Raw genomic sequence first — 72,089 nt, forward strand, 5'->3', positions numbered from 1 at the left:
CATGGAATGTGAATCATGTGTCAGGGAAGTTGAGAGAGAGAATTCTCATTCTATAAAATGGGTTGAAGGAAATTTGGGGAGAGAAATCAATGTAAATATTGATAAGTGATCTGCTCGCCTTGGAATTAGAATGCAGATAAAAAGAATACACTTAAAATGCAGATCTTACCACCATTTTCATAGTTATTAGCAGTTGTTTGTATTGATATATATCTATATAAAGTCAGAAGTAATAACAGATATTATGTATTGAATGCCTACTACATACCAGGTAACACTCTAAATTATTTACGTATCCTATCTTATTTAATCCTGACAGCAATCCAGTGTGGAGGGAATCACTATTTGCATTTTATGGATAGGGAAACTGAAGTCAGTTCTCTGTGACTTTAAGGTTTATACTCCTAAATTTATGCTATATATATATAATCTCATTTCGCACACACGAATGTGCATACACATGTACGACTGTGTTCACACTCCCAGAGGCTCGTGTATGTCTACAGATTGCACAGATGCAGAAATAGTGAATAACTGTGCACTGCAATAATCCTCAGGGTGGCTGTCAACAAGCCTTAATTTAAAAATAAACAAAGTGAAACAAAACATGCAAATACGGTAATAGCTGCATTCTGCATTTACACTTCGTCTCTTTCATAAACAACTCTGAATCCTGAAGCAGAGAAGGGTTTTGTGCTTGGGTGTGTGCAGTCCTCATCGATATGCCTCACACAGCTTCTGAATCAAAAGCACTCCATGACAGGATGCATTACCTTTAGCTGCACCCCATTTGGGATGCCTTTCTGAAGCAGTTATTGGAGGTAGAGATAAAAAGTGAGCTTTTCCGTATAAACTTGTGCTAACTCTTACATTCGCTTTTAATGAACAGGTCATATGCGGTTCTGAGGGTGTCTGCATTTTTCTTTAGACCTCATTTCTTCCCTTCGGCTGTAATGAGAGGGGAAGAGGGAAGCAGGGAGCCTCTCCAAGTCCTGCAACAGTTCATAAATATCTCTTTAAATATGAAACTGTCGAAACCCTCGGTGGCCATTACTTATTTATGAAGCTCCCTATCCAAACTTCTCTCCATATCATGACCACTCTCTGAACTCACACAATGATCTTTCAATATGTCAAACACTGAACCCTCCTCTCTCAAATCCCATCATCCTCTCTCGCCTCTTTGCAATCACCTTTGCATTGGCCCAACTTCTGTTTCACATTCATGTTTTAATTCAGTGCAGTGTTCAATTTGCCATTGATTCTGCCACATTGCCTGCCCTGGAATCACGCATGAACATAGGAAATCATCCTTAGCACATGTACATATTTTCCAACCAAAATCCTTTTGTCAAAAGAGAGAGAACCACAATGTGTTACCTGGCATCTACCCAACAACGTACTTTACTAAAAAGTAAGTCAAGTATATAGGTCTCCTTTAAAACAAACTTTTTTGAAATACAGAGAATTATGAGGAAGAAAATTCAACGATCATAAGTACTATCATCTCAAAATAATTTTACATATTTTAGTGTGTTCCTAGGTGGTCTTTGCCTAAGCATTCTTTTGCACAGTTTAGATTATACTATATGTTGTATTGTGAATTCTCCTCTTAACAGTAAAATACAAGATTTTCACATATCGATAGAAATGTTTCCTAATCATCAGGAAAGAAGACGCGCAAAGAGGATATGCTTATTAAAATACAAACAAAATAACATAAAAGAGGGTAGAATTCTAATCTTGTGTTCTGCAGCTCAATCACAAGTCAAACAACATTCTTTCTAGTCTCAGATACAGTATATCTGGTATGTTCTGGATTGCCTGAATAGCTGGGTGTTGTCCTGATTATTCACACTTGTTCTGTCTGGTTTATAATCTCTATCGATATCTTGTTTGACTATAATAAATTCCATGAGGGAAGGGACCACATTTGTCTTATTTTCTCTGTATATCCAGTGCCTAGCACGGTGCCAGGCACATGGTAGAGCTTAGGAAGTGTATGTCAAATGAATAAATTATTTATCTCTTTTTCCTGCCTAACCCTCAGGTGAGTATTAGATGCCAATCAAGTGGCATTGGTATTAGACTCAGAGAACAGGAAAACAAGGGTGTTTCATTTTGTAGTCAACATAACAAGAGGAAAAAGGGTTTCCTATCTAACGTAGCACTGTTGTTTTATTTTTGCTTTTTTTTTTTTTTTGCGGTACTCGGGCCTCCCACTGTTGTGGCCTCTCCCGTTGCGGAGCACAGGCTCCGGACGTGCAGGCTCATGGGCCATGGCTCACGGGCCCAGCCGCTCCGCGGCATGTGGGATCTTCCCGGACCGGGGCACGAACCCGTGTCCCCTGCATCGGCAGGTGGACTCTCAACCACTGCGCCACCAGGGAAGCCCAGCACTGTTGTTTTTTAAATTATTCTGCCTGTTTAGAGAAATAAATAATTACAAATTCTTTTGCGCATTTCAATATGTTTAATCTCTGAAAGATTGAACCTGATCAGGGAGCCCTTATAAACATAGTAAACTTTCTCAATTGCCTTTTCAGGAAATTCTAAGACTTCTTCACACTGGGCTGATGGTAATTAATACCATCCCCACTGTGCACCTGAACACTTTATTATTCCACAAAGGAGAAGACAGGAAGCAGCCTTACAGAAAACAGAAAGCAGAATTAGATGACATCATTAAATGCTGGACACTGCACTGAACTTTGGGAGATGCTTTACAAATCTCAGTGCATGACAAAAGTTTTTTGCACAGGACTCCAGATGTAGAAAGAACTGTGGCTCTCTCCCAGACATATTTACCAATTGTGCTTTACTTTTCCCTTTAAAAATAGTACCTACTTCATAGAGTTACTGTAGTGGTAAATTAATTAATATCTTAAAGGAGTAAGAACATTGCCTGGCACAGAGGAAGTGCCCCCAAACAGTAACAATTCTGACCCTTAATATATTCATATATATTTTTATTATTTCTCACTATAATATATATTATATCTAATATAATATGTCTTATATTATGTAATTATATATAAATGTAATATTATATAATTCTATATATAATATATAGAATTAAATAGAATATATAATTATACATTATATTATATATTATAAATATATTAAAATACATATTTTATTTCATTATAACGTTAAAATATTTTATTGTAGAATTAAATATTTTTAAATTCTAAAAATATTAATAAACATGAAACATTTTTATTGTTGATATTTGGAAAAAACAAAAAAGAGTAAAAAAAAAAAAACTCACATTTAACCCTTCACCAAAAGATAACCATTGCACTTACAAACGAACATCTCTTTACTTCAGGAGAAGTAGTGGTTCTAAAATGTTTACAAATCCTTTAACATATCTTGCCTCAAAACCTGGAACCTAATTTTCCTCATCTTGAATGAGGGCCAGACTTAGTGATTCATTTGTACCCAGTAAGAAGTGGAGGAAGTGATGATGTGCGACCTCTGAGGAAAGCTGAGTCATTGCTACTTTTGGGTTATCGTTTGGATTGTCACTCTGAGGGAAGCGGGTCACCCTACTGCGAGGACACTCAAGCAGCCTGTGGAGAGACCCATGTGACGAGGAGCTGAGTCCTCCCACAAACAACCAGAACCAACTTGCCAGCCATGTGAGTGACCCAGCGTAGAAGGGGCACCTTCCAAATGCAGCCCCAACCACATCTTTTTTTTCTTTTGGTAGTTTGGCACTGGTTTATTCCAGCCCTTGTGGCCCGTTTGGGGGGTGAGGGGGAGCAGGCCACAGGAGCCCACAGGGACAGGGGTCTCGTACCCTCTGTGGCTGCTGCCTGACTATGCCAGGCAGGGCAAGGACTTGGGGAGCCCCTGGATTCTGCCCGTGATGCAGTCTGGGTGCTGTTCTGGAAGGGCTGGTTTCCGCTGCCCCAGAGGACTAAGAAGCGGGGGAGGCCCTGGTTTCTGGTGGGTGTCACCTGGGGGCCCTGGTCGGGGCTGGACTGGAGGATCCTGGGGCTCCAGGGCCCCCACGCCATCGGGGTGCTCCACTCTCTCGAACAGGATGAGCATCTCACAGGGTGGGGTCTGCGGGAACAGGTCCACGGCCACAGCCTTGACTGGCCGGAAGGGACTGCCCTTCACCCGGTTCCACGGGGCCCTGCAGAGGTCCACACCACCCACATCTTGACTGTAACTTCATGAAGGGCCAGGAGCTGGAATCTCTCAGCTAAGCCACTTACAACTTCCTGACCCAGAAAACCATGAGACAATAACTGTTTATTTTTGGAGTAATTTATTCCACAGCATTAGACAACTTACACAATGACTAACTATAGTCATGTATAATTTCTAGAATTTCTGTTAGTTTTTTTTTTTTTTAACTAAGCTCCACTGCTTTTCATAAACTTTGATTACAAATTCTATATATGGCTTCATCGCTGTGAATATTTTAACATATTAAATCTTTTTTAGGAAGTTCTATTATCAATAGTTATGGGGGAACTAATTCTGTCACTTTTTGTGTGTTGATTTCTCATGGGGGTTCATATCCAACCGTTAGTGGACTCCACACCCAGGCACAAAGCAGGCTTGGGATGTAGGTTTCTTATGGTTGGCTCCATCCATCCATAGCACTGGGTAAACAGTAAATTTCCTTAAGGTTGGCAAGTGGGGGAGTTTCCTGAGTTCTCCTTTTACTACTAATTGGTGGCTTTAGACTTTATGCAACAAGCTTATTTCTAGCTCCTGCTCACCCTGCGAAATTGAGGCCTCATCCCACACACAGACACAAAAATCCCAGCTATAAAGTCTTTCCCAGGCCCCTGTGAGGCTCTTCCACCCTTCCCAACACACAAACACATCCAATTCTGTTCTGTGTTCTCTGAACAAACTTCTCAAGCCACCCTGGGTTCTCCTTCTCTCTGTTGATTATCAGAATATCCCAACTACAGAGTCTCTTCCCCTTTAAAAGTCTTGCATCTCAAAATATTACACTCACTGAGACTTTATTTAATTCTATTGACTCAATATTTTTTATTTAAGCCAAATATGAAATATTCCCAAACATGTACGCTTACTTACAAACTTCTCTACAAGGTCTGTTTTTCCACAAATACTATTTAACTCTCCTATTTGTCACTTCATGACCACTACCCATGATCTAGTATATTTGTTAATATATTAACACCAAATATTGTAGCAGATATTCTGTACTATTGACTCAAATGCCCTGGTGGATGAGAGGCAGTGCTTCTTGCCATAAATCATGGTTTACTATTCAATTTTGATTGTAATAATCTACCTGTGGTGCAAGGTGTCTATGGCCACGCCACATTGTTGTTCTTTCTTCTTTGGATAAGTGGATGCCTTAGCCTAGTCCTGGACATCTCATAACATGTCAGCTCCCTCCCTGAAGCACAGCTTAGGGGCTGCCACACAGCGTGCAGTGGGTCTCAGAAGTACACGGTGAGCACGAGTGTTCCATTTTCATTGAGAACAGCTGCCCATCTGCTGTGGCGAAGAGAGGCCTCAGGGTTAGAAGGGACGGAACGGCTCAGCCTTTAATGTTGTTGCAATATTATCTTGTTGACAAGTGCAGCATCATAAATTTGAATCCATTAGCTAAAAGGATCCATAAATATTTGAATAATGGCCTTTTCAGAGTTTTACCAGTCTATCAAACTTGTCACATGTCCACTTTTTACATTTTTCCTACTGCTGAAAAGAAAAGGGCTGAACTGAATCTCATGTATTTTATCCTCGCTTTCAAAATGGAAATGCTTTGCCAAGCAGAAGTTGATTAACAAAACCACACTAGCATCTGGTGGTGGAAGAGGGTATACTGTCCACTAAACTTTGCTCTCCCCTTCCACGTGGTGGCATCCGGCCAGCCAGGGCTCTGCTTCCTAGCCTTGCATCCAGGAACGGCCGGATGACGTGTTCTGGGCCTTGACATGTGAGCAGATATGACATGAGCCCCATTCAGAGAGGGGTTTTATGGAGCCCATATGTCTTCTCTGTTGTCTCTTTTTCTTGCTAGAAACTGAGGAATCTGAGGCAGTGTATGGTGGAGCCAGAAGCAACCTTAGATCTCGAAACACTTCCTGGAATAAAGTAATCCACATGCTTACCATGAACACCAAGACTGGTCTGTTGCATGTGTGAAAATGCACTTCTACTGCATTCAGCTATGGAAATTCTGGAATTGGTTTCAGGAGCCAGCCATACTGCACTTAACAAAGTGACCTATTTTAAGTTAAAATAGTAGCAAAACTACTGATTTTTTTTGTTTGTTTTCACTTTGGAACTACAGATTTCTTTGTTGTTGTTGTTGTTTTCAGAAGAGATGTAAATTCTGACAGAGTGACCCCTGAGTATGTTTCCAGAAGGTGGAGTATGGCCTGGCTCTGTCTCGCTTGTATTAGATCATGAGTCTACCGAGACTATCTGTGTAAACACCTTGGCACCAGGCAAAGGCACCAAGCAGATAGGTACTTAATATGTGTTCTGCCACCTGCTTGTCTGATTCCTAGAGAATTAAGAGCAGCTCTCAGTCGACAACTCCCAATAACAGCACGATGAACTCTCACCAGGGAGTTCCGTCTCACACTGTCACATTGGTGGTTTTGACGGTAGATCATTACATGCAGTTCAACCACATTTATAGGCCTTCTCAAGTCTATCCATAGATGAAACAGCTCAACAGAGCTTCATCCTACATCCCCCTCCCAAACCATTAGTGTAAGGAATAACACTCCACTGCTCCCCTCTCTGCCTGTGGGACTATTTTAAAGGCTGACATTCATTGAGTTTTTACAATGTGCCAAGTCCTGTGCTAGATGTGCTATAAACGTTATTCCTGCTGATCCTTATAACAGCACTGTAGGGTTTATACAATTGTCTCCAGGACAGGAGACTTAGGGAGGTTAACTAATGTGCCAAAACTTACACAGCTGGTAAGTCGAGAAACACGGATTTAAATTCAATTTTGCCTTGTTCCAATTCCACAGGCTATGGGAATCTCATAGACAACATTAGGAACGTCCACACAATAAACTGATTTTCTAACCCCGGGTTTCTCAACCTTGACTTATTGAACTTTGGGCCAGATAATTCTTTGTTGTAGGGGTCATCTTGTGCACTGCAGGGTGTTTCGCAGCATCCCTGGCCTCCACCGCTAGATGCCAACAATACCTCCCTGGGTTGTGACAACCAAAAACGTCTTCAGACATTGCCAAATGTCCCTAAAGGAGAACACTATCCTCAGCTGAGAACCAGCATCATAACCTAATGTTAGAAATAGATGTTCATCCCTTAAGGAACTGAGGCAGTACCTTCTTTCTGATTAACAAAATTATGTAAGTGACCATGTCTCCATTTTCACCGTGGCTGCCAAGAAGCTCAAAGACAAATTTAAGTTTCAACGATAGCAAATAAGTATTTCCAAAGTCCTGAGCAATTTCCATTCATCCCTAATTCTTGATCTACTCTGTCTTTTCCCCTTCCTTCTTTATTTCTCTACTTATACTTTTTCCCATTATATACGTCTTTCTCTACTTGGAGTTATTTGAAATACTTCACAGAAGATCCAAGGTAAAAATAAAAAACATTTTTATACTGATTTTGAAATCAACTTGCTTAATTATTTGATCAAAGGTGAATCTTTCTAGGAATGATAAATATTCCTGTTTTCTCTTTAAATCTTTTCAATAATTCTCTCTGATACTAAAAAAATCAAAGTTGGACTAAGAAACTGAAATTTATTGAAATTTTCTGGCTCTCAGAATCATATTTTAAAATGGGTTCAGGCATAGTAAAAAAAAAAATAATAAAAAGAATAATTTTTAAAAAGAAGCTAGAAAAGCTTTGGAAATTTTTTTTTCTTCCAGTGTTCTCATTGCAAATGCTGAAAACGATTATTTCATTAAAATATTTTTATTACTAAGTTTAGAACGAAAATATGTTGTGATAAGATGGATACCTTTCTAAGATGTTTGTCTCAGATTCTGCTACCACCCATGCTCTAAACTGATACACAGAGACAGATCCAGCTAGTTGACAAACTCCACTTTTAGAATTCTACCACATGTTTTCACAAATGAATTTTCCAGTCTGTCAATTAGTGGGGAGATAAAAATTGGGTCCAGAACAAAGGATGACTCAGAGGCTCATTTGGATTTGGGATTTCTGGTTCTGCTTTGACAGATTTGGAAGAAGAGGCAAAACATTTCCTGTAAATACCATCGCCGGGATGGATTCTCACTCTCTCTTTCCTTCATCAAACAGAAATCTATATTGTGTCTTGAGTTGAGCCCCAGAGAAATTATCAATATTCACACATCTGGCACAAATCTGTTGGAAGGGAAAAAAAATCATGATGCCATCTGTATTTCTTCCCTCGTTTTATAGCATAGCTCCAGTATCCTGTAGTCATTTTGTCACACAGTCTTGTAAATATAAAGTTATATTACTTGGCTTGTTTGAGGACAATGTTCATCATAAGAGGAGGATGAGGAGATGATGTCACTGCCAGGAAAAAAAAAAAAAGAAGAAGCTCGCCTTTCCCAATCCCCCACCTTCCCTGGAGTACGAAGGAGCCAAATTTCATCAAGTTTGGCACAGTTGTGGGAATTAACATGACTGAAATGTATGCCAGATTTCAAAACAATTTCTAACAGTTTCTGTGAGACCGTGTAAGCAACTGAAAATTGACATGTTGTGTTGTGCCCGAGTCAGCCAACTGCTGTCACTGCATAATTAGATTTTCCTGCATGAGAGGAGAATTTTCTTTAAAAAATTATGAAATAAGGCAGAAACTAATATAAAGTATAAGTGGGCCCGTTATTTGCAAAGAGGTAGCCTTCTGCTGAAGAATGACTTTGGACATACACACGTGCTCCCAGAAGAGGCCAACGGCCCTGGCTTTCTGTGCTTCATGTGCAAGAAATGCCCTTTGCGAAGGGAAGAGGATTTTCAGCACAGGCCAGATGGAAGCGGGCCCACTTGGCTGCCCAAGGACTGGCTGAAACCCAGAACTAAGAACAGATTTGGAGCTAATGAATGTATGTTATTTCCTTCTAATACAGGATAATAGATGTGGCAGAATATGTGGGTGTCCCCAATCTTTATTCTCCTGTCTTCAATAGTGACAGTAGTTTTTGCTGAGCATGAGGTCACTCGGCAAAAGACTACATTCCCCAGGCTCTCTTGTACCCCAGTGTAATCATCTAACTGGGTCCTGGCCAATGAGACATAAGCAGAATGTAAATTTCCAAATTCTATGTCATTTCCTTACCAGGAAAAGCGGGTACCCTCCTTTCTCTCCCTTCCTGTCTTCTGAGGGCAGTATGGTCATAAGCCATCTTTGACCATGAGTTTGAGATTCATACCATGTGGATGGGGGCTGCTCCCTAGATATAGCAGAGCAATAAGATAAAAAGAGCCACATCCCTGATACCTTTCAGTTGCCATACCAACCCTGGATGACCTCCTGGAATGTTCCATGAGAGAGAGGCCAGTTACTGCTTTGATTAAGCCAGTGTAATTTTGGATGTGTTATAACGACAGACTTTTCTGTATCCTAACCAATATTGCACACCTGGAGATGAACTTCAGAGTTTATAAGAGCTCTTGCAGGCAGGAGAGTGTTTATACCCCTGGACACGTGTAGTATCTTTGTTTCCTAACCGTCCCCTTCAAAGTAGATACCCTTTTCCCAAATGACCTTCTCTCTCTGAAAGGTAAAACATGACTCAAAATATCATTCATTCATTCATGATGAGGTGATTACAATTATTATTATAATTTTACAAATGAAGAAACTATAAGTTAGAGAAGTGTAGTAACTCTTCCCAAATTACACAGCAAATAATTTGTTTTTTCACATCATTGAAAGAAAGCAGTGGAACCAACATTAGAACTCAGGTCTGCTGACTTCAAAGCCAGTGATTTTAAAATCTCCTTTGCTCCTCAACTATATTTTATATAAGGTTTCCTTGAATTGAATTTCTGAGTAAAAGTTTCAGTGTGTTTGCAAAAAAAAAGTTAATTAAAAAAATTAAATTAAAAAAATCTTACGTAAAGATTTTTTTCTTGTGGCCAATAACAGAAACCCTTAACTCAAACTGGCTTACTTATTAATGGGGCCTTATTGGCTTATGTAACTAGAAAGTCCACCGCCAGGACTAGTTCAGTTCTGGCTTGATCCTGGGCTGGAACAATGTCCTCAAAACATAATTCTTGCCATCTCTTACCACAGCTATTCTTCAAGTTGACTTCACTCCCAGGTTCCATATGATATTTCACCTTGTTTAATTCCAGCAGAAAGGAGCCCTACACTACTTGGTCTGATTGGTTTATGGGCTTGTCTGTCAACTAATAACTATGTGTCCTAGAGGATTCAGGGCTCTGATAGGCCAGACATGGATTACCTCATAAATCCCAACCAGGCCACAGACTCTTAAGAGTGGAGGAAACACGGCTCTCAAGAGGCCAACAAGAGTCCTGCCCCAAAAGAAAAGGAAGTGGATATTGGATAGGCAACAATGACAAATACTGTACGCCTCTATATATACTCAAAGCTGCCCTATCATAGGAATCTGAACTTACGTTTTATTACCCTTTCCAAACGCTGGCCTAAACTATTGCTATTTCTCCATAGTATCCTTCACTGATTCCCAGTCCTACCCACATACTCATGAAGTATACACAAACGGTACACACACACACACACACACACACACACACTTCATTCCTCTGCCCAGTGCTGTTCTAATTTCCCTAAAAACCACTTATTTTCTGGAGGCAGCCAGCACTTCCAAGGGTGACACTGCACCATGGTGCTGGACTCAGATTACTAGTATTTGTGGTCCAGGTCTATAATCTCAAGCAAGTAACCTTCGTAAGCCTTGATATCTTCATGTGAAGTGAAATCACAATCATTCCTACCTCATAGGGTTGCTACGAGGATTAAAGAATGCACATAACACTCTAAGCACACGATCTAAACTCACAGTATGTGCTAGCCAGTATAGGTAGTAGGTCATGGAGGCCCCCTCTTTAGTTCTCCTTCCTCTAGGGAGCCTTAATTTCTCTGAACAATCTGGCCTAAACTGCCCTTGTTTGAATTTCCATAATACTTAGAATTGATACAGTATGTATTGGCTATAAGGCATACATCATCTGCAGTGATAATCTGTCATCCCAGCAGTCCAATCCCTGTGACAGAGGTTGTCCCCATTCTCACACTGGGACTTTAACCCCCGTTGAAGTCTATAGATCTGGAGTTAGACAGACCAGGGTCTAAGTCGGAGCTTTACTATTTACTAGCTATGAGATCATGGGCAAATTATTTAATTTACATAAACTTCAGTTTTCTCTTCTGCAAAATACAGTTGATGTCAAACATAAACCAGGCAATATATACATAGTACTTTAGTGTGGTTCCAGACACATAGTAGGTGATTAATAAATGGCAGCCGTTGTTCTATATTACATGTAGTTTCAACCTGCTTCAGTGCTTCAATTCTCCACCTTAATCATCCTAATAAATGGTCATGGAATTAGTTTAATTGATCTAAAGACCTCTTCTATGCATGACCGGATCAATCCCCAGACATATTTTGTAAATACCATTAGTCTACATGGTCATATCAGAGTAGAAGTCACACTCAGATTGACTAAAAAATTCTAGCAGTCAAGTTCAGAACAGGGATAACGACAGAGAACTAAGAAAGATTGAGTTCCTATTACGAACTGAAAATGCAATCGAGATTAATTTGATTATCTCATTTGTTCTTCCAACAATCTTGGATAACAAAACATCCTAATAAGCAGTGGCTTAAAACAACAAAAATGCTCTATTTTCACAATCTGGTGGGTGGCCTGTAGTTTCTCTGGTGGTTTCATCTGGCATTCATACAACTGCATTCAACTACACACGCAGGTGTGTGTTCTGTAATGTTAAATTGGCCTCATTCATGCATCCAGCAGGTACTGCTGGCTGTCAGCTAGAGCACCTTGGTTCTCCTCCATGTGTTCACTTATGTAAGCCAAACTGGCTCTCTTGCAGTATGGTGGTCTCAGGGCAGAGTTCCAACAGGGCAAGCCCCAAAGGGCTGGCTCAGCTTACACAACCCATCACAATGGGCAATGATGTTCCATTGGCCAAAGCAAGTTACGTAGCCAAGACCGGAATTAATCTATTCTGTCTCTTAATGAGAGATGTAGCAAGGAATTTATGGCCTTTTAAAATCTGTCACAGAGAGTTTAAACAAGGTAGCATATGGCAACCAAGTGGCAGAGTTTAGAATCAAATTCAGATCTGAATGTTCCTATACTCTTTCCAGTATATCAAAAGGTCTCAGAACAGTCCAAGAATGATGGTTTTCCATAATCAGTCAGATTTATACTTTCTTTCTTGTAACATAGATTAGAGTCCTTACCAGGTAACAGCATCATTTCTAGCTCTGGGGTAGAGCAGTGTACAAGAAAAGCAAAAACTGGGCCTTCAGAAAGCTAAGAACATGTAACAATGTCAGATTAATAGGATGGGGGTGACCAGAGGAGGGGGAAACTCTAGATTGACTGGCCAGGAAAGGCTATTCTTGGAAGACGTGAGACACGAATGGAGAAATGAAGGCAGCCATGGGAAGACGATTCTAAGGAAAGTGTCCAGGAAAATTCAAAATCCCCAAGGCAAAAAGGAGCTTGGTGTTGGAAGGGCAGAGACGAAACAATGTTTAGAGCAGAAAGGGCAGAGGAAAATAGTAGGGAAGGCTTGTGAGAGGTGGAAACTACAGTTTATGGGATCTCAGAGGCCATGAAAAGGTGTTTGAATTGTATTTGAATTGAAGCAGGAAGCAACTGGAGCATCCTGAGCAGGGGACCAATGTAATCTAGTCTATATCTGATCTGGGTAACCCTTGGTGAGACACTGTAGTTCTGGCCACCATGTGGTATGGAGATTAAACAGCAACAAGAGGGGAAGCAGAGCTCAGCTGGAAGGTTAAGTGCTGACAGTAAAAATGGGCACGGAGAGAAGAGGAGGTTCTGTGATGTGCTTTGGTATAGGGTTTATAAGACTTTCTGGTGGATTTCCTGTGGGATGGAGGTTAGTAGAAACAGAAAACTATAAGTAGGATTGAGGATATCAGTGAACACCACTCACTGGGGCCACAGGTCATCAACAAAGCACGAGCCTACTTAATCTTGAAACAGAATGTCTTTGTTTCACTTAGTTTTCAAAAAGCACGAATAGGAGTCTCTTTAAGAATTATTTTCAAGTTCATACAAGTGTGGTAGGTGAAAAGGACAAAATGCTTTAATGATGTCCAAAGGGAGGAAAAAGGAGTCAGAAATGGATACTTTCTCTTTGCTGAGAATGCATTAATCCAGTTTTCCCAATCATGTTCTCTGATTAGAATGTAGGCATTCACCAGTAAACTACAAGGTGGTCAAATCTAATAATGAGAAAAGAAGAGATGAACATCATGTTGTCTCTATGGACACTTAATGGATGGTACATTCAAATACAGTGCAGCAATCACGGCCTCAGCACTATTTCTCAATAAAACTGAGACACGTTAGCTTCTCCCTAAACTACTTTCTAATCCCTATACCCACCCCCCCAAAAAATTTATATATCTTAGCCTCAAAACACTTAAATTAACCCATATCATTCAGGAGGCAACTGCACCTTGTCAAGGCAAGAGATCTGGATCCCCATTTTATCTAATAAATGACATCCTGAGACTTAATTCCCTGTTGTCTGCACATTTTTCCTGCATAAAGCTCCCCAAACAATAAACCATCTTTCTGTCTTGTCCATCACATATGGGCTCATTACTTCACACATCATAATTATAATCAACGAACAAAACTCAAGGAAGGAAAGCCAAACAATGAAATGGTACTTTTTTCTTAACATCAGTACAACTCTACGTGATTAAGCGTGTAACAGTACGGATGGGTGCTCGGGATGATTTCCGTGTAGCTCTTTTACATTTTGCAGATTTTCCGAACGGGTCCAACTACCTAAGGAGGGGGAAAAAAAGCTCTTTTTACCTTTAAGACTTTGAAGTCTGATTTTTTAAGTGCACAGATAAGTTTAATGCCTAAATTGAAAAATGAGAAGAATACCCGTAGGGAAAAAGGAGCTTATTGCTGCCTCCCTGAAGTTCATCAAATGTTGTCACATATTTCTCTAACATTTTTGACTTGGTTAAGTGCAAATTTAGGTGAACACACTCTTTTTCCCAGGGTTCATGGCAACAGAAATATAATATGTATTTTCTGATTAATGAGTTCAGCTCTACTGTCTAAGGGATCTTAGGCAAACAGTGTTTCCTAGAGGCAGAGGACTGGACAAAATGACCTCACATTTCCCTTATTTCTTGACTTAGTTTTTGCTAACTTTTTAAGCACTCATTTCATATACTTTCTTAGGTATATTTGTGGCATACAATAACCTGAAATCCCCATTCTCAGAATTTAAATCCTCAGCAACTCTACGTATAAATTTCTCCCATGACTATGGAGAAAATATAAATTAGGAATTAAGTAAATGGATGAATGTTAATAAAGCTCACCTTTACTCTCATCAATTAAGTTACTATACCAGCTGGAAAATCAATGAATTACAGTTCATGTGATTATTGAAACACTGCCACGCACACAAGTCCAGATTCTCCTTCAATGTGTGATGTGGGGCCGCAGTGCCTAATTCACTGATGATAGGTCAGATCCCCTTGCTAGTCTCCCTTTTTATTTGTAGTTATCACTCATGCCACTTCATATGGCTTGTGGTCATCAGGGAAAAACTGACAATATCTCTCAGGCCATGATGAAACCAGTCTCAACTAGGAAGCTTCTGAAAAGTGGACCCTAAATAACAAGGCTGCCTCTGAGAAGACCGTGTACATAAACTGTGAATATCTCACCCTGCACTCTAAATAGTTCCCTGAATCTTTGTCTCCTATTAGCTACGTGGCCTTGAGCGTGAAGCTGAAACACTCTGCGCCTCAGTTAACTTACCTGCTAAATTACGGGGTTATAGTAAGGATTCAGTGAGTTGACACTTACAAAATTCTCAGGGCAATATTTGGTAAGTGTTAAATACTAGTACTGATGGGGCTGTTGTTATTATTATTATCTCTTCCTTTAGCGAACTTCCTGATCCAGCTGTTTAAGCCCCTCCACCGAGAAGCCTTCTTGACTCCCATCAGCGAAGTTAGGCATTTCTTCTTCCATAATTCCACACTTCTTCCAGTCCTTAAGTAATTTTTATTATAATTATTTGCTCTTACATTCATCTCCCCCACTGACCCCTGTCTACCCCTTCGGTTGATGTCTTTCCAAAGTAGAAATAACATCTTCTGTGTATCCACCCTAGGTACTAGCATATCTCCTTGCACATGTGAATGAAGAAATGAATTTGCTCTTGGAAAATCTACTGGTAAAAAATGTAGGTGGGTGGGTTCAAAACATCAGTACAAAAACAATAAAGCATTTTGCTTAGGCTTAACATCTTTAAAGTTCATTTGAATTAGAATATCGCCGTTTCGCAAGAATAAAAGAATGAATCTACTCAAGGATCATCAATGGCTACTCCATCAGAAAAAAAAATAGATACAACTATACATTATATGTCTTCTGATGGATGTACCAATACTACCTCTAAAATAGCCCTGCCTTTCACACAAAAAAAGCAAGCCTTAATTACATCAAGCCTCTTTATCAATCAATTTACAGGAAATACAGTGGACAGAGGAACATGTTATATGACACTATGATGATGAAATTAGTAAAATTCAGACTGTGAGAATCTCTACTGGGCAAACTGTAAGATAAATGACCAAGTAAATTTCAGGGGGAAAAAAAAGAAGGAGAAAACTGCAGATTCAGAGACTTTAAGAGACAAGTCAGTCAATTGCAATGTGTGGATTGTATCTGAATCCTGATTCAAACAAATTCTAAAAATAAACTGAACACTGACTGGATATTTGAGAATTATCATTAACTACCTTAGGGTTGCTAAGGTTATTTTTTCAAAATGCCCTCAGCTTTTATAGATATATACTGAAATATCTACAGATGAAATAGTGTTACATGTCTGAGATTTTCTTCAAAATAATCCTGGGTGGGTAGAAATTTAGATAAAACAAGATAGAGTAAGAGCTGAAGATTGTTGAGGTTGGGTGATAGGTACACAAAGGTTCATGGTACTGTTCTACTGTGAGTGTGTTTATAATTCTTTATTATAAACTTAAAAATGAATAATTCCCTGTATGTTAAAAGAAGTTTTATGTTTCCTCTAGATCTCAAACACCAATACGATTTTGCTATCCAGTGGACCAGATGCACTTATAACGTAAGTGTCCAATCGTTGTTTATTGGATTGGATTTTCTTGTTTGTTAATTCTTTGGTATAACATATACTTTCAACAGTAAATTTATCAGCTGAAGAACAAAGTTATTGTTAAATATTCAGTAGTAAATGTAACACTAATAATTATATTAATAATAGCTAATAATTAATGAATGCTTACTTCCTTGTCACCATGAATATTAATTTACACGGAGTTCTTGCAGAACTTCATGAGCTGAGGTACGTTATAAGACACCATGGGGATGCAACTACCAACACAGAAACTGAAGCTTTGTGGGATGAAGTTAACTTACCCATGATCACATGATAAACGGCAGAGCCAAGGCCACACCAGATCTTCCATACTTCAAAACCCATGACCCCTCCCACCTGGAACCTTTCCTTATGGGTCAGGTAGGGTAGGTGACTCAAAATAAGAATAAAATAAGATTCCTTTTCGTAAGAAGCACTACAGAGACCTGATCTTAAGTCAAATGGCTACAGAGAGATGGGTAGGAGTGGGAAAAGTTTTCCTAGATGAACTGAGATGAGTACTGGAGAGGACGGCTGAGTTCACACAAGTGTTAAGAACAGGTCTAAGACAGGAAAACAAGACAACCAAAAGCACAGAGCAAAGATTCATAACCTGTGGCCCAGCCAAACTTTTAATTTGGACTGCGTAAGATTTAAAATATTTTGGAATGACTTTCCAACATTCAAAACTCATAAAATTTCACACGTAAATGTGTATTTCTGGGCTTTAAAAAAATTGGAAGCTTTGGCAATGCTAGGCCCATGTTTCTACATAGTCATTAGAAGTTCCGAAGCAGGGGAGAGATTTGCTGAAAGTAACATTTTAGGGACTAGCATGGAGACTGCATTTAAGGACGAAGATGCTAGAATCAGAAATGCTTTTTAAGTCTGGACTGAAATAATGAGGTCCCAGCCAACTTAGAGGCGTAGGGGACAGAAAGAAAGGGGGAAAACAATCCATGAACAGAAGTGGCAACAAGACTTAAGAAGTAAAGGTATGTGACCTATACCAAGTCATAATTTGCTTCAGATCATCTAACCTCCATGACTGGAAGATGAGAGGTTTGGGGAGGAAACTTCATCATATCAGGCTCATTAGAAACCAGGGAAGATGTTAGTTTTGTGTTGTAACCTTCTGGGAGATGGTGACACAAGAGATCAGCACAGAAATGTATTTAAACTAGACAGCAATGTAGTAACCACATTGATACCTTGTAAATACTTAGAAATAGGGAAACAGGATTTGTTGAAGAGGGAGGAGATGTAGAGGTTGGGAAACTGTTCAGTTCTGTAGTGACAGTTTCAAAAGACACGAGACCAACCTAGTCAGCCCTCCGCTGAAGAATTTTACAATGAGGTCAGAGAAAAGAGATACAGAACAGGCAGCTAGAGGCTCATGGCCAGTGTAGATCTGAGGAAGCCAAAGCAAAGGAATAACAGTGTGTCCAGGGAAAGTTTCTTGAAAGTATCACTTCTTCTTTAATCACATCATGAAGGAAGAGTAGGTACAGCACAAAAATGTGGAATCAGTATAACAAAGTTTGCACTGATCCAACCAATATTGGATGAGTTTCTACTAAGTAAAAAACACATACAATATACCTCTCCATGTACTTTATTCTTCCTCATAATGCTTGGCAATGCCAGATATCACATTGTACTTGCTTGATTCTTGCCTGTCTCCCCCAGAACGATAACAAGCTCCATGAGAGCATCTCTCGTTTACCAGGGTATCTTCAAGGCCTAGAACAGTTCCTGAAATATAGCAAGTTCTCAATAAATATTACTTGAAAGGGTCCATCCTCACAGTGTTCACAGCCTCAGGTGAACAGAAAACTGAGCAAGCAATTATAATATGTGACCAGAATGAGCAGTTCAGGAGGCTAGGAGAGCACAGAGGTGATGCCCTGACACGTCAACTGAAAGAAAAGCTATTGTAAAATCCCTACCTCCCAGAAAGAGAAACAAGAGAATTTACTCTCATTGCATATTTATTAAATGGACTGTACCAAAAGACACACAACCCAATGCTAAAAGGATGATGAAATCGCATCATTTTTCACTTCTGTCTCCAGCTAACACAAATCTTATACAAGGGGGAAAAAAATGCCACATGCGATTTTGTCACTGAATTTACTGGTCCCTAGTATCACTTAAATGAGGGTGGAGAGAAACAAGCTGGACATGAACAAGTCCATGTCATTCATGAGTTGTACAGAATCATCTCAGCATTGGTGGAATTTAGGGCACTGGATGAAATTTTTGTGTGTGCATGTGTGTTTTCAATGAGAGATCATTCTAGCCTTTATGAAGGAAGTCAGTGGACAGTTATTATGCACTCTGAAGGGCTGTAAAGCCCTTCCCCTCTCACCTCTGCTAGCCAGTCTGGACATCAGGGCAAACACCAGAACCCAGCTTATCAAAATGTTTCTGTTGCAAAACAGCAAGAAATTGTCAGATATGGACGGTGATGCTGACTTCTCGATAGGGGGAAAAAAGGACCTAAATTAGACTTCTATAAAAAGAATATTGCATATTTATTTCCACAATAACACACAGGAAAAACGTTAGTCAAGAAGCAAGCAATTGGGTGAATAAATAAGCTTGTCTTTGTTCTCATCAATTAAGTTATTACATCAGTTGGAAAACCAGTGAATTATAATACAGATGTTTAATGAAACACTGCTGAGCCTATAAGTCAAACTCCTATTTTGTGGTGTGATTTTGGCTGCATAGTTTTGTGTGTGTTAAACCGTATTTATTAGCTGATACCCATTATTACTTTGAGCAAGGTATAATTCAGTTGTCAGGCTCCATCGCAGGCAAGGAGATTTAATCAGTAAGAGCCGCTTTGCGACTGAGTATAAAACAATGTGGGTTTCATGAAGCAATCACGGCAGTGTGAAAAAATGGGATTAATTAGTATTGTATAAGAACAGGCAGCATGCTCATTAAAACCTTGTGAGGTGGCTCTTGATAAACTGCCACTTGATAGGACCGCATTAATGTGACAAGGCAAAGACTTCATTTCCAAATCCTTTCTGATGGTATCTTGCTTTTAAGTTACCTGGAATGACCCTCCTTGGCATTCTGAATACAAAGATCAAAATGACTGCCAGGGACCCAGGTGCCACCTGGACCGAGGAAGCCGAGCATAGATGGGGAAGCTTCAAAGACAACTTTTTTTGAACTGCAGTCAAACATGAATCAATAGCTGTAAATGAGGCAGCGCCGGGGTGGGGGTGGGGGGAGATGAATTTGCATTCGCACTCCGCAGGTCGGGCAGAAAGTAATTTGACAATTGGCAACCCACCTTAATGAAGGCCACATACAAATCCTCTGTTTGTTTACCCAATGCTGGCAGTGTTTGGAAATGTATACGTCCTGAGGAAGATAGCAGGGGCTCGAGAGAGCCTGGGGGGCGGGGGGGGGGGGAGCTATCAGAGAGAGAAAGGAAAGCAGTATCTCCGAGAGCCTCTCTGCGCACTTCTCTCTTCGCGCACACTGACTAATTATTTGGGTTTCCAAAATGCCTCTCTTACTTCCTAAAATGAATAGTTATTTTTTGCTTTGTTTTGTTTTGTTTTCACAGCAAAAGCATCTGCACATGAGAAAAGCCCTGTGAGAACAATCTGCTTTGGATAAGGAATATTTTTTTGATGTGCTTTAGACCTGTTTTCATCTTTGGGCATCCGATATGATTCTCTTTCAAACCTGTAACAGTTTGGGTTGGGTCTTCAAGCTGCAGTCGTTTTGGGGAGGGGGTTGGATTTCAAGCTAACGTCACCAGACCTTGGAGGATCTTCTTTTACCTACATCCCACCAGCTTCCATTTTCCTGGTGACTTCTACTAACACAGCATATAAGGCAACTGTATAAAGAGCAGGTATTTGTTGGGTCTATTTCTAGGATGGAAAATGCACTCAGAAACCTCAAAAGTTTCTGTTCCTCCACCCCCAACTATATATATATATGTGTGTGTGTGTGTGTATATATATATATATATATGTACGTATGTATGTATGTATAAAGCTTGTTAAATCTGACCATCATATTAATTTAATGCTTTCTGTCATGAAGCTCAAGGTCTTGGCTCACAATTATAGGTTGTTTGCAATTGAACTTGGGTAATTCCACTGCAGTCTGCAGATTTGAGGCACCGGGCAGAAGAAGTCAGGCTACCTGAGCAGACTAGATAGGATTAAGCACACTGCTTTATCAAGTGATGTGTTGCAATATTATTAATTTAAACCCTAACATCTCATTGTTATGATCCGAGCTGCATGATGTAATGCAATATGACAGCCATTGAGCTCATGGAAAATGGGATTCATCTCTCAAAATTTCGCACAAAATAAAGGCACAGAGACAGACAAAAATAAAGGGAGAAAGACAGACAGATAAATACCTTTAATTTTTTTTTTCTGTATCCAAATGAGTCTGCCTCTGTCTGGCAGCGTTAGGAGTATTATATATCATCAGCCCATTTGCCCAGAGATCTCCTCCATCTTATTTATTCCTCTGTTAGGGAAAGTATTGTATATGTTCCTATTTTGTTTCTTTTATTTTAGCAAGTGAATTGCATAGTAATACACTGTAAGTGGTGGTGCAAGCATCACCACTTAGGCATGACACAGTAATAGGAAATTTTCTGCCCCTCTTAGCTTGATGAGAACCTCCTGCAAAAACTGTACAACCCCTTCAGGTAGTAGCCACCTACTTGATTTATAATCCTACAGTGGCGGAAGAGGTTAGCTGGGTAATTTAAATCACTAGATTTCACTAATGAACTAGGGCCAGGGAGAAAGCACTTTACATTGTAAAGGCTCCATTTCACCTTCCTTATACCCCACATACTTTATCTCCAAATTTTTACATTATTTATATAAAGAGGGAAATGGTTCTCTCAGAGGAAAATGAGTGAGCAAAGCATCTCTGCTGACAGGTATCCCCTACAATTCTATGCAATTCAGATACCCTCTCTCAGAGCAAGAAAAATAATGCTCGATTTAGTACAGAGATATGTTTATATCATATAAACAACAAATAATAAAATATTTTGGATGTATTTATATTAAAAGTTATTTGTTGCCTATTTGAAATTCAGATTGAACTGGGCATCCTACATTTTATCTGGAACTCTAAACTAAAGGGAAGGTGGAAGGGCGGTGCACTTACCCCAGGGAGGGCATTACACGAAATGCCAGGAGAAAATGCTCTACAAAGCTTGGGAAAATTGACCATATGTAGAAGCCTTCTGGTGTCTATGTTTCTCAGTGGAACATTTTTATTCAGCAGATTACTAAAGGCTTCACTGAGCTTTGAAGTAAACCATTGGTCACTTTTTTCCCACATGGATAAGCAAGTTTTAAATGATGTTTCCTTCACATTAACCTCAAAGACACTTTTCTACTATTGCATTTGGTTTAAAGGAAATATACAGTGCTTCTTGGGCTTCCCTGGTGGCGCAGTGGTTGAGAGTCCGTCTGTCGATGCAGGGGACACGGGTTCGTGCCCCGGTCTGGGAGGATCCCACAAGCCGCAGAGCAGCTGGGCCCGTGAGCCATGGCCACTGAGCCTACGCGTCCGGAGCCTGTGCTCCGCAACGGGAGAGGCCACAACAGTGAGAGGGCTGCGAAGCCCCCAAAAGAAAAGGAAATATACAGTGCTTCTCAAACCTAGGGATTCCTGGAACCTTCCCACCACCGGCACCACCAAACATCTCGTATCGCCACAGACTGCAGCTTCAAAAGCCTTGCTCTGTGTATACCCAAAGGAATTGAAAACAGTATTCAAACAAATACCTGGACAAAGAAATACAAGTACATGCATGTCTACAGCAGCAATATTCACAATAACCAGAAGGCAGAAACAACCAAAAAGGCCACCAGCTGAGGAATGGACAATCAAATACAATGGAGAATTATTCAGCCATTAAAAGGAATGCATGTTATAACCCAGATGAATCTTGAAAACCCTATGCTAAGTGAAAGGAGCCAGATACAAAAGGTCACATACTGTATGATTCCATTTATACGAAACATTCAGAATAAGTAAATCTATAGAGACATACAACGGATTGGTGGTTTCCAAGAGGCAGGAAGGTGGGGGCAGGGAGCAGGCAGATAGGGGAGTGACTACCAGTGGGTACAGGGTTTCCTTTTGGGGTCATAAGCTATTTCAGAACTAAATAGAAGTATTAGTTGCACTGCATTGTCAGTGTATTAAATGCCACTGAATTGTTCACTTTAAAATGGTTGATTTTGGGCTTTCCTGGTGGTGCAGTGGTTGAGAGTCCGCCTGCCGATGCAGGGGACACGGGTTTGCGCCTTGGTCCGGGAAGATCCCACATGCCGCGGAGCGGCTGGGCCCGTGAGCCATGGCCGTTGAGCCTGCGCGTCCAGAGCCTGTGCTCCGCAACGGAAGAGGCCACAACAGTGGCCTACAGGCCCGCATACCACAAAAAAAATAATAAAATAAAATAAAATGGTTGATTTTATGTTATGTGAATATCACTTCAATAAAAGTAAATAAACTAAAAGCAGTGATCTTAATAAGAAGATTGGGTTCACTAGTCTGCCTTTGGATTTATTTTGAACTTATTACCAGCTGCAAAAAGATCCTCCCATATTCCAAGATGCTTACCAACTGTAACTTACACATTCCTGTATAAGTTATTAACTCAAGTAATATGAATTGAGCCTCTTATAAAAGGGTCACAGGTAGCCCTTATGCAGATTAGAAAGAGGTGTCCTATCTGGGGCTGCTTGATGAGCTGATCCCCCCTCACTACCTGGGCAGGACACCTGCGTGCAGTCCCAGGCTGTGCTCTCGTAGGCAGCATCCCCACCTACATTACTCCACGTCCTATACGGGACCGGTACTGTAATGAATCTTAAGTAACACTGGGAACAGTAATGAATGCAGTAATTCAATATGCATGCTTTAGAGCCAGACTAATGGGGTTCCTTACCAGCTGTATGACCTTAGGCAATCCCTTAACCCCTGTGACCTCAATCTTCTTACCTCTAAAACAGGGATAATAATAATGTCGATCTCCCAGTGCTGTTGTGGGTGGGGTGGGGAGGTTAAGCTACTTTAAGGTATGAAGAACAGTGTCTGGCACCCACCAGGATAGCTAACCACAAAGACTGGTGACACTACATGCTGATGACACTGCAGAACAACTAGCTCTTTCACACATTTCTGATGGGAGTGCCAAAAAAAGCTATGCCACCACTGTAGAAAACCATTCAGCAGTTTCCTAAAAAGTTAAATCTACCTACTTTATGGTTCAGCAATTCCACTCCTACTTCTTTACCCAAAAGAAATGAAAACTAATGTTTACAGAAAGACTTGAACAAGAATGTTCACTGCAGCTTACTCACATTAGAAACAATGAATGGAAAACAGCCCAAGTGTCCATCAGCAGTAAATTGGATAAACAGGTTGTGCGTTCACATAATGGAATAACAGTCAGCGATAAAAAGGAATGAACTACTGATACACAAAACAACATGGATGAATTTTTTAAATATTATGCTCAGAGAAAGAATCCAGTTCCGAAAGAGGATGTGCTCCATGATTCCATTTTTATGAACTTCAAAAACAGGAAAACTAATCTATGGGGATGAGATCAGAATAGTCTTTGCCTCTGGGGGTCAGAACATGAGGGAACTTTCTAGAGTGATGGTGGTACTTCAGAGTTGGAAAAGGTTTCTGTGAAGGGCCAGTTTGTAAATATTTTAGCCTTTGAGGTCCACATACAGTCTCTATTGTGAAGTCTTCTTTCTTTGTTTGTTTGAATCACCCTTTTAAAATATAAAAACCATTCTTAGCTCACAGCCCACACAAAAACACTCCACAGGCTGGGTTTGGTCCAAGGGTTGCAGTTTGCCAAACTCTGCTCTATATAGGGTATTGGTTACAGGGATGTGTGCATTTGTCAGAAGTCACTGAACAATACACTTAAGACCTATGCATTTTACTGTATGTATTTTTCAATAAAATATGGAACAGTGCCTGGAAGTTAATACTGAAATAAACATTAGCTAATTTTATTTTCACATAAATGATATACTTCTTTATTTTTTAGTTATAACTAAGAAAACATCATTTTTCCACATTGTAAAATAGATTCAAGCAATATATTTAAGCCTACATTACGATTCCCTCCACGCTTTACCACTGCCTGCACACACATTTCCAACCACTTCCTTCAAAGAGAATTTGATTTACTAAGGCAGTTTCTCAAACCTGGGAACAGTCCAATCCAGAGGCTATGTTCTCAGAACTCTAGGGGTTTTTGAACCCGAGTCAGAGAAACAGGCATCTGTAATGGACCAAACTGTCTGTCTCCCCTGGTGCCTAGGTAGGAACTAGCTCTCCTTCCACAAGACCATCTTGCCTTTCATTAGTGTACCTCACATCTTCCTTCCTAATTAGAGTGCTTACCAATGTCAGCACTGAGAACTCTTTTGAAAGAGAATTCCTTGTATTTAATATCTACCAGGTAACAATTTGAAGCATTTTCCAAAGAACAAGACATTACGGGGCTTCCCTGGTGGCGCAGTGGTTGAGAGTCCGCCTGCTGACGCAGGGGACATGGGTTCGTGCCCCGGTGTGGGAGGATCCCACATGCCGCGGAGCAGCTGGGCCTGTGAGCCATGGCCGCGAAGCCTGTGTGTCCAGAGCCTGTGCTCCGCAGCGGTAGAGGCCACGACAGTGAGGGGCCCACGTACCGCAAAAAAAAAAAAAAAAAAAAAGACATTACGTTGAGAGTATTTGCCGTACATTCATATTTATTTATGCACGTATCAGCATCACTTTTCACGCATGCTGAAGAATACTCTCCATGGAACCAGCAATTCAAAACTGCTGAGCAAAGCAGTAATAGAAAGTCTCATGAGGCAAGTTTCACATGGAGTGGAGGGTTCTCATCTGTTTCCAGCAATAGAATCCCTGGTATTGGCAGTGACGAGAAATAAAAAAGCACTTTGCTAAATGAAGCATAAGAGGACACTGGAGCGTGGCTACCACAAACCATATTATTGCACTTTTTCTTAAAATTCCCATCAGAACCAAAGTTGAGACTCTGGCAAGTCTACCCTAGCTAAGTTTGTTTCCCTTATTTATTTAATTTATATTTTTGGCTGTGTTGGGTCTTCATTGCCGCACGTGGGCTTTCTCTAGTTGTGGTGAGCGTGGGCTACTCTTCGTTGTGGTGCGCGGGCTTCTCATTGCAGTGGCTTCACTTGTTGTGTAGCATGGGCTCTAGGCACGCGGGCTTCAGTAGTTGTGGCACGTGGGCTCAGTAGTTGTGGCTCGTGGGCTCTAGAGCGCAGGCTCAGTAGTTGTCGTGCACGGGCTTTGTTGCTCTGCAGCATGTAGGATCTTCCAGGACCAGAGATTGAACCTGTGTCCCCTGCATTGGCAGGTGGATTCTTAACCACTGTGCCACCAGGGATGTCCCTGTTTCCCATATTTAAATTAGTCATCTTTCTTTTGTTCTTTCTCTCTCATATACGTACATATATATATATATATATATATATATATATGACAGATAATTGGGATGAAGAAATAAATTGCGTAATTAATGGAATTAATTATATTAAACAATATTTTTATTTTTTGTTATATCTATATGCCTATTGTCGCATGCTATTTGGAAAAGTGCGAAAGGAGAAATAGGTGCCGACTACTGTCCCTGGGGAGCTTACAATCCTGTTGGGCAGATAAGGTGAGCATTCTCACCACCATCATCACATTTATCACCATCTTCACAACAGATATGATTATACCTGGCCTTGCACTAAACACTTTAGACACCCTGACTCATTTTATCCTCACCATAATCCTGGGAAATAGATACTATTTTTACACCCATTCTACAGATGCAACAACTGAGGCAAGTCAGAAGGTAACTAACTCGGCCAAGATGCAGCCCCAAACAGTAAGTGATGGAGCTGTCGTCAGAACTCAGTTCCACCAGCCTCCAAATTCTATGCTTTTTACCCATGACTCTTTACTGTGCCTCCAAATACAACTGAAAACATAAGTAACTGTGGACTAAGAAGTAGTATCTAAAATTCCAGAAAAGCATTCAAGATGACCAAGAAGTAGAATAGTAAAACTGTATAAATTAAGACTTCAATTTCACTTGGAAGTAGGAGTAACTTCTGAGTATGCAAAGATAGGTGAGGATGGCATTTCATAAGGAGATCCCAGCTTCTCTGGGATAGATTCCTGGAAATGTCAATTAAAAAAACATTAAGTTCTCACAAGAGAACTTCAGTCCAATTAAAACAGCTTCAATTCATTTGCTGTCAAGTATTATCTTTTTACAGATACCATGATCTGTTAAAATTGATCAGAACATGATGAATATTTCAAAAACTCACTCTTCCCAATGGTGGGAACAGTGATATGTCATAGAACTTTGGGCAACTACTCATATTACAGTACTGCAGGGAGCACTACGATTTTGCCTGGTAAATGGAGTCAGGGTACTGGGTCTCAAATACAAGTTGATGCATATTTTATGTGCATGGAGACTGACAGGAAGAGAAAGGTCTAGTAGGAATGAAGGAACGCAAAATAACGATATATCCAGCCTAACCTATAATCCCATCTAAATGAAACATCTAACTTGTTTCATTTCTCCCTTCCGTGCTCTGTAACTAACAACAGAGTAACTTTCTTAAACTGCTAAAAGGGATGGTGGGGAAACTAGCTGAGTGCTGAGAAGGGCCCTGCCAGCCCCACGGCTGGAAGGACCATTGCCGGCTAAGGACGTCTCCATAGCCTCCCCTTGAGAGGGACTCTGGGGAGAGGAGGAAGAGCTGTTCTCCTTGGCCTCTGTTACTATGGCAACCTTCCCCCTTTGTTTCACTGGATCCACAGCTGCCGCCTCATTTAGCGACTGGCATTCAGGTGAGGCAGCTGCATGATGGCATGAGGAAATGAGGAAGTGGAAAAACAAAACTGCTTGAAAAAACACACATGCATACATCACAGCACCGAGAAGGCATTGTCACGACGAGTTTCTGGACTTCCTTCCACTTTTTTTTGGAGCCCGTCGGCGTCACATATTTGCAATCGTTGTTGAATAACGCGCTTGGGGAATGTTCTCCTTCTTCTGGCCGTCGTTGGGATGGGTGCCCTTCACACGTTCTTCTGTCGTCTGCAACACTTGGCTCCTTCCTTGTCCCTTGGGGAGGTCTCAGAGCACAGGTCACTTTCTCAAACAGGCTTTTGCTGACACCACACCGTCCTCAACACCCCCGCTGCCTCCCTCATGGCCGTACGCACAATTCATAACCATTTCATTGACTGTCTCGCGCTCAGAGTTTTTGCTCTGTCTCCCAGCGAGATTACAAGCTCCATGAGGGCAAGGATGCTGCTGTTCTTACACGAACTAATATTGAACGAAATGTGCCATGTAAGTAGCAACAAATGAATATTGGTGGAAAAAATGAATAACGTGGTAATTTCGAAAACATGATATAGGATGCTGAGAAACCAAGTGCGGGTCTAGTAGCTGAGAGTCTCTCTCTCTCAATTCTCTTTTCTCTTACGTGAACAATCAACAAAAGAGTCATATTAAAATCCAAGAACACGACCTGAGTCGCACCTCCACTTACTCTCACTGCAGTGTCTGCTTCTTTGCAGAAATTTCCCACATCTTAAGGAAGCTCAGTTATATATTTACAATTGAATAGTACAGGGGAAGAAAGAATATAAAGTTGGCTTTCAAGGAGCAGGGGCAAATTGAACTCCTGCAGAACACCTGTCAGGTATTTGCCCGCTAGTTTGCAGCCAAGAGAAAGGGGGGACCTCAAGACATTTACATTCTAGATGCTGAGAGGGTGAGTCCACGGAAGAAATCTCTACCACACAGGGAAGGAAGGGAGGAAGCTGGCGTAAGTGAGAGAAAGAATAGAGGGAATTCTGCAAATGCACAGCATCCTTCCCCCCATTCATTTACTTGGTTTGGGGGATGAGAGAAGGCCTAGAGATTGAGTTCAATCACCAATGGCCAATGATTCCATCAGTGATGTCTACATAATGAAGTCTCCACAAAAACCCTAAACGAAGGGGTTCAGGGAGTTTTCAGGTTAGTGAACACATGGAGATGCCTCGGGGGGTGACATGCCTGGAGAGGGCATGGAAGCTCAGCCCCCATCCCCCATACTTGGCCCTATGCATCTCTTCCATCTGGCTATTCCTGAGTTTATTACTTTGTTTCCCCAATATCCCATTCCTTGGAGACAGCCCTTCTCCATCCCACAGGTAAATCTAACTCAATTCATATGGGGGGTGAGAGGGACCACAGCTTCTCTTCGTTCCAAAGATTGGTGACCCAGGTCACACCAGATAGACCTTTCTTTTCCTCTGGCCACAGTGACTATATTTCAATGGGCACACGACCCAAGCTAAGCTGTCCCTGAGACTTTTCTATCAGAAGAGAAGAGACCTCAATAAAAGTAATCTGTAAGGTCCAAGCCCAAGAATCAATAAAAATACTACTACTAAGTAAGTCGTCAAACCTACAGAGCTGTGGTTCTCAACCAGGCACACCTGGAAGGTTTTGGTTTTGTTTTAAGCACACATCTGGTCTACTCTAAATAAATCAAATGAATCAGTATCTCACGAAGACTCTGGAATATCTAATAAAGAAGCTGTTCTATAGAAATGCTAGATTCTTCTGGGAAATTAAACTATGCTTTTACATTTTATACAGATCCCCCAAAAATGAATATGTAGAATAAAATTACAGATTTATTCGTTCAACTGTTAAATCGCTTAAAAGGTAAACATTCATATCATAGAGCTGTAGGTTGGGGAGCAGATTAAGAATGACAGGAAACAGCCACGATAGCCAGAATTCTTTTGGTTGCAAGTGACAGAAAATCCAAGTCAAAGGGTTACGTTAAAAGGGGAGGATTGAGGGACTTCCCTGGCGGTCCAGTGGTCAAGACTTTGCCTTCCAATGCAGGGGGTGTGAGTTTGACCCCTGGTCCAGGAGCCAAGATCCCACATGCCTCAGGGCCAAAAAACCAAAACATACAAAAGAGAAGCAATATTGTAACAAATTCAATAAAGACTTTAAAAATGGTCCACATCAAAAAATAAAAAAGTCTTAAAAAAAAGGGGGGGAGGATTGATTATTGGATCCTATATTTGGGAAGATGACCCTTTAGGAAAAGCTGGTTAATGGCATCTGGGCTCTTTCATTTCCTCCATTTTAGGCCAGCTGACCTTTGCTTGGATACATTCTTCAACACGACAGGGGAAATGACCCCATACCTCCTCTTCCCCAGAATCCACTGTTGAAGTTATCAACCCCAGTGGAAAAAGAATTCCTCCTCCGCACTGTCTACCTGTCAATTCCAGAGAAAACCTGAAACAGCTGAGCTCGTTAGAAGTTCATGCCTGGACCAAGCAGGGTGACAAAGAACTATTATGAGGAGCCCATTCCTGGTCACATTTCATAGAGTGGGGATCATAAGTAAAAGTCTCACCAGAATGCCTGGCCTGAGGAAGGAGAGATGAGTCCTACTCCCACCTCAACCTTGCAAAGGGATGATAGGAAGATAAAAATCAACATGTGATTACTACAGTCATGCCTGATTGAGCTCACACTGAAGATCTTCCTTCATTTTTCATCCTCTATGACCTGTCAATCACTTCCTAAATGTCTGAAGTCAATAAAAAAGAAGTGAATTCGATACTTAACCTACAATGGAAAAATCTTGTTACCGCTCAAGTGCCCTGGCCTGGAGGGCTGTCTAGGAGCTCAGAGCCTTCTTCAATTAGAAATGAGTCTTAAAGGGCAGCATATCTGAATGCTCCATATCACTGAGACTTTGCAAAAATTCTCCCCTCCATTCTAGTGAATGTGGTCTTCTTAAAGATGAACTGAGTCCAAGAAAAGGGTGGTTGGTATTTGACTATATCTCATGTGATTTATGCTAAAAGCCAATCTAAAACCTTTCAGTGACACCTAGATTAAGAGTCTGGGAAAATTGCCCTGAAGAAATGCCAAATGTTGGTTTCCAAACCAGTTTACAAACGGAAAAAATACAATTCGTACAAATAGTTTCATTTACATGAAGATTTTCAGCCAAGAAGCTTTGCAAAATGAACTTTACAAATTAACTGTTGGAATGACACTTGCTTCAGAGAACTCCCCCCGGCCCTTCACAACCACTACACGTACACTGGAAACCTGCTGGAAAGCACATGGTAAGAGTTCCAAATGGACCAGGATTAGGAATAAAGAATATGTCTGAAACTGTGGGAAGAATTTTAATATCCCAAAGTTTCAGGAAACAGAACCGCTCCACTTGATTGGCTCTGTTAGTCCCCAGAGTCGAACCATGGACTGGCTGGCAAATTATGCAGACAATGAATGAAGTGGAGCGCTTTAATAAGTGACTGAGTCCACCAGAATTCATACCATTCTGTAGTGCCGAGTGCCCTTTGACTGTAGCATGGACTATGTATTCAGGTGACAGCAAACCCGTGAGCTATAATGTTTGCATGAAATCTATCAAACAACAATGTATCATGGAGTGAAGGTTTTAAATCAGATTCAATGTAACCTGAATGAAATCTGAACTAAGGGCTTGAACCAAACCCATAAGGTAAAACCCAAATTAATTCAAGGTATTTTAACTCCAACATTTCATTTTACAAGTAAACCAAAGCTCTTTATTTTTAAAAAATACTAATTTATACTATTTTCCAAAGAAATTATGGATTTGCTTTGTAATTTAAGATAGTAGAGTAAAACAGCACAAAAACCACTTAAGGGAGACATTTTAGCTCATTTTTTCATTATATATTTATTGAACACCTAATATGTACTATCCTTTCTGTGTTCAGGATATAGTGGTGGACTTAGTAGATTATATTGCTGGCCTCATGAATCTCAAATTCTAATGGAGAGAGAGAGACACACACACACAAACCTAGAAAATAAATAAATGCATGTCAAAATGTCAAACATCAGGTTCTCTTAAAGCAGGGGTTGGCAAACTATGGCCCACAGGCTGTTCCTGTGACTAAAGGTTTATTAGAACACTGTTTACATATTATCTGTATGTCAACTTAAAGAAAAATGCACAACATGAGTTATGAATTTAAGTTTTATTCAGGGTCTTACTGAGGACTTAGCCTGGGAGACAGCTCTGAGGAACACCTCCAAAGAGGTAGGGGAGGACCTAGTATATATATGAATTTTGGGGCTAGGAAATGCTTGTAGTCAAGCATACATCTTGGTAAAAGATGACTGCTAATCACAAAGAACATACCTCAAGCTAATGCTTTCACTGCTTTTCTACGTATGGGAAGATGCAAGAATCTGGGGTCCTTGAAATTCTTCCTGAGATATGCATCTAACTATCTGGCGACCCCTTTATCTAGAGTACCTCATCCTGTTTGTTCACCCTGAATTCCACTCAGGGCGCACTGTTGGTAGGGAACTGCAGGGGTGGGCGTTGACTTAACCCTTGTACAACGGGTTCATGAGCCTAGTTCTCCTGTTCTTTTTTGTTCACGTGTGACTGCTTTTGTGCTGCAGTGGAGTGTTAAGTAATTGGGACACACATTGTGTGCTCCATAAAGTCTAAAGTATTTGCTGTCTGAGCCTTTACAGGAAAGTTTGCTGGCTCTATGAAGAAACAAGAAGGGTGACAGATGACATGTGCCTGGGGTGGAGAGTTGAGTATAAGGTCTGGGGAGGACTCACTAAAGCAGTGACATCTGAGTTTGAGATCTGAGTAGTGAGAAAAATCTAGCCATGGGAAACAAAGTGTTTTAGACAAACAGAACAGTATGGCGATTTTGGTTGGTTTTGTTGTGTGTTTTAGCAAAGTATTGCCTTAAAGGTGATGAACAAGTTACTGGGCTATAACAGTAAGAAAACCTCAAATGGTAAAAAGAAAATACAGAAATTTTCAACTTGTTCCTGTGCCAGGTGAGAAAAGCATTTTCAAGTTCTCTTTGTATTCTCATTCAAAAGAGGGAATAAGTTCCTTCTAATTCAATAAGCAACTCTACAAAGAAGGAAAGCATTGGTGCACTCCTGGATGACTGCCTTGATTTTGCTGGTAAAGGTAGAGCTAAATCCCTGCTTTCTTTAGGGAGTCTTTCTCCTTGCTTTCCCTTGTCTCCAATTATGATTTCTTTCACCTTCATGCCTTTGTGCTGATATAACACATCTGCTCAGAATATTGCAGGGTATATCTTTTTCCAGAAATTGTATTCCAATACCATTTGGGGAGAAGCAGAAGGATCAAGATCAGTGCCTGTGAATAAGATAACAGGGGAATCCAGAGCATGTATTGGACAGCTCTTGTTTATTTCCACCCATACTGTAGGTGGCCATTGTTGTTGCAAAGGTGGACGCATTGCCGGCCAGAGAGTATTGCTTTTCTTCTGTAATGTTCTATGTCTCCAGGTGGGCCACTTCTCAATAAAGGTTAAAAAACCAACTTCCCCTTTTGTGCAGTATCTTACATCAATGCCCCTTTAACTCTCAATTCTAATACGGTATTTGAAACCATTTCGGGTGGAAACCCGCACTTAGCAAGCGTGTCCTTGCCTCTGTTAGAAACCTCGTGCTCCGATTTCAGATATTTTCATGATACTTGTGGTGGTCTTGGATGGATAAATTAAATCTGCTTTTCTCTTGATTGCCTTGCTGGCCCTGTTCGTAACTTCACTTTGTATTCCTTTCTGTTCAATACTTTTCAAAGTACTGAGAGTTTAAAGAGGTACAATAAATCCCAGATCAGTTTTTAATGACCACGGTAAGCCTGCTTGTAATATGTCAGTAAGCTGAACCTAAAAGCCAATGGGGAATAGGCCATTTCTGCCTTAGTAATTGCCTCCACAGAAAGATTTATAATGTCATTATCTGAATCTACAAGAAATAACTCATAGAGCTGAAATACCCTAAAAAAAATATTACAATTCTCTTAAAATCTAGTCATTCATAAATGCTAAATCATAAAACTTTTTTCAAGATGTTTTATGTTAAAAGTAAAACCCAGTAAAAATATAAATGCTCGTTTCTTAATCAGATTCCTCATTTTTTATGTAACTGTTTGTAGCTTTGCAGTTTTCTGGGACATATTTACAAACCCAGCATTCAGCTGCCAGAATCCCCAACCACTATTGAGAAACCGTGGTGTCTGAAAAGGCATTTCTCGTCACCTGTTTATCTCTGTGTGATAGCAGGGAGTGAGGAGGAAGAGGGTTAGTTAGTATGGCAACAAAATTCATTTCAGCAATAAAAGTCACCTTTTCCCCCTAATTTCTCCCTGAAAAAAACGCACTAAACTTCCTGCCAAATGCACCACAGAGCTGTTTTAAGCCATTTCTTGCAGCTTTCCTTTCACCTTAGCATTTCCAAATCAAGAAAAGATCAGTCACTTCTTTCAAATAGCAGGAAACATCCTCCCCAATTTGTCCAGAGTTTAATAAAATCCTGGTATTGCCATGTCTCCTTGTCTCCCCATGCCATAACACAGCAACATTTACACTCATTTCTGCAGTGCAAAAATGTTCTTCGGAGTAGAGAATCTATTACAGTTTAAAAAGGACACTTGAGATGTTTTTCATAATTTGTAAAATCACATTTTCTCCTTTTAACTACAGTAATTTCGTGCAAACGTGAACACTGAATTAAAGTTCTTTTCAGGATTTTTCCCCTTCTTCTGGCAGCTTACTCAAGATTGGGATTTTATCCATATTTTTCATATCCAAGATTGCAGCTAAGTCTTTGTGTAGGGGAAAAGGGGGAGGGAAGAAGGTGATTTAAAAGCACTTGGAATAGAAAATGAATCTTGTGTCTTTTGTTTGCCGTTCCTGTTGCCACCTCATGAGTCAACCACCATCACTCCATCCCTTGATTATTATTTTCCACTTTGGCATTTTTGTAAATAGTAACTCTTAAGTATCTTGAGGTATCTTGATTCAACATATCCAAAACTGAACTAACCTTCCTCCCAGAAAAGAGCTGATCTCAGTGAATCACGGTGCCCATCGATCTGTTTCCTAGGAACCATAAACCCAGGCAGAAAGGCAAAGCACCGTGTCTCCCATTCTCTTAGAGCACCCACATCCCAATAATTACCAAGAAAAGTTCTGCCTCAATATATGAATATTTTCTTCCATCACTACCACCACTGACACCTTAGCAATTTCTTACCTGGACTGTTAAAACAACTCCTGATTATCCCATATCCCTTTTTAGCCACAAGCCACACAAGAGCCAAGGCGATCTTTGAAGAAGCCAAGTCCGACCACAAGCCCCTCCAGTGGCTTTCGGATACTGTCTGGATAAAATTCCAAGTCCTTTTCATGGCTTCCTTCGCAATATGATCCCTGATGGACTCTATGACTTCATGATACTGTTCTCTCCACCCTCGGCCCATTCCAACCGTCCTGGCCACCTTCTGGTTCTTGAGGTACATCCATGTTCTCTTATCTCACTGGCCCCACAAATGTTAGTCCTTCTACCTGGAACAATCTTCTCTCCCTCTACCTTTTTGTCTTACCCAGTTCCTTCCCATAATGTGGGTCTCAGAAAAGTCTTCCTTAACTCCAGGTTCTTGGAGAGCTTCCCTTGTGATATGCTGTCTTAACCTCGTCTCCTCTCATGTACCATTCACCACACTTGGCATCACTTGCTAAATCCTGGTCCCCTCATCTGCAAGCAGCATCGTGGTAGGGAATTCAGCGCTGTATCCTCAGCTACTAGTGAAGAGGACCTCCATAAATAGCTGATGAATGAACCAATAATATAACAGTTTCATAATTCATCTTTCTATGTCAATCTCTACCTCATTCATCCATCCCCTCAACAAATATTTATTGAAACTTATAAATACCATGCACCATACTAAGTATTAGGAGGAACTCATGACAAGCTAGGAGTAAACAAGACAGATAGAGTTGGTAGTGGGGAAGCAAGAAAAAAAAGAAAAGAGTATATATAATTTTAGATAGTGATAAGAGCTATGAAGAAAATACACCATAATCATACCATGATTCTTCAAGGAGGCAGAATGTGAGCTGAGAGCTAAATGCCAAGAAGGAACTGATCAAGGAAAGATCCAGAGCAAAACAAGTTCAAGCCAGAGTTGTAGCAAGTAGAGGGTTCCTTTGGTAGAAACAAGATTTGTGTATTCAAGAAAGACAGGACGGCTGGGGCACTGTGATTTGGGAGCACAGATGCCTAAATGAGGCAGGGGCTGAATCACACAAGGCCGCAGAAGCGGCAGTATGGAATGTGGATTTTATTTAAGTGCGATAGGAAACCATCTGACAGTTTTAAGTGAGGGAACGACATGATCAGAGTTTTGTTTTCAAAGAATAAGTCTGTCTGCCTTTTGGAAAATGAATTAGATGGGGACCATGAGTAAAAGCCAAGGTAGTTAGGAAGCTGTTTTAATTTGGATGAAAGCTTCAGTAACTCCCCAATGCCTATGGAATAAAACTCAAATTTCATCACATGACATTTAAGGTCTCCTAAATTCTGGCCTCTGCTACCCCATTAGGCTTCCTTCTACTTAATCCTTGATGGTCCCTCACCATGCCTGGTAGGCACATGGCACCTGGAACCCACCCTACATGTTTTCTTTCTAGCCTCTATTGAATATAGTTTCCACTTTTTTCCAATTTCCCTGAGACTATGTCCCCTTCTTCAAAGCTCATCTTCTATCTTAAGACTTCAGAACACTCTGGGCCATAGAAAACTTTCTTCCTCCTGAACCTTTTACTTTAAAAAAAAAAAAAAAAAGCAGATATACCTCTTGCCACCTCTTGGATTACTGCTTTGTATTATCGTTTACCTCTTGTTTAGTTATTTCATTTTCCATGTGCGCGCATATGTCCCATTTCCCCAACCACACTGTAAAACCCCTGAGGGCAAAGACTTTCCTTATGCTTCTGTAGACCCCCCACAGTGCCTGGTACCATGCCATCCCCGCAGCACAGCACTCTATACGTCGATGTGCTGTGGAGAAAGCGCTAAATGCACTTGTCAGAACTGAGAGAAACATCAAGTTGCCTCATGACTAGGTAAGTAAAGGAGTTGAAAGGAGACTGTTTTTTTTTTTTAAGACTCTGTTTTTTAATAGCTTCTCTCCTGGAAGGCTCTTTTCTATAAAAACCACCAAGCTTTGAGTAGAATCAGAATCAGATATGGAATGTGAAATAAGCTTGATGTGCTGTTGATCATTAGCTCCGGAAGTCTAATCTGGCTTGAGATCAGAGATTTAGAACTAAGCCCCTCGGAAGGAGCAGCTCAAAGAAGCCCAGTAAGGAAAAGGCTGCATGCTTGGCTTGGCCCTGGATAAATCAGATGTTCACACAATGTGAGGTTTAAAGGTGGATTGTGGATAATAGGATTGAAGGCAGAGAAAGGTAAATCCTGGTGAAAAGAAAAAGACATCAATAAAGACTGCTGCATTGCACGTGAGGACATCTACAGAACCATCTGTCAGAACCACGAATTACAAATTCACATGAAGGAAGGGTAAGAGATCTCTAGTCCACTGTATAAAGAATGTGGCTCTAGTGGCTATGGGGAAAATACCACTATTTTTTCTACGAGAAACAAAGAGGCAATTCAGGAAAGATGGATGGGAAAAGTCATAAATTGTTTCCCTGGGATTAAGGAGAAGCTAGAACCCCTCCCACATCTTCTAAAGCTACAGACTTGGAAGACTATGAATTGTACAAGCTCTAGAGCAGGCTCTCTTCATCACGGCGTTGCTGACATCTGGGGCCAGACAACCCCACGTGCTGGTGGGCCGTCCTGTGCGCTGGTGGCTCCTTAGCAGCACCCCTGGCCTCCACCCACGAGATGCCCAGAGCACCTCCCCAACCCAGTTGCAACCAAAAATGTCTCCAGATGTTACTAAGTGTCTCCTGGCAGGAGGGGGGCAAAATCACCTCCAGCTGAAAACCTCTAGGCTACAGTCAGACAGACCTGGGTTTAAATTTCAGACGTGCCATTTCCTCATCTGTAAAATGAGGACAAATACGACGCACCTTAAAGAGTCTGGGTGACTATTTAATGGATAAGGTAAATAAGCCATGAGCACACTTCCGGCACACAGAGAAGGCTCAGCAAACACTAGCCATCACTAACATCGCTGTTGTTATTTACTGACCATGGCCCTGGCAGATAATCCCACACCCTGATTATTCGTTTTAACTCTTTTAAGTGATGTAAAGAAAAGGCAGTTTATTCCATGTGATATTATTTCTCTTCCCTGCAAAGGAGGAATAATGTACCTCTCACCCCGTAATTTCTCGCAAGTGAGCCCAAGACCCCTGAATTCTCTTAACCTCAGACTACAAATAACTTGGGTGTTAAGGAAATCTAATATTTGCCTTCTTTTTAAAAAAATGCTCATTTTTTTCTCACCTTCAATTTCCAGATGAAATAGTAGACGAATGTCACGCATACCAATTATCTAATTGCGAAACTGATCTTTACTCAAAGCATCCATGTTTCTGACATAAATAGTCATGAAGTGGTAAGTTTTCAGCATGATTGTTAGTCTGACTGCTGAGTGCCGGATACCAGAGGCTAAAGAGGTTTTAGCCTGAAAAATTACTTCAGTTGAGGGAAAATCATTTAAAGTAAATTAAAATAAACTATGTCCTCAGTGCTGGCCTTAGATAATCTCCAACTTGTGTGTTAGAATTAGTAATATTGTGGAGAATCAAAAATGGGGAATGAGATGGAGTACAGAAAAAAAATTATTTAATTTTAGTTCTTCCATGATTGACTTTGTTTCATATTGTTTTTAAACTGAGAAAGAGATATGAATGAAAGAGTATGAATGGTACTTATAATATTGTGATTTATGAGAAATATATATTTGGTCATTCAGATGCTTCCACAACCCTTGGAATGTCCTGTTGAGAGGGATAAAGGTGTCTTAGGTTATGTGAATGAGGTGACTTTTAGAAGCACCTAAGGATGGAGACTTGTTGCCAGAAGAACCAATCAGGTGATTGGAAGTTTGGTACTTTCAGTCCCACCCCTTGATTTCCAAAGAGGGGAAGGGTCTGAGGTTGAATCAGTCCCCATGGACCAATGATTTAGTCAATCATGATTATGTAACAAAGTCTCCATGAAAACCCAAAAGGACAGCTTTTTGGTCCTTCTTCAGAGAGCTTCTGCTTGGAGAACCAGAATGCTTCTTTGTGAACCATGCCAGGCCCCATGCTCCAGGAGGAGAGAAGCTCCTTTGTTTGGGACCTCGCCGAACGTATCTCTTGATGTGATGATTGGTTCTAACCAATTAATCAAATACAAGGAGGGGGTTGCCAGAGCCTCTGATTTATAGTCAGTTGGTCAGAAGCACAGGTAAAAACCTGGACTTGCAACTGGCATCTGAAGTAGAGGGTGGTCTTGCAAGACTGAGCCCTTTCTTTTGTGGAATCTGATCTTACCCCTGGGTAGATAGTATTAAAATTGAGCTGAAATCTTTGCACACCCTGCTGGCACCCAAGAACTGCTTGCTGGTGTGGGGAAGCTTTCACACATACGTTGGAATTGGGTCCAGGAACGCTTTACGGGCCTCTGATTTGTAAATAAACTCCTTTTCTCTTATATGTGAACTTTATAGTTAAGCCTGCCAACAAACAGCAAAATTGTGCAGGTAAACACTGTTTCCACGTAAAACAATTAGATAAGCAGAAATCCTAAGACACTCAACCAAAACATGTATCTGTTCATCAAGGTGGTTCTTCAAGACTGGCAAACATTTTCTGTAAAAGGCCAAGTAGTACGTATTTTAGATATTGTAGGCTGTACACTACTTAGTTCTGCTGCTGCAGCACAAAAGCTGCTTTAAAAATATGTAAACAAATAAGTGTGGCTGTGTTTCAATAAAACTTTACCTGCAGAAAGAGGCAGCAGGGTGCATTTTGCCCAAAGGCCCTACTGTGCCAACCCGTGATCAATGCAAAACTCCAGTGAATGGCTTATCCTTAATACCAATGGTCTTTATGATTATATCTGACTTCGTGCAAATACCCTTAGGGAAATGATAAACACCACCAGAGACCTTTTTGATTTTCATGTGACTGCACGGAATGGTTGAAAAGGTTGATGCTCACTTAAACAGAATTATTCCAATGTCTTTGCAGACTAAATAAGCCTAGTATGGAGCAGCACATTTCATTTAATGTTTCCCCTCTAAAAATAAAAAGAAGTCGTATTAAGAAATCCCATCACTCAATGCTGAGAGGAAGCTCCTTCAAGTCTTCAGTGCCATAGTAATTACCAGCAAAGGACCCCTGATGTGAGATCATTGAGAAATGGAAAATGTATCCAAAAACTAATAAAAACCCAGTCAATTGCTATTAGATATCTCTAAATAGAATACAAGGAGGAGAGAAAGAGAATTACAGGGTTGCTGCAGGCACCCAGCTCAAAGAGAAAGTCTAGGAAAGGACTTCAAGAGGATGATTGTGGGCAAAGAGCCTTGGAGGCACAGAAGGCGATCTACAATTTCTCCTAGGATGTGGGTTTGGAATACAGTTCATAGTCCTAATATATGGATGTTAATGCTACAGGTCAGGAAAGTAGGAAGGCAAGAAAGGAGAAAAATGTCATTATCTTGAAAGTAGCCATACTCATTGAAATAGTTTATAATTTTAAACTGTACATGGAAAGAAAGAAAGAAAGAAAGAAAGAAAGAAAGAAAGAAAGAAAGAAAGAAAGAAAGAGAAAAAACAGAGATAGAAGTAGAGAGGGAAAGAGGGAGGGAGAGAGGGAGGGAGGGAGAAAGGAAGGAAGGAGGGAAAGAAGAGATAAGCAGCTGGGCAAACCATGAAATCAGAACATATAACAGAGAAAACTTATACCTAATTAACATGGACGAATACTGGGGACCAGGCATGACTCTTTACATAAGAAGTAGTAATTGTGTGCTGGGCTAAATTATTTCTCATGTAGGAGACCTTGAAAGAAGGTCTCTGTGCGGTAGAGATGGTACAATGACTCATGACCAGGTAATGCACCCTTCTGTATCAGAAGGGAACCCTCTGGGTGATATCATGGAGCTGCCTCACCATCAGAAAAGAGATTCCTGCATTTTCTCTTGGGAGCACCTCTGGGTGGATTTGTGAATTTATTTATTTATTTATTTATTTATTTTTGGCTGCATTGGGTCTTCGTTGCTGCGTGCAGACTTTCTCTAGTTGCGGCAAGTGGGGACTACTCTTCGTTGCGGTGCACGGGCTTCTCATTGTGGTGGCTTCTCTTGCTGTGGAGCACAGGCTCTAGGCACGCGGGCTCAGTAGTTATGGCGCACGGGCTCTAGAGCGCAGGCTCAGTAGTTGTGGCACACGGGCTTAGTTGCTCCGTGGCACGTGGGATCTTCCCAGACCAGGGCTCACACCCGTGTCCCCTGCATTGGCAGGTGGATTCTTAACCACTAAGCCACCAGGGAAGCCCCTGGATCTGTGAATTTTTGCATGTAACAATCTTTATTCTAACTAGAGATTATGAAACACAGAAACCACCGAAGTTCTAGAGAAAGTGGCTTTTACCACAGTTGTGATTGCTCACCAGGTATCCACGTGATCCTCAACACTTCTCAGCCTCTTTGGCAGACAGGCTGGGGCATATGACTGCGCTAAGGTCAGTAGAATTCTCCTGGAAAGGATGTGTCCTGTGCACTGTATGTGCACAGGAGTCCGGCACTCTAAAATGACCCGTTCCACCCTCTATTGCTCTCTCTTTTTCGTGGTGCCCTCAGGGGACAGATGCTCCAGATGCATAGCTAAAACATGGGAGCAGCCCAGATCATGAGTGAATATGCAGGAAGAGCCATGAGGGAGACTCACTCAACCCCCACTGACTGTGACGTAAGTGAGAAATGTACCTTTTTGTTATTGAACCCCTGTATTTTCAGGGCTTACTGGTCACTTCAGCATTGGTGAGCATTGCCCTGGCACAGCTAATCATCCCACTCTGGCCATACCAATTAGAATCCTTTCAGGTAAAGGTGACAGAAAGCCCAACTCAAACTGACTTGAGCAAAAAAGGAATCCAGGCACGCCTGGGTCCAGAGCTTAAACAATGTAAATAGGAATCCCATTTTCTCCAGCTCTTGTCTCTGCTTTCAGGGCCCACTGGGGACCTTCAGAAGCCCTAGGCTCTTCCCAGTGACAAAATAACTGCAGCACCTTCAGATCCCATCTTCCCATGGAAAAATCCCAAGCAGTAGAGCATCCTTTTCTGGTGATACAAACCTCAGGATTTACTGTGACCGAGCCAGCTCAGCACACCCTGAACTGGAAGTCATTCTTGGCTAAGTGCAACGCCAAGGTCAGCTTTGCCTGAGGCATATGCTCTGTCCCTTCAGCTGAGGGAGAAACCTTCTTTAGGACACGCGGACTGAGTCCAGAAGAGGAGGGTTCCCCCAGTGGAAACATGCCTGTTGTCGGAAGGCAAGGGAAGAACTGGAGATGTACAACTGTGATCTCTAGTGACCTACGGTGGAAGGCACTCACAACTCTTGTATTCAGTCGGAGCCCAAAGTGTCATTCTCTAAGTCTTCTCATTTAACCCTCTCAATTTGCAGACTGGGGAACTCCAGTGATTGGATGATTCTCTCATGTTTACGGCTACATTAGGAACGTAGTTACTCACAAGAACAATGTCGATTGTTTATCCAAACGTATCAGTTAATGCTCATAGTCCGTATTTTAAAAACTGCTCATTTACTTTGAGACAGCAGAGTAGCTGAACAGCACCAGCTGTGATTCAGAGAAATTTTTCTACATCTTAGTTTGACCTTTACCGGTCTCTCTAAGTGTGACCTTGGGCACTCTACCTGCCCTCTCAGAATCTCAGATTCTTCCCTGTTGAATGGAGTAAAAATGATTATTGTGTAAGGCTGTTGTAAGGATTGAAGAATAATATACAGAAAGACCCTGGCATGGTGCCTGATACAGGCTAGGCACTCAGTAAGAGTTAGTTTCCTTTCATTTTTTATCACTTTCATTATTCTGCTTCCATGGTGTCTGGTACCCCATAAACTCTCAACAAATAAACTAGCAGTCATTACTGATAGTTTTATAAATGTTTGCAGAGTAGATAAAATAATTAGTGAATGGATAAGAGAAAATGGAAGGAAGGGAGGGAGGGAAGGAGGAAAGAGAAGAGGGAGGATAGAGGAGGGAAGGGGGAAGGAGAAAGGAAGTGAATAGATTTCATTCACTTATTAAATGTTCTTGAAGGACTATTATGTGGCAGTTATCATGAAGAGTGTACATTGATAAAAGAGATTTAACCCCTCCCTTCTGGAGTTTACAGCCTAGTAAGAAAAAGAGGTGATGAACAATTATACATAAAAATAAATTTATGTGCATCTATTGAGAAAATAAATATCAAGGAAACTAAAGGGATGCAATATTAAGTAACAGTTCCTATAGCTGGTAGATAGAATGGTCAAGGAAACCTCCCTAAATAGGTGACAATTAAGCCAGGAGTTAAAAATTAAATTGTACCAGTTATCAGTAGTACTGACACTACTATCATTCACTAAGTCTAGTGTAAAATTATAAGTACATAATTCAAAAATATTTATAAAAGTTAACCACAATAATTATTTTTAATAAATGTTAAACTCAGTAATATCCATGCATTCAATAAACATTTATTAACTACCAATATAAACAGATTCAGCCAACTGATGGCACTGCATCTTGAAATGAATGTGATAAACGTGTGAGCCAACTATGATGAAACAATTCTTACCAATGTCCACATAAGACAGCACCAATACATATGCAAACAGAGCATATCTCTTTATATTTCTATTACAAACTGTCCAAGTTTGTTTCAGCCAAAAACTTCTCTGCTAACATTAAAGTTATTACTGTCTATCAATAAATGATAATGGAATGATGTCTTTATTTTGTGCATTTCCTAATTCCTTCTAATAAAATATAAGCTCTCAAAGGGCACTGCAACTATATGCGTGTCTCCCCACTACATCTCCGGCACCTAGAAAAGCACTTGACACATTGCTGTTGAGTGAATGAATTAATGCATGGATAAATGTGTTTGTGTCTCCCCAAATATATTTGCACTACAGACTTGTGATTTCACACTGGGTTAATCAATGTTTTTTAATACACTGACACTTAACAATCAAGACTCAGAGTCTTACTTATGCTAACAAATGCTGATTCCTCCTAATACACAGTATTGCTTTCCCCAGCTCTTAATATTAGCTTCTCATTCAATCTTTATGACATACATTTCTGAATAAATAAATAGGTTCCCTTGTGTACCAGCGTCTATTGTAAAACTGATCACTATGGTTTTATTTCATTAGGGGCTCGATACAGGATTAGAAACCTTCTAGGAAATAAAAAACCATGACAAGAGCATACAAATAATTGTGGGAGTGGAACCATACTCTGACAAAATACATGGGTCTCCACATGGCTAAAGCCCCTGCAAGGGTCATGGGAAGAGGGAGGTCAGAAGTAGACCTTCAATATTCTTGAAGAACCAGTCAGAGTTGAATTGGTATGTTTTAGTTATTTTGGCAACCAGAAGTGCAACCTGAATAAGATACTGCTGCTCTAGCAGAACAAAAGAACCATTAATGACACCCACTAGCCCGTGTAATTCTCGTTTACACCTCTTTATTACCTTCCATATCCTCTGTGTGATGCATTACACAATCCATTAATTGTTAACACACACGCAAGTCAAGATCTTTTTTTATGCGAGGTCATCAGTCAGTGATAACAGAGATATTGATGTGTTAGGTTCTTCATCAGAAGTTGAGCAACATTTCCATTCAAGATGATAGACCTTTAAAACGTACTCAGTAATATTGACTCTCAGTCTTCTGTTGCTCTTCTCTGAATGTGCATTTAGAGCTTTATACATCTTATCTATCCACCCACACATTCACTAAACATTCAGCGTTAATTTTCTCCTCTTACAGACAGGATCATGCCTGTCTTGTTCACTGCTGTATCTTGAGGATCTAGAACATAGTAGGAGCTCAATAAGCTATTGGGATTGAAAATAAGTGAATAAGAATGCGGTAAGCAGAATTCTAAGTTGGCCCCCATGACCTTCATCCCGTGGTGTTACTTCTGTGATAATGTCACCTTATATGACAAAGGGATTTTGCAGATGTAATTAAGGATAATAATCCATCAACCTTAAAATAGGAAGATTATCTGTGGGGACCTAATGTCATCACATGAGAGCTTGAAAAGCAGAGAATTTTCTATGGCTAAGAACAGAACGGGAGGTCAGAGAGTTTCAAAGTATAAGGAAAAATCAAAGCACTTCTTTACTGACTTTTTAATAGCTTTATTGAGGTATAATTGATATATGAAGAACTGCACAAATGTGAAATGTATAATCTGATAAGCTTGGACATGTGCAAACACCCGTGATACCATCACCATAATCAAAATAATACATATAACTGACAACTTCCAGAGTTTCCTTGTGCTTTTTTTTTTTTTAGGACACAACGTAAGATCTACGCTCTTAAATTCTGAAGTATATAATTGCACATTGCTAACCACAGGCAGGTCTCTAGCACTTACTCATCCAGCATAACTAAAACATGGTACCCACTGAAGAGCTAAAGCACTTCCCCCCCTGGCCTCCGGCACCCACTATGCTGTTCTTTACCCACTGAAGAGCTAAAGCACTTCACCCCCTGGCCTCCGGCACCCACTATGCTGTTCTTTACCCACTGAAGAGCTAAAGCACTTCACCCCCTAGCCTCCGGCACCCACTATGGTGTTCCTTACCCACTGACGAGCTAAAGCAATTCACCCCCTGGCCTCCGGCACCCACTATGCTGTTCTTGGCCTCTACGAGTTTGACTATTTTGGGTACCTTGTATAAGTGGAACCACGCAGTATTTGTCCTTCTGTGATGGGCTTATTGAATTTAGCATAAACTCAAATTAATAAATTTCCTCGAGGTTCATGCATGTTGCTGCAAATGGCAGGATTTCCTTCTTTTTGAGGCTGAATAATGTCCCCCTGTATGTCTATACTGATGGAGGAAGCCATGAGAGTTCCAGAGAGTGGTCCCTAGGACTCAAAGTGACCACCGGCTAACAGCCAGCAGGAAAGCAGAGACCCCAGTCCCACAGCCACAAGGAAGTAAGTTCTGAATGAGCCTGTAAGAAGATTTTTCCCCAAGGGCTCCAGATAAGACCCCAGCCCATGTAACACCGTAATTTCATTCTTGTGAGACCCTAATTGCAGAACGCACTTGAACCCACAAAGGCTTCTGACTTACAGAGCTGTGAGATAATACACAGGTGTTCTTTTAAGCCACTAAATTTGTGACTGTTTGTTACACATGATAGATAACCAATACACGAGAGACTTGGGGAAGATATCAGTAGCAGCGACAGCAAAATATTTTAATCTCCTGAAATCCTTACATAAAAATAAATAGAGCAACTAAATAGCAAAACCATGGACAACGTATACAACAAACGCAGGTAATAAAGCACCTACACAAATTCCAAATTTCAAGTGGGAGGATGAGGAGAAGAGCCTCAAGTCTTCAGTGGGTCAGATAGCACAAAGGAAGCACAGGAAAGAAATGGGATGTCTACAGACCTGAGAATAAGAGAAACTCTAAACAGACAACAGGAACTCACTAGATATAGCACAGTGGGCCAGTTTGAGGCCAACAGGGAAAACTGGGGGTACTATAACCACTGTAAGAGCCAGTGAGTGCAACAGGCCACTGTGAGTTCTGAAAGAGGCAGGAGCTATCGGGGCCACATGAACCCTCAGTGGCAACCAGCCAAAATCCCCTTCCAGGAGGGGGCCCCACACTGAGGAGAAACTGCTGGGAAGAGAATCAAAATCATTGTAAATCAACTGTACTCCAATAAGAATTAAAATATATACACAAATAAATAAATAAAAATTTTGAAAAATAAAGGTTTGGATAAAAGTGTTTGTGTGTGTGTGTGTGTGTGTGTGTGTGTGTGTGTGTGTGTGTGTGTGTTGGGGGAGGGGTGGAATAAGAGCCAGAAAAATCTCAGAAAGTAAGCCACCATACTTGTTGATGCACATGAAAACAACAGATGAGGAGGCTCTATGAGATTAGAAAAATTATCCCGAGCCACGTTTCCTTCTAAAAGTTCCGGAGAACTAATTTCATACAAAAATGACAACAGAAAAGTATTGAGGTCAGATCCCTTGCAACATTACAAGAGAAAAAAGAGAACCAAGAACCAATAACATTCTTACAGAGATGAAAGAAAGCCAGAAAGACATACCCACAAAACAGATCAAAATTGTAGCCTACAACATTATAGAATAAAATTATACCAGATTGGGGGAGAAGAAGAGCACAGATCAGAATTAGATAACTCAGAAATGAGGTAAAAGAAAACAAGACGTAGTTACAAATAAAAAAATATCATTTAAAAATGAAAGCTAAACTAGAAAAAATACAAGATTAAAATAAATATAAGAATACCATATATGGTGTCATAAGATAAGTAAAAGGCTTAAAATTAAATTTTTAAAATTAAAAAGGAAAAAAGAAGATAAAATATTTCAAGAGAGAGGACAAATACTAAAGATAGGCAGAGAAGGTCCAAACATCGATGGAAAAGAGGAGTTCCTAAAGAAGAAAATCAATGGAAGGGAACAGAACAAATGCCAAAATATGTAATTTAGGAAAATTCCTGAAATTAAAAAATATGTATTTGAAACTCAATATTGAAAGACACACCATACACCTGAAAATAGCAACCTGGATTGATAATCTCCAATATTATTCAAATAAAATCTAATGGACTATAAAGCAAAAAAATATATATCATTTGGACATTAAGGCAAAAAACGAAAATTATTTATAGAGGAAAGAAAATAATTGTATCAGGTTTATGACAGCAGCATTTTATGCCAGAAGAAAATGAAGTCCCATACTTACGATATTCAAGGAAAGAAAATGTGAGCCTAGGATTTTATATCCAGCAAAACTGGCCTCCATGTATAAAGGGAACTATTACCAATGTGCAAGAACTCAGGGTAAAATTGAGAACCTCCACAAACTACAAATTATGGATCAGACTCGGTGCCAAAGAAGCAAAGGAAAAAAGTGGGTCATGTGCTAAACCTTTTGAGTGCTTCTGAAGAATCTACTAGATAATGAGCTTCAGACAAAATGACTAGAGGCATCTCTGAAAAGACTGGTTATGGAGATTAAACATACTGTTACTTACAGGTTTAAGATTAAGGAAGGCTAAAGGGGAGAATACAGTTTGCAATGACCACATGCTCAGACCATGTGGTTATAGTACAACAATCATAAAAAAAAATGGGAGGGAGTGTTAAATGAGGAAAATATGTGAAAAATAATTTTAACAGTTTTAAGTAATCATATTGGCAGTAAGTGACATTAGTATTGTTATGCCAAGGTCGTATAATCTGTGAAATCTGAACATAAGCTAATAAGTAATTATGAGACTTTCCAATTTTATTACCCCTTATGAACCCAAGAAAAATTCTCAACAAGGAAGAAAAGAAAATATAGATATAATACAGAAGAGGTTCAGCAAAATCCCGTGGTCCTGAATGTGACTTGAAAGTATCAATAGGAACTCATATGGTACTTCATCTTCTTCTTGGCTCTCTATACTGTAAAAACCAAAAACCAATGACCAGCCAAACAAAATGAGCATCCCTAGCACACAGGTCGGGGGGACCATTCCATATCTGGGGCAGAAAATGTAGAAGATGAGTTTAGAATATCTTACACCAGAAAGAGAAGGATTTATCAGGGTCATGTCAAAGGACTCAGGAGCCAACTGGAAAAGACTCCCACTGGCAAAAACAGAACAATTGGAGCTTCAATAAGGCAACAAATGCAATGGGTTGAAACCCATTATGTATCACATTATGTTATAATAATTTTAATAATAATAATGAAACTAAGTGGTATCCCTTTGGAGGATGATAGAGAACCAGTTTAGTGTCCCAAAAACTTATAAAGAGAAAGAATGCAGTATTGATCTTGCCTTTCCTACAGGAACTTCCAGGAACTCAAATGGAAGATGAGGCAAAGTATCTCTTTCTAAAAGTATTCCTAGTTATACATAAAAAAAGAATTAATTCAATAGAATATCAACATTTTGCAAGTCACAGTGAGTTATCAGATGTAAGCATCATGCAACAACAGGTGTGATGTCAAGACAGAGACAGGGCCAGACATTCTATGCCTCCTGAACACACCGCTGCCAAGAGTCTTGCCAGAAAAACTGAACTCAAGTCTGATCAAGTCTCCGGACTCAACTGTCAATTTGCAGGAAATACAGTGAATGGAGGAACATGCTGAGCTGCACCAAGAGAATGCAATTCCAAAATCCAGACTGTGGGAAACCATAGGTTAAATGGCCTGGGTTTTCCACAATTGAACTGCGATGAAAATAAAGTTATAGAGGAGGAACTTGTCAACTAAAAGATACTTAACCATAAGCAAAAGGAAAAGACAACTTACAGAATGGGAGGAAATATTTGCAAAAAATGCAACTGACAAGGGTTTAATTTCCAAAACATACAAACAGCTTATACAGCTCAATATCAAAAAAAAAAAAAAACAAAAAACAGACAACCCAATCCAAAAATGGGCAGAAGACATAAACAGACATTTTTCCAAAGAAGACATACAGATGGTCAATAGGCACATGAAAAGATGCCCAACATCGTTAATTATTAGAGAAAAGCAAATCAAAACTACAATGAGGTACCACCTCACACCGATCAGAACGGCCATCACCAAAAGTCTACAGAAAATAAATGCTGGAGAGGGTGTGGAGAAAAGGAAACCCTCCTACACTGTTGGTGGGAATGTAAATTGGTGCAGCCACTATGGAGAATAGTATGGAGGTTCCTGAAAAAACTAAAAATAGAGTTACCATATGATCCAGGAATCCCACTCCTGGGCATATAACTGGAAAAGATGAAAACTCTAATTCAAAAAAATACATGCACCTCAATGTTCGTAGCAACACAATTTACAATAGTCAAGACACGGAAGCAACCTAAATGTCCACTGACAGATGAAAGGATAAATAAGATGTGGTATATATATACACAATGGAATATTACTCAGCCGTAAAAAAAAATGAAATAATGCCTTTTGCAGCAACATGGATGGACCTAGAGATTATCATACTAAGTGAAGTAAGTCAGACAAGAAAAACACAAATATCATATATCACTTATATGTGGAATCTAAAACCAATGATACAAATGAATGTATTTACAAAACAGAAGTAGACTCACAGACATAGAAAAAAAAGACTTATGATTACCAAAGGGGAAAGCAGGAAGAGGGATAAATTGGGAATTTGAAATTAACAGATACACAACAAGTGTGTAAAATAGATAAACAACAAGGACCTACTATATCGCACAGGGACCTATATTCAGTATTTTATAATAACGTATAATGGAAAAGAATCTGTAAAAGATTACATATATATATAACTGAATCACTTTGCTGTACACCTGAAACATTGTAAGTCAACTGTACTTCAATTTAAAAAAAGATATGTAAAAGACACACCAAAAAAAAGAAAAGTCAAGGCCTATGGATAAACAGTTGAGTGATAAAAGTATCTGAAAATTCATGGAAATGATCACTATAAAAGTCAAGATTAGGAGTCAACAAATTTTGCTGCAGTAAATACTTTTTAGGCTTTGAGGGCCAGGTAGTCTCTGTCGTAACTACTCACCTCTGACATTTCAGCGCTGAAGCAGCCATAGACAATAACTAAATAAACGGGCATGGATGTGTTCCAATAAAATTCTGTTTACAAAAACAGGGGCAGACCAATATCTGGTCAAGATCACGGTTACCTTGGAGGAGAGAAAGTGAATTAGGATTGGAATAAAATGCTGAAGGGGTTTCTGGGCTGACCAGCAGAGTTCTGTTTCTTGAGCTGAGTGATTGGTCATTAAAAGGGGTGTTCAGGTTATATTACTGCATTAAGCTATATAATTCTTACATGCGGTTTTCTGTGTTTCATTTTAAAATAAAAAGGTAAAATCAAGTTAGTCATGTAGAGAATGACTAAAGATCTGCTATTCAGTTTTTTCTATGAAAGATAACAATCGCCTTCCCTTCCTGTAATACTTTTTCTTCAGAGAAGCCAAGTGAGCCATGAGAATGGTGGCCCAGTGAGAGTTCGGCCATGACAACATTGCCAGGATTTGGTTCTAGTTTCACTGGTACTGAGTGTGATGGTTAGTTTTAGGTGTCAACTTGGCTAGGCTATAGTACCCATATATAGGGTCAAACACGTGTCTAAGTGTCACTGTGATGCTATCTTTTAGATGTATTTAACATTTCCATCAATAGACTTTGAATAAAGCTCGTCACGCTCCATAATGTGGGTGGGCCTCATCCAACCAGTTGAAGGCCTAAGAGAAAGAAGACTGCGGTCCCCTGAGGAAGAGGGAATTCTGCCTCCACGTGGCCTTCGGACTCCAGCTGCAACATCAGCCCTTCCCTGGGTCTCCAGCTGGCCAGCCCGCTCTGTGTGTTTCAGACATGACAGCCCCACTGTTGCACAGGCCAATCCCTTAAGATACACATCCTGTTGATTCCATTTCTCTGAAAAAACACTGACTAATACACTAACTGTGTAACCTTCAACAGGTTACCTACCTTATCTGTGCTCTGGGTGAGTCATCACTAAAATGGGACAGTCACTTCAGCAAATACAAGAAAGAAAATATATGCCCAATATATTGGGAGGGTTTTCCGAATAGAAGACAAACCTTCCCAGGAAAGGCCATTTGACTTTTCCCCCACTGTCCTGACATGATAAAAGGATGCCTAGAGGAGGAGCAGCCACCCTGTGACCATGAAGATGAAAACCATATGCTGAGGACTGTGGATGAGCACAGACAAAGGAACCTGGGTCCCTGATGTCAACACTCAGCCATCACACCTGGTCGTGAGAGAAAACTATTAGGCTGAGCCAGAAAATCACTATGGTTCAACTTAATAAATATAATCCTAACCTTCAGTTTTATAGTCAAGCACAAAACAACAGACACCACACTGAGCAAATATGTTTCACGGGGAACAGTGCCTAGAACATAGATGTTGTTATCATTACCGTTGTGTGCTGTCCCTCCATGTGGGATGTCCCACCACAGCTCAACGCGGCCGCAGCCACAGATCCAGACAATCATATTCTCAGCCTCAAATCCAGAGGAAAGAAACTGTGTCTCTCCCTTGAGCATCCAACAAAATTCTAGTCAACAGCGATGGGAAATGCTGATCTAGCTTAGAGCAGTTAGGGCCCAGGCCTGATGCTAAGAGTTGGGGCTAGAAGTGACCTGACTTAGCAAATAAAAACATAGGATATCCAGTAAAGTTTGAATTTCAGGTAAAAAAATGAATGAATTGTTGTCAGTATAACATGTCTCCCATGCTATATTTGGGAGAAGCTGTACTAAAAAAATGCTTTGTTTATCTGAAATTCAAGTGTAACTGTGTGTCCTACATTTTAGGACAACATGACCTAGGGCCCATCACACCTAAACATTTGAGCTGAGAGGGTGGTGGGAGCTGTGATTCATTAAATGAAATTCTGGGGCTGTCTTGCCAAAAACAGGTGAGTGGATGCTTGTGAGGGTGGGACATAGGCGCGCGCGCGCACGCACACACACACACTCCCCAAACATTTCATTTTTCGAAATAAAACAACTCACAGAAACTGCAAGCTGAGTATCTGCAACCTATAGATATGGGAAGACAGTAGGGTCTGAAAAGGCAGGACGTCAGGCATGCACAAAAAATCCTACTTGGATACGTGGTAGTTGTAATCCAACCACACTGATGTTTATGACAAAAATTTCCATTTCTTTTCCTGCAGTCATTCAATGGCTGGCTGAAACCCCCAATAAGACATAAAGGAAATCACAGCAGAGAGTATTAAGATTCAGAAAGAATATAATTATATGATAGGTGTGTGTGTGTGCTGTAAGCTTGCACATATCTATCTCTTTCTTAAAAATAGATTGCATAAAGAAAATCTCTGATTTCATTGAAAACAATAATTATGTCAGTTATACTAAGAAAAGGATTATAATACTCAGAATTTGGAATACTTGGTAATTCACAGCCTAGTATTCTGCATATTTGTTGCAAACTAGAATGCTCTGGTATGTTATATAGTGTGTATACACATATACATACACACACATATATGTATATCCTTCATTTCTCTCTGGTATTAGCCTGTGATCCACTTGGATCTAGCAAAAATCCATTGTGGAGATGACAGAATTAACAATATTATGTGAGTTTCAACAGTCTTAAATTAGACAGCTCTTAGGATGCCAGGATTCAAGTCCTTTGATTTTATATAACTGACAACTTCTGCACAGTATGTTAGTCAGACTCTACAACAATAAGAACAAAAGGCATCTAGTACTGACATTATTGCAAATATATATAGCATGTACAGTTAATTCTCTCCCTTTACAAATTCCACTAACAGCCTAAGTGTAGCCTCCATTCTCTCATCCTTTGTGCAAACTCAAGCTTTGTGATAATGGAATTGGATTCAGCCCTTTAAAAAACGTGATATTCCAAAATGGACAAAAAGAATTTGACATATGACAACTGAAAATTGTTTTTGCTTTAAAAACTAGCTAATAGGAAATCTGTTTCTAAAGCCACTAGCATTGAACTCTCGAGAAACATTGCATTCATTCATTCATTCATTTTTCCATTCATTCATCCAGGATCAATTGAGCACTTATTTTGTGCCAGGCACGAAGAACTGGGACACAGTACGGAATAAGTCGCACTGTCCACCCCTCTGGGAAAGACTGCCGCCCTCCAGACCATCAGGGCTGCTCTGCTGCCACAATCTGTATAGGGCTTCTATGTTTTGATGTCTTGTCCACAGAGAAATGCTAAGAGGAATTCATTGTAATGAAACAGAGATAGATTATGCCTTTGTTGTCCAAAAAGTGGTAAATGTTCCCCTCTTGTGCACAGTGCTATTTTAGGTGAGACACAGAAGAACACTTCTAAAATTTTATTAGTTATATATTTATTTTTTATCAATGCATACCTTCTATAAGGGTTTTCAATTTTTATTTTCTTTTAAAATAGGTTTTTAAGTTAGTTAAGATAGAGTTAGAGAGAAGAATCAAGTGAAAAATAATAGAGGTGGCACATGGGTGGGCAACATTGACTGTAAGTGACTTACAAGTGGGAAACACTGCTCTATGTAATTCCAGGAACCCCAGGAAGAATCTTGCCTGCCTGAATTTCTCCTGGCTTGTCTGCTTGGGGCTGAGATTTCTCTCATTTAGGGCCAAAATCACAAAATCCTTTGGCAGATATTGTAAACTAATATATAATTGCAAGTGCTCCTGGGAGAGAGAACACACTGGCTTATGCTTACATAAAAGCATAAAAGTGGACAACAGGAGGCTTTCTGACATTTAGGTATGGGACACCACTGGAGACCTGAAAAGTGTCTGGGAAGGGGATAAAGGGCAAGAGAAGTGGTGGGCAGGTCTACACTGAGCAGGCATCTTCCCTTTCCCTCAGTTTCGGGTGTGTTGAAGTAGATAAAATATTGCCATTGAGTGCTGGGGCCCTGCAATCATTTAGTGATGTACAGAGCAACAAAAAGAAACTAGAGCATTCTTGGTTCTTTACGGAGGGCACAGTGCTTTACACACTTCATCAGGCTTCCGCTTCTGAATGTGGTATGGCCACAGTCCACATTGTTCATCTGAGGACAAATGTGCCCAGAGTCATTAAGTAACTTGTTCAAAGTCACTCAGCAACCCAAATCTAAGTCTTCTCATTACCTGTTCTGTCCTCTTTTCTATCTATGTTCTGTTTTCAAAATTATTGCAAGAAAAAAAAATACTGAAAATAGAAATGGAATGTTCCTTATAATTCTTTCTTCAATCACTGTTAAGCCTGTACTGTGTTTTTTCAGAAGTTTTTACTAGGCTAATAAAGCTTGATTGATAACTTTAGGAACTGTTATATTTTTCTTTCTTTTCCTTTAAGCTATAATGATTCATATTCAGGATACCCTTCTATGCCCACATTTCAGATGTACCTCATTCTGGGGTCTCAGCTAGAGAACATCTCACTCTATGGGTGTAGCATCACGCATTGAGACAGCCCTGGTGAAAGGCACTTAGGGATTTTCAGATTTTTTCTATTCAAGTAATAATGCAGTGACCATCCTCACACATATCTTTTTCCATATTTGCATAAGTATTTCTGTAGAATTAATTTCTAGCAAATCTAGTGGATTTACTAGATTAGAATATATGATCACTTTTAATATGTAGTTTTAGTGCCTATTATCAGTTTGTAATACTTATGATCAGAATGAACTGCATGAATCAGCAACAACACAGAGTGATTTTTTTTAATGAAATAAAATATAAGAAAGTAAAATCCAAACAGGAAAAAACAATAGCAAGTAGCACTTATCTAAGACTCTATAGCTTGCAAATATTTCGGATACTTCCAAATGAATCTTATTGATCTTACTGGCAAAGGAATTCCTCCTGAACCCTGGGTCTCAAAATGAGGTAGATGGCCACGGCATATGTTGAGCTTCATAAGGTTGAAATTTCTGCTATGTACCAGGTGTCTACCCTCTGGCTCTGTCTATAGCAAAATTGTTATGCTTAATGACAAGGTTCTTCGGATTCTTGGGGAAAATTATGAGGCCTTCCATATATAGAAGAGCAGGTTGCTCTGACTCGGAGCATTTTAAGGTGTGTGTGTGTGTGTGTGTGTGTGTGTGCGCGCGCGCGCGCGCCTCGTGTGTACCATACTGGGTGTCTCAAAGGCTCATTTCTTTGAACTCTAATTGATTTGCTAAAACCCAAGTTGAATTAAAAAGACATGAAAACATTTGCATTATAGGCATCGCTCACTCAAGAATGATACATCACCAAACTGAAGAGACGTGGATAATTAGGTTGTTTATGTTTATGTGTTTGGTGGATTTTTTTTTTTTTTTTGCTTGTTATCACTTTTTCTTCTTCTTTTTTAATCTTCACTCTTTCCACAGTCAGTCCATTCCCGACATTTAAAGGAATCTGATTCATCTAATTTAATTTAGGGAATACTGTAGCTCTTTGCTACTCTAGAATGGCCCATGGGCCTGCAACACCAGCATTCCCTGGGAGCTGCTTAGAAATGCAGCATCTCAGGCCCCACCCAAGAGTTACTGAATCAAAATCTGCATTTCAAAAAGCTCCCAGGTGGTTCATGTGCACATTAAAGTTTGAGAAGCACTGCTGAAAACCTTTCCTCCATTCATCCGAGACAGAAAATTGATTTTTTAAAAACAGTAACAACAAAATAAAGAAAACCACAGATAGGACCCATACTAACCTGCACTGACAAATGCAGGAGGAGGGAAGAGAGGGAGGGAGGGAGGCAGGGAAGAAGAGAATAAAAGGGCTAAAGATCTAGCGATCTAGAAATATAGACCTGATTTCAATGACCACCGTGAACATATCCTTTTCCTCTTCTTATTTGAAGCACCAGTGTTTCATATTTCTTAGAAAAGGGGGCTAAAATATATATACCATTTATTTTGTATAGGTGAGGTTTTAATATGCTAGAGAGCCCCCAGTGCCTAATGAAAGCCTTTTAAGTAAATCTCACGAAGCTCTAATCTCACAGAGCCGCCCATGTTCTTCTCTGCTGTTCTTATTTAATTTTTAATAAGAACAATTCCACGCAGCTCGAAAGCACGGCTCAATTAAGAAATATTCCTACCAGGCATCTTTGAAATCTTGCAGAATTTGCTTCCTTCTGTTTCTTGATGACCCTCAGTTTGGTTGTGTGGAGGGGGTTTGTGGGGAGGAGGGGTACAGCTGAAGCTTATTTTTTAATTGCAAGTTCAATTTCACACTGTTCTTTATGAGACGGCAAGACCGATTTTCAAAGACAGAAACGCAACTCGTGTATCTGCTGCCAGAAGGCTACAGTGGAATATCTCAGTATTATTGTATTTTGAAATTTCAAGTGGCATCTTTGATGTGATTCCTTAGGCATTAGATGTCCTTGAAGTTCTATCGAGGTCATGAGAAATAATTTTAAAAGAAACAATTGTTTCTGAATCACAGAACCTCAACTCCAAGTATCTTAATCTAAACTTAACTCTCTTATAATGCCATACGGTTTCTAACAGAAGACATATTGCCTAGTTCTTCCTGGTAAAATTTACCTGGCATTAATTCTTCCTTTCTGAAGACCTGTCTCTGGAGATTTAAATCTAGCCACAACTCTTCACTATACGCTCATATTTTTCGGCTGAGAATTCATGTTTACATCCCCATCTATGCATCAAAACACATACATGCACGTACACACATACGTGTATGTAACAGCAACAACAGCAAATCGGACTGCCCATGTCGATTAATTTCAAAAGCCCGAAAGGATAATATATAGCATACAAAATTAGGTATTCATTATTTTTACTTGTAATACACCTTTTGCCTAAAATGTGAGGAAGCTTACTAAACTAAGCATAATATAAATGTGATAGTTATATATAGAATCATGAGGGGGGGAAAAACCAGGTAAAATAGCAATAAGACAGACATGAGCTTACATCAGAGCTATACCTACACTGATCACTGAGTTTAACTTTGCTAATCTTCACAGCGAAGACAAAAAGGAAAACATATTTAACCATATGTCTCACACTGCATCATAGGACAAAACATACAAATGCACCAGAAGTAAAAGGTTTTCATGGCCCCAAAGAAATTTTCACATGGATCTATATTTTGGGGACTTCAAGCAAACAGCCAATGTCTTCAAATATAGCTATACTAAAGACAACATACAGCAATGTGGATTTCTATTTGAAGAATCTTCACAATAATAACTCAGAGGAGGAATTTCTGCAGGTAGATGACATAATGCTGTCCAAAGTATGTAACATGGGGAGATGTCAGAGATCTTGGAACAGACGTGGCACAAACGTCTGCTGTCCCTTTCAAATACCAGGTGCTCCTAGCAAATTCATCAAAGCTATTTTTTGGTTTAATAAGGTGCTAACATTCCATGTGACTTTGCCAGAGACTCACTGTCTTTAAAAACCAACTGTTTCTAAGTAAGGATTAATTTCCTGTTGTGAAAACTTAGGAGCTTGAAGGTTTATTTAATGCAGCCACAAAGCAGTTTTGTAAAAATAAGCTTATTGATTTATAATAACATAAAACTTACCCGTTTTAATGATTTTAGTAAATTTACCAAGTTCTGCAACTTTCCCCATAATCCAGCAACAGAAAATTTCATCAACCCAGACGCACATGTATAGTTCATCTCTTTTCCAACCCCTAGCTCTAGGCAACCACTAGCCTACTTTCAGTCTCTTTGGATTTGCCTTTTCTAGATATTTCATATAAATGGAGTCATACAACACACAATCTCCTGTGTCTGCCTTCTTTCACTTAGCATGATGTATTTGAGATTCATACAAGTTGTAGTATGTATCAGGGCTTTCTTTTTATTGCCAAATAATATTCCATTGTGTGGATATACCACATTTTATCTATCCATTCACCAGCTGATAGACGTTTGTGTTGTTTCTAAGTTTAGCCACAAAGGAGCTTACCCACCCCACCTGTAAGAGAGATTCACAGAGCCTACCGATAGGGCCTGTATTTTGCTCCGAAAGTACTTTGGATTTGTTCAAGCACTTGGAAAAACAAAGAGCATCCAAAGGCCCCAGTTTCCAGAATCATGTGACATGCAAGAGAGAAATTAAAAACAAGTTTTACCATATTAAAAAAAAATTTTGTGCACGCCCCCTTTCTTCCCCTTCCCTCAGGTAATTTTGAATAATTGCAAGGGCTAACGCTTATTGAAGGCTTACCATATTTGAGGCATATTGTAATTTTACATGTATTATCTCATTTAATTCTGAAAATAACCCTATGAGGTCTGTATTATTTTTTGCCTCCTTTTCAGTAAATGAGGAAATTGAGCCCTTTGACAACTAATTAATCAAGATCATTCAGTTAGGAGCAGGTGATAGGCAGATGCAAAACTTCACAGTCTGACTCTAGAGCCTGTGTGTGTAATCACTGTACTACACTGCCTCTTCATATGTCAATCTAGACCTCCCTTCTTGATCCCCTCAACAGCTTAGAGACTCCTGTTAAGTATCACTTACACATTGGTGCTTCTTCAGTACGCTCACTGCCCTGGTAATTAACATTCACTATTCATATGTCCTTCCGGTCTGCAGGTTCCATGAGGACAGGGAACTGGACTTAGCCCTGTTTTCTTCTCTGTTGTACTCCAGTCCCTACCTCATGTGGGCCTATTATAGGCATTCAACAAATATGTATTAAATAAATGAGTCATTTTTAAAAATTAGCATAACTTCCCAAAGTTTATGCCAGCATGTTTGTTAATTGCCAAGCACTTCCAAAAAATGGTATGACATTTCCATGTTAGATTACTAATATCAGCACTTAAATATTGAAGCATATTTGCCAGATTAAAAAAAAATGATTTCAGTGTATCTGATTTTTTAAAAGTTCTCTGAAGTGAATTAATCAATGGGTTTGTTTCTGTTAATGGGTTTGAGATATACTAAAACTATGTTACAAGCCTAAGAGAGGATGCTGTCCTTCCTGGTTATCAGTTAGGAATGTTTTTGCCTTCAAGTTACAGAAACCTGCCTAGTAGTGGCTTAATCAGTAGGGGATAAATATTTTACAAGACAAAAATTTGGCATCAAATAGTCCAGGCCAGTGCCGTGGCCAACAATGTCATCAGAGACCCAGGTTCCTCTATCTTTTCCCTCTACCATCAGCATGATGGTGATAAATGGTGTCTACAGCTCTCAGTATATGGTGAATGACAGAGACCAAAATAGGAAGAAGCCAGAGAAGGTGGGTGGGTAGTCAAGCACCCAAAAGTTTTCCCAGAATCATCCTATATAGTATTTGTTCACTCATTTAATACATATATAGTATTGTTCACTCATTTAATACATACTTACTGAGCAGTTACTATGTAAGCTCCAGGAATAGAAGAGTGATCAAAGCAGACAAAGTCTCCCTGCCTCATGGAGCTTATGTTCTAGACAGTCTCAAGCAGCTCACATTTTCTGAGTGTTTACTGCGGTCTAGGCCAGGATTTCTCAATTTCGTACCATTGACATTCTCTGCTGTGGTGAGGGCTGTCCTCTACATTTAGACTGTTCAGCAGCATCTCTGGTCTCTACCCACTAGATGCCAGTAGCACCCACCATCCACCACCACTCCAGCTGTGACAACCAAGAGTATCTCCAGACATTGCCACATGTTCCCTGGGGGGACACTTGCTTCAGATGAGAGCCACTGGTCTAAGCATTTTTCTAAGTGTGTCATATGTCTCATCTAATTATAACCACCCCATCAGGTAGATATTATTACTATTCCCATTTCAGATATTTTTTTAAAAAAGCTTTAACCACTGAGATGTTAAATAAATTGTCTAAGGTCACAGAGTTGGCACCAATGCCCGCCTTCTTATGCAGTCCACTCACTGGTGGAGGGGAACACCATGGCCACAATTAGCTGCATTGAAGGCAAGAGGTAGTGATATCAGGGCTAAATGATCCTGAGTCTAGTCCACTGCCTTCATGTTTTAAATGAGTAAATCCAAGTTACTGGCTTAGAACAATGCCTGAAACATAGTAGGAAATACTTCAGTTACAGCTATGATAGGCATTATTATTACCTGGGTCTGAGCATGTTGCCACCAAAAAAAAAAAATGAAGGTTTATTAGCAAAAGAAAAGCTTGGGCTGGATGCCACGACAAAATGACAAATAATGTACATTATATAATAGCATATAATAGTGTCAGCAACATCCTGTTTCCTAAAGCTGGGGGATCAATTTCATGTAATAGCTCTACTAAGATATTGAAATATAGGTAAAATAGGAAGGAAGTTAAGACATAGCCCTCTCTTTATCATTTCAAACTGGAAATCCATCCATCATAAGAACTTAACTGCATACTGTAGGTCTAGAAGTCATAATATGTTACAGGCTTTAAAAAGCATTAAAAGCCTGTGTTTTATTCAGAGAATATTCAGCTTGCTCCATCTGTTGTTTCTGTAACATGAAGTCAAAAACCAAGGAGAGAATCGTGAAGCAGATAGAGACAGCTGCCAGTCCTAACCACTTTCCCACTAGAATAGGAACTAGTACCTGAAAATTGTGCCCAAACCAGCTTGTTGCCCCTAAAAATGTATAAGAACTTATTCATTCATCTAGCAAGTATATATATATATATATATATATATATATATATATATATAATTTATAATAAATTTAAATTTATTTAAATATAATAAATTTAAATTTATATAAATATATATAATAAATGTGTATGTTTGTAGTGAAGAGGGTGAGGTCTTAGAAGTAAATTAAGATTGTGAAAGTAATATTTTTACGTCTTAATCAACAAATCATTACAGGTGATCACTTATTGATAAATATCTTTGTTGCCTAAGTAATATGGAAATACTTAAAGGAGCTTGAAAGGACACTTTCTTTTACTTGATGAGAAAATCAATTTTTAAAATAATCAAAGGCAAAGTTTCCTCAGATACAACACAAAAAGCACAATACATTTTTTTAAAAGAAGATAAATTTGCCTTGATCAGAATTAAGTATGATGCTGTCAGGAGAATGAAAAGACAAGCCTTTGATAGAGAGAAAATATTTGCAAATTGTATATCTAATAAAACACTTGTATCCAGATTACATAAAGAATACTCTAAACTCAATAATCAGGAAAAAAACAGACCAATACAAAAAAATGGGCAAAAGGTTTGAACAGATCACCCAAGAAGCCATATGGAAGGATGGCAAATAAGCACATGAAAAACTGTACAACATTGCTAGTTGTTAGAGAAATATAGATTAAAAATTCAGTGAAGCATTACTATATTACTATTTAAATATCTAAAATTATAATGCTGACAATACCAAGTGCTGACGATAAGGTAGAACAGTTAGAATTCACACACGGCTGGTGGAAATGTAAAATGGTAAAGGCACTTTGGGAAAAGTGTTCGGTATTTTCTTAAAAAGTTATAAAGACATCTACCATATGATGTAGCCATTCCAATCCTAGGTATCTACCCAAGAGAAATGAAAACATATGTCCACACAAAGACTTATGCCTCAATGTTCACAGAGGTTTGCCTGTAGTCCCCCTGAAACTGGAAATGGCCCAAACAAATGACTGGACAAATAAATTATGGAATATCCATATATTCAAAGACTACTTGGCAATGAAAAGAAATAAGTTATTGACATACATTGTAACATGAATGAATCTCAAAGTTACTATGATGAAAGAAGCCAAACCAAAATAAAAGAGTAGATATATACTGCATGATGCCTTATACATAAAATTCTATAAAATGCAAACTCAGTTATAGTGACAAGAAGAAGAAAAGTGGTTTCATGGGGACGGGGGTAAGGAGACAATGGGAAAAATAGGAGAGAGTACAAAGGGGCACAAGGAAATTTCTGGGGATGATGAAATTATCCTGATTTTAATGATAGTTTCATGAGTGTGTGTGTGTGTGTGTGTGTGTATGTATATATATATATATACATACACACACACACACACACACACACACACATATATGCCAAAACATCAAATTGTGTACTTTAATATGTACAATTAATTGAATATCAATTATACTCAGTTTTAAAAAACAGACTGTGAGAACAATAACAAAAAATATTCAAACTTCTCATGCATTTGGCCTCCTTACTGTTCCTTAAACACAATACATCTCAATCTGCTGCCCAAAGGCTTTGCATTCGCTCTTCCCTCTGCCCAGAATGCTCCTCCTCAGGTATTCAAAAAGCTTGCTCCTCATGACTTTTATGTCTTTATTCAAATACCACCTTGTCTACTTATAAGCTTAATTCCTTCCCCCAGGGCTCCCTTTTCTTCTTCCAAGCTTTATTTCGTGGCTTCCCACTTAACATCTGACATACTTTATGTTTTGCTTATTTATTTAATCATCCACCTCTGCCCTCTAGAAGGTAAGCTCTCTTAGGGCAGGGAGTTTTTGACTGTTTTTACTCCCTGATATATTTCCAGCACTTGGAATAATACCTGGCCTATATTAGATGTTTCACAGTATTTGCTGAAATAGTATTGATCCATTTAAGTCTTTACTTTTCATGTGTTCACAGGCACCTTATAGGAGCAATTTTGTTGTTACACTACAGATACGTATCATTAGATTCAACTATGGAAAAAAGGCAATGACCAAAATTCTTTTCTTTTTGACTTATCAGTTCATACAACAAAATTATTTGAAAACCAAGAGTAAATATGACCTAATGGATGTTATAGCACTTTAAAGCTGCAAGCACCACCTTATTATTAAAAATAAGACTTATGTATAACCCCAGGCTAATTTTCCGAGTCTGGGGTAACTTAATTCTGAGAAAGTCACTTCAAAGTATCTGAACCTCAGTTTACCCACCTGTAAAATAAGGAGTTTAAACTCAACAATATCTAATATCTTTAGGGAATTTAGTGTAGTGCTAGAGAATATAGATTATTATTAAGCAAACCTGGGTTCCACAGTTTCCACATCTACAAAATGGGGGCAAAAAACTGTCCCTGCTTATGTGGAATGCTTTAAGAACAAAGTGAGAAAACACCTGAAAACTGTCAAGCATATGGTAAGTACGCAAAAAGTGTTATGTATTCTATCACTGTATTTTTCCCTTACTGAGTTTTTGCTGCATCTTTAACTTAACATCAGTTTAATATGATATTCCACTCCCTTCTACCTTCTAAGGTGGGGGGGGATTTGATTTTAGTTTTGATTCTAACCTTTAAAAATCTTGAAAGTGAATGAGTTAAAGCTGCTAGCCAGTAAAACTTAATTCAGTATAAGTGCTACCAGGTAGAAAGTTTCCAAAATACATTGAGTTCCACCCACCCATCTGGGCCTGGAGAGTCAGAAAGTTTAACCACATTACACACTGCTCTATTTTAAATGCCACAATGAACAGCACAGGCTTAACTGCAATTAAGTAGTCCCTGCTGACCACCGAATATACAGCACATCATGTCAGGAGAGGCAAAACTGTCAGATTAGTGGAAATTCATTTTGGGATTGCTGGGTAATTTCAAGAGCTGACAGCCAGAGAAAAATCCGTGATCCCTTGTGTATGCCAGCATGTATCATTCTTTAACAGCAGTTGTTTGGAAACTCATAATGCAGCAGTATTCCAGATTCTAAAATTCACTTCTAGACCAAAGCTGGAAAATAAAATATGCAAAGAGGTCCCTCTTGTACCGATGTTAACTGAACAAGTAGGAGGTGGGCTCATAAAGCTGGAATAGGCTCTTGTAGCCAGTCACTTCCGAGCTAAGGACTGGGGGCTATTTACCTAGATAACACTTGGATGTTAGTTCAGAACTCTGGAGGGGATCTTGTTGATTTGGAGTCCCTTGCCTGGATGGACATTTTAAAAACAGTTTTCTGGAAGTTGCCTGGTTTTAGATGAGACTCTGCAAACTCTTCAACTACCAGCCAAGCTGAAGCTTTCTATGTGAGACTCTTTTGATGGACAAAAAAAATTTCACTTAGTAGATAAGTAGTAACTAACATATATTAACTGCTCACTGTGTCCCAGGCACCTGTATTATCTTTTTTTTTTTTTTTTTTTTTTTTTGCGTTACGTGGGTCTCTCACTGTTGTGGCCTCTCCCGTTGCGGAGCACAGGCTCCGGACACGCAGGCTCAGCGGCCATGGCTCATGGGCCCAGCCGCTCCGCGGCATGTGGGATCTTCCCGGACCGGGACACGAACCCGTGTCCCCTGCATCGGCAGGCGGACTCTCAACCACTGCGCCACCAGGGAAGCCCCTGTATTATCTCTTAATCCTTACTTGGACATTATGAGGTTGGCATTCTTATACCCATTAAACAGCCAAAGCTTGGAGGGGCACAGCAATACAACTGCGGTCCTACCACTATTACAAGGAATGACTGGGATTGAATTCTATGTTGTCTGCTCTAGAGCAGCAGTTCTCAACCAGCAATGATTTCACCCTCCAGAGGATATTGGGTCATGTCTGGAGACATTTTGGTTGTCACAACTGCTACTGGCATGTAGTGAGCAGAAGCCAGAGATGCTGCTAAACATCCTATAGTGCAATGGAGAATTATGAGCCCCAAATATCAACAGTTCTGAGGTTGAGAAATGCCATTCTAGGACAGTGACTGTGAAATGTGGCCCCTGGACCAGCATCAGCACCAGCATTACCTGGGATCTTGTTAGAAATGCAAAATATAGGGCTCCACCTCAGCTCCACTGAGAGGATGGGGCCAACAACCTGTGTTTTCACAAGTGCTCCACATGATTCTGATGCAGGCCAAAGTTTGCAAACCACTCTTCTAGGGCCATCTGAACGTGTGGGCGGAGCTCCACTGCTCACCCTACATACTCACAAGTCCTCAAAGTCCAAGTCAAAATGAGCATCAAAGTTTTTGGCTTGTGGAATTCTACCCGTCAGAATTCTAGATCAGCTAGACACCCTTCCTTGTTTCCTAAGCAACAAGAAGATGCCACTAGCCCATCCAGGACCTTCCTGTAATGTGCAGGAGCCAGACAGTATAATGATGAATTCTTTAGGAAGACCTAGGGTTCCCCCCATCAGTGCTTCTCTGGACTCAAAGGTACTCTTATTAGCAACATATAAGTGAATGTATATTGGCCCCCCCACTTAAGTCAGATTCTCGGAGAGATGCTTATATATACATCATCTCAATTATTATCGTTAATAAGGACAGTGATGATTACTGTTTCTGGAGGACATTTACCTGCATGATCTCATTCTGCAATACTGCCTTGGGAATTAAGTTTTGTAATCATGCCCATTTTAGAGATGAAGAAACTGAGACTTGTGACTGTATGTTGGGGACAGTCCATCTGATGCAGACATACTGTACACGGGTTGCCAAACATTAACCAGCATTAACTCTCATGGGAGTGAAAAGAGCACTGGGCTGGGGTTAACGGAAATTTGCCTCTAATGACAATTTCTTCCATTTTTGTAAAATGGAAGGTTTTAACTAAAGCCACTCTAATTTCCTTCCACATGTAATCAGTTATGATTATGGTGGGTTATAATTGTTCTATTTTCTTAGGATCAGCACAATAAACACTATAACTATTTACATTGATATTTACATTGATTTCATTACTTTGACATCAGTTTACATGATATAGCATTTAAAAGTTGTCCACGTGCTTTCCCATCCACAATCTCATTTCAATTCACTGCTGTTCTGTGAGGTACAGAAAGAAGACATGTTGATTTCATTGGACATTCGAACACTAGGATGGTCCATTGGTTGCAAATATTTATTGGATCCTTGCTACATGCCAGGCAAGTGCTGAGTGTTTTAGATTCCTAGTCTTTTTTATCCTCACGGTGAGCGTATAAGACAAGCATGACTGTTCCCACTTTTTTTTTTTTTTTTTGCGGTACGCGGGCCTCTCACTGTTGTGGCCTCTCCCGCTGCGGAGCACAGGCTCCGGACGCACAGGCTCAGCGGCCATGGCTCACGGGCCCAGCCGCTCTGCAGCATGTGGGATCTTCCTGGACCGGGGCATGAACCCGTGTACCCTGCATTGGCAGGCAGACTCTCAAACCACTGCGCCACCAGGGAAGCCCTGTTCCCACTTTTTAGATGAGAAAACTGAGGCTCTGAGAGAAGTCAGGACCCGAGGAGCCACACCGTTAAGCACTGAACCTGCATTTGAACCAATGCCTGACCAACCCCCAAGCCCAAGGCATGGTCTAGCTCCATGAGGCATGGTCTTCCAGGAAACTGAGGCACAGAGAGAGCCAGGACTTCCCTAAAGGCACTTTTCGAGCTGGAGCCTAGAATAAAATCCAAGCCGCTGCTCCCTGCCTGTGGTCCTGCTACCAGAACACAATTAGACCTGACTTATCCATTTCTGGGGTGGGGATGGGCATGGAATCATGGCCTGGTTCATGCTTGCCATGACTGCAAAGATGCTCACCTTCACCCTGCTCTCTGCATGGGGGTGAGGCGGGGGCGGACCTGCATAGCGCTTGCTCCCTTTAAACGGATGCACTAGCCCCTTGGGAGATGAAGCTCGTTGGTTCTGTCACTTGTGAGTAATGCACCGCAGCTCCCTGGTGGGGAAAATGCCAGATTATACAATAGCGTGCATTGGTGTGCAACTGTCTTTAGAATAACAAATCTCCTCTACTGCTTGTGAGCATTACACTTTAATAAAACCAAACTAGGGGTCACAAATCCCAGCTCTAGCTAAAGGGCGAGCCTTAGAAATTCATGCTGGTTACACCCCTTACCATACCCCCCCCCCAAAAAAACACACACCTTTCATAATTCACAGGGAATGAATGGCCCAGACTGGGGCTTTATTTACCTTTGTTTTTTGGTGCGGGTGTAACGGGGAGTAGAATTTCTCAGCCTCAGCAATGTTGGCTGTTGACATTTGGGGCCGGATAACTCTTTGTTCAGCGGTTTGAGGGGCCGCCCTGTGCATTGTGGGCTGTTTAGTGGCCCCCGTGGCCCCCACACACTACAAAACAGAATCACCCCCAGTCCAGTTGCGACAACCAAAAATATCTCTAGACATTGCCAGATGTCCCCTGGGGGGACAACGTCGCCCCCAGTTGATAACCACTATGTTAACGAGAAAACAAAGAGCCCACGGTATCGTGGGTGGGTGTTAGCAGAAATAATGCCTTACAGTTGAAGCTTTTCTTTCCTAAAGAAAAAGCAAATATATTCCTCTATGGAAAGCATTCAGTGCCAACAGTGTGCAACAGGAAATAGATTTCCCAGCAGCAGTGGTCTTGGTTCCGGAAAGCCCCTTCCTCCCCTTGGCCTTAGGGAGAGGTGCTGGGTCTTGCGAATATTCGAATATTCGTGATGCTGGGTCTGGAAGGCAGCGGGAGGGTGCCAGGCAGAGTGAAAGCCCTGGGGGCAGAGGCCCGGACCAAGCCGCTGCCCACCCATCTCAGCTGCTCTCACACCACCTTCACGCGTCCCAAACTTAGAGGTGAAAGCTCGTAGGTGAGACACAGAGGAACCGAGCAGAGCGACAGGCTGGAAATCGCACGCTCTGGGGATGCAGAGAGGACGGGGTTCCTTCCCGCCTGCCTGCCTGCCTGCCTTCACAGCGGGGGGGAATATGGTAGAAATAAATTTAGGCATTTTCTTCGCAAATGGATACTAAATCGCTGCTCACCTCCACGATATGTTCCCCAACAGGTATTATGTGACTCGCAGAGGTTTTAACATTTGGAAATCATTGCCAACATTTAAAAATTGGGATATTGCTCATAAACATGCAGGTGTCAGGCTTCTCAAGAATTGGCTGTTGTGGCTGCATTAAGCCAGAAAGCCTGACTGACGACCTTAAGCTCGGGCTGGGTGGTGGCGCCCCCTGTCGGCTGGGAAAGTATTTTGCTGTTCGCCGTGCACCCTCCCAGGTCACGCAGGGTTTTACACTGCCTGCCGGGATTCCGCAGGTAATTGAATTAAGTGCCCCCATCCTGTGTTTTTTAAAATGTCTTGCATTAGGCAGTATTTGATATATTAAAAATACAATTAACACATATATAATTTAGGAAGCATAACAAAGCATCCGTGAACATGCCACCTAACTTTAAAGCTAGAACATGACCTTGAATATACTCATATTTTCTCTTTCTCTCTCCCTCTCAGGCATACATTATTTAGCTTTTTGTGTTTATCATTCTTCTTTTTTGTTTTTAGTTTTATCACATATGTATGCATCTCTAACAGACATGTTACTTAGCTTGTGTTTGAGTTTTATAAAGATGATACCCCAGTATATGTAGTCTCAGGTGATCTGTTTTTATCACTCAGCTATATGCTTCTAAGATTTATCCACATTGTTGCAGGTAGCTGTGGCTCTGTTATTTTTCACTGCTGTATAATACTCCAACAGCATGGTTTGTTTATTCTTCATTTCGTGTTGTTCCCTCCTCTGCATTTTACTTGGCTCACTCCTTCTGAGGGATCAGCTTTACAATGACACCTTCTCAGAGAGCCTTGGCTGCCATTCGTGAAAAGGGTACACTTTCCATTATTTTCTGTACAAGCATTCAGATTTTTTCTTTCAAAACACTTGCCACAATTTGCAATCTCTTTTTAAATCTGCTCATTGCTGTTTATCAATAGACTGTAAGCTCCATGAGGGGAGGATCTTGCCTAGAGGTCTGTTGCTGTCACTTCAGCACTCAGCATACTTCTTCACACATAACAATGAACCCGTTTTTTTCCTTAAAATGTGATAAATATTTTTTTGGCAAGGAATTGAGAACATAGCCCCTGAAAAATGCTAGCTGGCCTCCTACACTAGAGGTAGAAATTCAATATGCCTTACTCATGGTGCCTGGGTCCAAGGTGCTTGGTAAATGTTTGTTAAGGGCTGTGAGTAGAAGTGATGTGTGAAAATTCTACTTCATGACCTTCTGAAAGGAATGGCTTTGCTCACTGCTCTCCATTTACTTCTCCCCCCTGACACAAATGTGGACACGGTGGTGAACCATTTTGGGCCAGACAGACAAGGAAGCAGCCCTAGCAATGCAGGAAGAACAAGGAAGAAGATGTCTGGGAGACAGACACTGTGGGATTGCCTCAGGCTTAGAAGAAAATGAACTGCTCTCTTGTTTAAGCCAAGTTATACTGGGTCCCTGCAAAAGCAGGCAGACCTCCAGGCTAATGGATGTACTCCACTGGTCGGACACTGCTGGGAGGGAATTCTTGTCCCCCAAGGAGATGAACCCAGCTACCAAGCAACTCTCTGACTCTACCCTTTTATCTGTTGTCCCCTTGAAAGTAATGAGTGGACCCCCAGAATCCAGGGTCCCTCCCCCAAGCACTACTTCCTTCCCTTTCTCCAAGTTTCCTCACTCTCTGATACGTTCCTTCTTGATAGCATTTTAAGATTCTCTCACCACTTGGTTCCGTTACAACCCTGGTGATCGGACTTCATTCTTGGAGTATTAGAGGAGCTGAGAGGAAGACAGGAACAAAGAGAAGCTAGAACAATCCAGTTCTAAAGCCGAATTCTAAGATTTTACCCAGAAATTTCTTATGAATCTGCCCCAAGACACAGAATAGACAGTCAAGACCCAAGAGAATCTAGCATTTCCCAAATCTTTATGGTCTAAAAATGTTTAAAGCAGATGTAACCAGGCACCCTCCTTGACCAAAATGAAATCTTAATAAACCACCTGTAGCTATGATAATGAAACTTCCCAGAGGACCCGCCAAAACAAACCATTTGTGAAATGTACACCAAAGAAAGTAAAGGAAGTGACTTCTTGTATGGGATCATTATTTATATACCAGGAAAACGTTGAGGAACGTGTGCCAAAAATAACAGTTTTAGAAGAGCTGGCGGCTGCTGATCCATCTGACAGTAATTAGCTATCGGGAGCTGTTGTCTATTCAGGCCGCTCCAGTCGATGTGACGAAGCCAGGCCATGTTAGGAATAAGAGAAGTCTTATTTTTCAGTTCCCTATTATGCCAGGGTTTGCCTACAGCTCATCTAATAATGGTATCAGCTCATGGAGAAATAAAATATAATCATAACAACAAATGGCAACCATGTTTTGAGTGATTCCTACATGCCGGATAATAAGCCAGTGTTCTACACATATTACCTCATTACAATTTCGTAATAAAACTATGATGTACTCCCCCATTTCTATTTGGGGACAACCAAGGCTTGGAAAACATAAACAACTTGCTGAAGGCCACATTACTAGCAAAGCATAAATTCAGGATTCGGAACCAGTTCCATCTTCTTAACAGTTCTCAAACTCCATCCATTTGTGTACCTCATACACAATTTCTGCCGTATCTGTGTAACAACTGTTATAAAGATATGAAACACTTTTCCTCCAATCAACTTTCCTTTTATTTTTACCTAGCTAAATTTATTTAACTGAAAATGATTTATGAAAACCATAAATGTAAAGCGGCAAGTATCACTTGCTTTAACTAGATAAGCACCTTGCTTTAGACAGATAACAGATATTCACAATATAAGCATAAAAGTGCTGTTAATTTTTTTTTTCCCCCCCAGTTCGCGGGCCTCTCACTGTTGCGGCCTCTCCCATTGCGGAGCACAGGCTCTGGACGCGCAGGCTCAGCGGCCATGGCTCACGGGCCCAGCCGCTCCGCAGCATGTGGGATCCTTCCAGACCGGGGCACGAACCCGCGTCCCCTGCATCGGCAGGCGGACTCTCAACCACTGCGCCACCAGGGAAGCCCCTAAAAAATGTTGTTAATTTTTATATAGACTTAGCTACTGAAGAGTCTAAGCCTGAACTGTGCTCTTGTTTTGTTTAAAAAAGGAGAATAACAAGTGATAAAGTGATGTTAAATACTATACTACACTAGAACCAAGTGAGACTTTCTCCCCAGCCCAAGCAGAAGAACCTAAAGGGAATTCAAGGGGCAAATCACTGCCACTAGCATTGTCAGTGTTATATAATGATGGGCAAATGTATCCCCAAACTATACTGAGTATCATTTTTTTCTTTTTTAAGAAACACCATATTATTATTTACTCTCATTCAAGAGGTATATGCTGGGTACACAGACGTACTCTCCTGGACATTTCAAGAGTCTACATCAGTTACCTAGAAACCATGTTAAGTCCATTGCTAGTTCCTGCTCATGGACTAAAACTCTGAGAAAAGCAATGAAAGTCAAAATTAGCGTACTCTTCTTCACGATGGAGTTATCCATTATTAATTCATTCATTCAGTGAGTGCTCACTGAGAGCCCTACATGCTGAGAATAAAGTGGCGAGCAATACAGACATTGTCCTGCCCTCACATAACCTACGAAACAAGATAATGGTGTGATAGCAAACTGGAGACCAACGTTTATCTAACAGCAATGGAACAATCGCATATGAAGCCCGCCTGCTCCTTAGATGGAACATGAAACTGTGATATTAGACAGGCAGACAGATGTGAAGAAGGAAGGATCATTACCTGGCCCCTTTCAGGGAGTTATCTGGGAGGGACAACAGGCAGGGTAACTGCCATTGGTTTACTGGTTAGAGAAGAGCCAGCCTCCTGAATGTCTGACCAAGATCTGAGTTTCACCACTCATTTTATTTCCTATGTTTCTTCCTCAAGTAGAAGAGTCAGAGAACCCTCTCTCATTGCCAGAGAAGTAGTAGTGATCAACCAATGAATGTCGGGAATCAAAAAGAGCTAGCCTCAGTTCTTGGCTTTATCACCTGCTAGCTATATGACCTTGACATGTGCCTTTCCTCTCTAAGCTTCTTCATCTATAAAATAAGAGCATAATGATAGCCATCTATGGAGTTATTATAAAGACTGAATGAGACAATGCACTGAGCCATGACCACCTGATAGCCAGAGACAAGTGTCCTTCAAGATTTTATTGCAGCCTGAAACACCACTCAGGCAGAAATAAGCCCCTGAGCTCCTAATGGGCATAAAATGCAAAAGAAAACA

Source organism: Stenella coeruleoalba, assembly GCF_951394435.1.
Source record: "Stenella coeruleoalba genome assembly, chromosome: 15".
Classification (NCBI taxonomy): domain Eukaryota; kingdom Metazoa; phylum Chordata; class Mammalia; order Artiodactyla; family Delphinidae; genus Stenella; species Stenella coeruleoalba.